The 52,268-nt window shown below is 42.9% G+C and overlaps 3 protein-coding genes across 3 annotated transcripts; 1 reads left to right on the plus strand and 2 right to left on the minus strand.

Annotated features, from left to right (window-relative positions):
- Positions 1-12,447: 12,447 nt before the first annotated feature.
- Positions 12,448-29,602, plus strand: LOC100490558 (vomeronasal type-2 receptor 26). Its single transcript, XM_012953692.2, has 4 exons — positions 12,448-13,218; positions 16,899-17,132; positions 27,318-27,489; positions 28,290-29,602. The coding sequence occupies exons 1-4, from the start codon at positions 12,448-12,450 to the stop codon at positions 29,192-29,194; spliced, it is 2,082 nt and encodes a 693-aa protein (XP_012809146.1). The 3' UTR covers positions 29,195-29,602.
- Positions 29,603-39,090: 9,488 nt separating this feature from the next.
- LOC100490381 (vomeronasal type-2 receptor 26) lies at positions 39,091-43,627 on the minus strand. Its single transcript, XM_018089738.2, has 4 exons — positions 43,565-43,627; positions 41,656-41,889; positions 41,192-41,315; positions 39,091-40,533 (listed from the first exon to the last, which is right to left on the minus strand). Exons 1-4 carry the CDS (start codon positions 43,625-43,627, stop codon positions 39,629-39,631), a joined length of 1,326 nt encoding a protein of 441 aa, XP_017945227.2. The 3' UTR covers positions 39,091-39,628.
- A 4,411-nt stretch (positions 43,628-48,038) lies between these two features.
- Positions 48,039-49,386, minus strand: LOC116408628 (vomeronasal type-2 receptor 26-like). The gene has a single exon (XM_031896268.1). It carries the CDS (start codon positions 48,972-48,974, stop codon positions 48,039-48,041), a length of 936 nt encoding a protein of 311 aa, XP_031752128.1. The 5' UTR covers positions 48,975-49,386.
- Positions 49,387-52,268: the final 2,882 nt, after the last annotated feature.

The raw sequence follows: 52,268 nt of genomic DNA on the forward strand, positions 1-52,268 counted from the left end.
TACTTATCCCGCTTGCATATAGAATGGGGATACGGATAGGATCATGGGATTAGCAACGATGAGCCCATACATATGGCAGGAGCACGTTGCTGTTGGTAATAAGTAATAATAGAAATCACAAATAAAACAATTATAAGTATTTATATGACTGTATGAATCATTTCTGTGGGGGTTTATTTACCTTATTTTGCTTCTTACACTAGAGTATGTGTTTATGTGATTATTTTATCTGAGTGTTTTTTATTTCAACCCATGAGATTGCTTGAGTCTGAGATCCATATCACAATGAGCAAGTGTAATTATAGCGCAGATATCTTTTAAAGAAGCTAAAGAATATTAAACACAATAGAAAAGTTGACCAACCTCACATTCACCGACCGATTATCATGGAACAATACCTATTGTCTGCGGTAAATGGATCCTGGGAAGCAGCTTCAGCTAAATGAATGGGGTTATTACAGTTGTCTGATGTTGGTTGGATGTAAGTGGACCATATCTACAAAAATATGTTTATCCTGGTTGCTTGTGGACACTTCCAACCAAACCATATGAAAAAGGAAATGCAACTTATTCTTAGCAATGATTATGGATGGGGGTAGTTGAGATTCACTGTAATTTGGCTTTCCTCGTCGCTGCTAGTTCTCTATTAGCTTTGAATACTTGTCCCACTTGAAGACCCATTCTATATCTGGCGTAGGGGTTTACCAAAAATGGGCCCTTAGGACAGAAACCCCTAGGACAGACCACAGGGTGGTGATAGTTAACAGGGACACTGGGATGACTGGGTTCTAAATAGTTAACAGGGTGTATACCTGTAGTTCGGGTTATGGCCATAGGGTGGTGCATAGGCCCATATAAGGGAAGCAGCCATGTGCTGAGGGTTCAGACATTTTGGGGATTGCTCCAGGTAGGAGTACCCCAGGTACAGCTTAGTGATAGAAGTTTGGTAATAGGTCGCTCTAGGAGTGACATGTAGGACACCAGGAGTTTAGAATGGGCGGACATTGCCCCTCCAGGATTGGTAGTGAGGTTAAGACCTCCTAGCGTTACATCTGCTGGAGTGCAGGGTCACAAGTGGCTAGGTAGGTGGAGAAGGTCACCACTAGTCCAGGAGGCTGGATCTGAGTGGGCTTAGGCGAGAGTACCGGAGTGGGCTGCCTGTGGTGAGGCTGCCTAGCGTGAGTACCGGGAAGGACCTCAAGAGGGGGTGCCTTCTGGCGTGAGTACCGGGGAGATCACCTAGAAGGGGACACTTGGCGCGAGTACCGTGAGTTGCCCAACAGGAAAAGGCTCTCAATGAGTAGTGAGGAGAATAAGCCCTGCATGCTGTTTGATTGATATGTGCTGCTCCTGGAGAGGTCCTGCCCTGTATCTGACTCTTTCCTGCCACAAGGATCACCTACCTGCCGGTAAGCAACTACCCCAGGGAGGGGCAAGGTACTGGGGGCTGTGTGTGGATCCCAGGCAGAGGAACTAGTGAACAGTTACATTGCCAGGGGGTGGATTATAGTTCCACAAGATCATCCCTGGGTGGAGGCACGCCTTTAAGGGAGAAATCCCTGTTAACCCCCATAGTAAGCGGGGGCTCAGGACTCCTGTAGTGCCAAAGTATAGTGCTCCAATAGGTGCCACAGAAATCGGCAAAAGTGGGCTACACTGGTTAAATTTTTGCTTAGTCAGTAGGTGCCAATAGACGTATGCCTCTGGTCTAAAGGGTCGTACAATTGGGCATAGCCAGATGCACTGGGATAAGGAGGCCTCTTAGTCCTGGCACTTTAGGCAGGAAGAGTTGTTCAACAATCCTATTTTGAACCTCCATAGTAGGGTATAATAATAATGATTTGATATTGACAAGAGGGGGGTCATTTTCATGGCATAGGATTAGTAGTGTTTGGTAGTGTCAACTCATTTCCTGAGGAAAGCATCTCCCTTATGTAAAGGTGCCCATACACATCGCCAAGCGAGCGGATCTTCACCCGATATCCCCACCTACGGGTGGGCGATATCGGGTAGCAAGCTGCTTTAAAAAAAAATAATCCGATCGTTTGGCCCTGGGGGGATTACATTTGAGCTTATGGGGCAGTCGGTTCGGGGACCGCATCAACGAGCCGATGCGGTCCCCGATCCGACCGGATTTTCTAATCTGGCCGATCGAGATCTGCCCGATTTCAGGCCAGATATCGGTCGGCCAGGCAGCTCTGTTCTGCCCATACACGGGCTGATTAGCTTCCGAATCGGTCCAAGGGACCCATATCGGCAGCTATAGTCGGCCCGTGTATGGGCACCTTAAGTATGGGTATATGCAATTGATACCGTGCAACACGGCCCTTGCATAGTGAGAGGCTTGTACAAATTGGAAATGTTGGGAATGAGGAGAATTTAGCAGCAGCTGCTTCTGCATATGTCATAATGGTGAATTTCTTATTAATTATGTCTCTGAGACAGTGTTTTCCTTCCGTCATTATACCTCTAGGAAAGTGTTTGTTCCCTGTCCGGGGTAGATATAAAGAGAGCGATAGTGATGCATATCAGTGTAGTTCCAGGAAACTCTGTATTGATTTCTTTCAGTTAATATGGAAGAGAAAAGGATCTCATAGATAGTAACGATGTTATACCTTGCACTTATAATATTGCACTTACATAAGTACTTTAAAATGATGCACAGAAAAACAACCGGATCGCTAATTCGTCGGATCGCTAATTAGAGTCGGCACATTTGTTTGACAAAGCTCCCGGTGCTTTCCGCTCTCCTTTCAGATTCCCGGCAGCATTCTCCAGATCATTCGCAATCCCGGCAGCGATTCCCACTGACGTCCTCTCAGCACCAACGCCATTTGCCAAATAGACTTTCTCAAGGTCATTGTGTTCAAGTCTCAACCACCACAAATTGTCCCAACTTTATTAATCAAGTACATACATGCGGTGTATATAGTGTTACAGAAGAATGAATATAACTTGCTCACGTACTAAAACAATTGATTATTTTATAGATTATTTAAGCAGTTCCAAACCATATCTTCAGGGTCCACTGGGTTTTTTCCCGTGGGCCCCGGCAGCCCAGACCCGACCCTTGCTGGCACTCCCCTGGCTGACTGTTCTGCTGACTGTTCCTCCCCTGATGCGTCAAACTTATGCACACTTAGGGGAGGACATTGGGTGGGGGACCCTGCGGGGGGTTAGGGAGGATCAGCGGGGGGTTAGGCAGGGAGTTAGGCAGGATCAGCGGGGGGCCCTACGGGGGGTTATTGAGGATCAGCAGGGAACCCTGCGGGGGGTTAGGCAGGATCAGCAGGGGGCCCTGCGGGGGGTTAGGCAGGATCAGCAGGGGGCCCTGCGGGGTTAGGCAGGATCAGCAGGGGACCCTGCAGGGGGTTAGGCAGGATCAGCAGGGGGCCCTGCAGGGGGTTAGGCAGGATCAGCAGGGGGCCCTGCGGGGGGTTAGGCAGGATCAGCAGGGGACCCTGCAGGGGGTTAGGCAGGATCAGCAGGGGGCCCTGCAGGGGGTTAGGCAGGATCAGCAGGGGACCCTGCAGGGGGTTAGGCAGGATCAGCAGGGGGCCCTGCAGGGGGTTAGGCAGGATCAGCAGGGGACCCTGAAGGGGGTTAGGCAGGATCAGCGGGGGGCCCTGCAGGGAGTTAGGCAGGATCAGCGGGGGGCCCTGCGGGGGGTTATTGAGGATCAGCAGGGGACCCTGCGGGGGGTTAGGCAGGATCAGCAGGGGGCCCTGCGGGGGTTAGGCAGGATCAGCAGGGGGCCCTGCGGGGGGTTAGGCAGGATCAGCAGGGGGCCCTGCGGGGGTTAGGCAGGATCAGCGGGGGGCCCTGCAGGGGAGTTAGGAGGATCAGCGGGGGGCCCTGCAGGGAGTTAGGCAGGATCAGCGGGGGGCCCTGCGGGGGGTTATTGAGGATCAGCAGGGGACCCTGCGGGGGGTTAGGCAGGATCAGCAGGGGGCCCTGCGGGGGGTTAGGCAGGATCAGCAGGGGGCCCTGTGTGGGTTTAGGGAGGATCAGCAGGGGGCCCTGCGGGGGCTTAGGCAGGATCAGCAGGGGACCCTGCGGGGGGTTAGGGAGGATCAGGGTGGGGCCCTGCGGGGGGTTAGGCAGGATCAGCAGGGGACCCTGCGGGGGGTTAGGGAGGATTAGCGGGGAGCCCTGCAGGGGGTAAGGGAGGCTCTGCGGGGGGTTAGGGGGTGTGTGGGATGTGGCCTGTGGGCCCTGCACCCCCCAGTCCAATCCTGCATATCTTACAATGAAATATAGTGCTTAGTTTACCTATGAATTATCCCTCTCCTCAAAATTCTTGTAAATCAAAATGAATATTTAGTCCTTATGGAGTAAGAGATCTTAAATCAAATATCTATTTTCCTTCTCTCTGCAATGGTTTACTCTCTAAAGTTTTTTTTTTTTTTTTACAACTTTTCCAAGATTTCCTATGCGTCTAAATGGCTAAAAATCCTAATCCGACAATTCGCCAGGTTAAACTCGCCGAGTTCACATAGAAGTCAATGGCAGATGTCCCTTCACTTTCCTTGAAGACCCTTTTTTTGTCTCAAAATTTTCATTTTTTTTTTAAACTTTGTTTTTGTTTGTTTTTCAACAAGGTAGGTTCCATATAAAACATGTAAGGGGGAAAGATAGAGTTGGGGTCAGATAGGGGGTTGGACTCTTGCCTAGCCATTATTATGGGTATAATCCTTTTCTTATGTTCTGGGTCTGACGTTTCTTGGAGTTGTCCATGTTTAGGTCTGTTTAGGTTGTTGGATATTTTGGCTTTCAGTCCATGTGATCCAGGGGGACCATATCTTTTCATATGTATCTGTTTTGTGACGAATAAGTGCAGTCAGTTTTTCCATCGTAGATATCCACCAGATTTTAGCTGTTATTTCAGGGAGTTGTGGTGGTGCCGCTTTCCATTTTTTAGCTATTACATATCTGGTTGCCGGGCAAATTTGAGAGCATAGTTTAAATTCAGTCTTGTTGAAGTTTTTGGGTTTGCGAAGTAGTAGGGCAAGCTGGGGGTCTGCTTGGATTTCTTTCTGTAGTAGTTGGCTTATGAGTCCGAAGATATCTTTCCAAAGTGTTGATATTTGGGGGCATGTCCACCAGGTGTTCAGTTCATCACCTACTTCTCCGCATTCCCCTATAGCAGGTGGGGTCTGATTTGTAAATTGTGTTTAGTTTCAGTGGTGTGAGGTTGTAGAGTAGTTTATAGGCATTTGATTATGGTGTTAATAGATGCCCTTCTGATGTTTTCTAGGATTGTTTGCCATTGGTCGTCCTCTGCGGTCATATGTAGCCTTTGTTCCCAGCGTTCCATATATTTAGTTTTGTCTGGTATTTTGTGGGAGTTTAGTTTGCTGTAGAGCCATGTTATTTGTTGTTTATTATGTGGGTGGAGGCTCAGATGTTCAAAGATTGTATGTTGTCTGTTCGTCTTCCCCAGTTTTGATTGGATGAAGTGTTTAATCTGTGTGTATCGGAAGAATTCCCTGTTAGGAATTACTGATTACTAAGTTTTATGTTTTACCATTATTTTATCCCAAAGCCTGGTTGTATGTCTAAGTATTGGATTAGTTTGGGTGATTTGTGGTGTGGAGCTTCGTGTGATCCAAAGTATGGATCTTGATGACTGGGGATATAATAGTTGTGTTTCTAGAGCAACCCTTCTGACAGCTGTGGGCATACAGTGCATTTTGACCATCTGGGCTTATTATTCCAGTAGTTGAGTAAGTTAGGGAAATTTAGTCCCCCTTGCGGTGTTCATCTCATGATGACTCTTTTATTTACTCTATGGGGTTTGTTGTCCCAGAAGAATGTAAACATCCTTTTTTGTAGCTTTTCTAGATCTACTGTTGGTTGGGATAGAGAGAGTGCGGAGTTCAAGTCCTTTATTTTAATAAAATTGTCTACATTCTCCTGTAGAGTTGTCTCTTTTGGTTTATAATATTGAATTTTGTTGAAGCAGCCAAAAATCAATCCTATAACCATGCTTTATTGTGTTTAACACCCACTTGTCTATTGTAGCATTCTTCCACTGATGGCAGAACTGGGAAAGGATGCCACCCATTTCTTGAACTTCCTGAAGCCTGTAATCAGAAATCCAGTGTCTTACACAAAATCTTTGGCCTTAGCTCTTCCATTGTCTCTCTGTCGCTCTGTACCGATTAGGTATTTTTGAAGGAGTTGCTAGTTGTTAGAGAATCTAGACTGTTTTGCCCTGGGCGAGGCACTCCTGGACCAGTGATGGAAAAAATGACCTCTTTGTAGTCCTTTGCTTATCCTGGGGTAGAATTTTAGCCTTATCAACCAAACGTTCAATCAAAGAATCTATTTTAGCACCAAACAACCTTCCTGGCTCAAATGGCCAAGAGCATAAACTATTCTTTGAAGAGGAATCCACCTTTCAAGCTTTTACCCACAAGGCCCTATGACCGACTACGGATAAAGCCATCAACCTTGCCGACGACTTAACCGATTCTACTGCTGAATCAAACAGAAAATCATTGACCATCTTAATGTACTTAATATCATCTAATAGATCATCTCTTGGAATGCCGCTATCAATCTCTCTTCTCTTACAAGCTGTTGACCCTTTGAGGTTCTAGAGACTGAGACGCTAGGTTTTGACCGAGTTTTTTTTGCAAATTTTCTCATAGTGACTTTTTTTTAGTAAAAACAAGTTTAGTTGAGTTTGAAAATGAAAAAAAACAATGATGAGAAAAATGTGTTTTAGTCAATCTACCCCTAACAGTAACTATTGGAAGCAGGAGTTTATTTTACAGCTTCAATGCACTGCCATAGACTTATCCTAAAAACATATGATACTATTATTACTTTCTGATTCCTGTGATTCTCATTCTTTATAGAACTGATGTATTTGGCTTCAGGCACTAAGAAGCAATTAAACAAGAATTACAAATGGAACAAATTGACCAAAAGCCCAGGGAATTCTCAGTTTTAGCAAATACAAATCAGTGTTACTATAATGTACAGGGTATAGAAGCGAATGTACTGGATCTGTTATATAAACAGAGGCTTCTGAGTATTCAGATTCCCATTGCTGCTCAGCACCGAGGCTGAGATGTGAGGCATTTATTGCCTATTTATTTACCTGAATAGAGAAACATGGGGAATAGGAAAGGCTGGTGACTTCCATGTGTCTGGGAGCCTGTGGCTGATCCTTGATAATTCCCATTGCTCAGACAGACAGATTGCTGCTATTACATTACTGATCCCAACGCTCTGTGCTCTGTATTATCCTTCTGCTCAGCCACCGGCACAACATGCACAGAAACCCTTTCCCCTTGGCCTGTCATGGTGTCCTGATTCTCTTACTCATCCTACTTGTCTCTACTGTCGTTGCAGAGAAGTTGAATCCCCAATGCTCTTTAAAGAATTACATTGCAAATACTCATCTGTACCAGTCTGGGGACATTATATTGGGAGGAATAATGCAGATTAGCTCTGATAAACAGCTGATGCGACTTGATAAGATACCACTGGAGATGGATCCAAAGTTACAGTCTATGTATCTGTAAGTCTGCACTTTGTATTTAAGGTAAAAACAACATCTGTGCTAGAAATGAAGCCACTCACATATAGGCCCCTCACACTCATATTACAGGTATTACCTCTCTTCTAAACCAGCCTGAACAATATGTTTAATGCATAAACACAAAAGGCTCTGTACCTGTTCTGTTTGCCAAATTCTTTGGAATGTAAATGACTGCAGCCAAAGCTTTGGATTGTGTGTCCCAGCTTAGTAAGAACTAACTGAGCTATGTAGTCAGGGCCCGTGTGTTTATTTATCTGTAAACAAGACTTTCTTACAATCCTTCCTACAGAAATGGCAGCATTGTGTGGCCCAGGCTAAAAGCTATGGGGGTAACTCCCCCCCAGTGATGGCTACAGTTTGCCAGACATCTGTACTTTCCCTATTGGGATGGGCTGCCAGCTGGGTTTGAGCCTTGGATTCAGGTGGAGTTCTTGTAATGAAGTAGGGCTTGATCTACTGGGCTGCAGGTTCTGGGGTCACTTTAGGTGGGTCTGGTGTTGCTTTGGCTGAAAAGACATTTGGTTTGGGCAAATCTCTCCGGAGTGCATTGCTCTGTTCCATCACTGACTTGTAGTTTAACTGCAGTTTGGTGCTGGGAGAGAGTTTACACAGGGAACAATTTGGCCTAAAACTGAATTGGCAGATACGGCTGCAGAAATGGTTTCAGTATATTCAGTGTTTGCCAAGTTGCAGCAGCAGCAGCAGTATGGGTTAGGCGCCAAGTAATTCCATAGGGGGATTTTCAGTAAGGCTAAGCCTCCCCAAACCTACTTGGCACCTTAGAAATATCTAGCTCCGTTTCTGCACTGTTCTGGGACCTCTAACATCAGGAAATCTTCTTGCGTTTCTGCAAGCTCCGGTTCTGTTGTAATTAGCTGTGCTCTGATTGGATCTTTCTTCTTAACAGACCATAAAACTGACCAATCAAGGCACAGATGTGGGCAGGGCTGGGGAGATATTACAAACTGAAGGCACTACAGAAATGAAGGCTTTAACCTTTACCGAAGATCCTCACTAACTCTGAACCTTTATTACAGATATTATCCCACTCCCACTGGAATTACACTGTAGATGTTCTGAAGGCTAAATCACTAGCTGAAATTAAATATTTTTTGTCACCTGGTGGCTATAATATCCCTATAACTCTTGGTCCGGTCCTAAATTAACTCTTTCCCCCTGTAAAAACGAATTGCGCATTTATATGTTTTTTTCTTGTTGTTTTTGTTTAACTTTTGCCACTGTTTTGTTTATTTCTAGTTACAGTAGGGCCCTCATGAGACTGTATAGCTGAGAAACAAACCAGTGTATCAGTGCCAGTGTGACAGTACCAGGTCCTGAATATCTGCCATCAGTACCCACTGCATCTCACTGTATATAATGTGCCTGGGGTGTCTGTACCCACTACCTCCCACTGTATATAATGTGCCTGGGGTGTCAGTACCCACTGCCTATCACTGTATATAATGTGCCTGGGATGTCACTACCCACTGCCGTTCTTGCTGTAAAACTAACTAAAACACATTTAAGCTAACTGATTCCAAACACAAATAGATATAGGACCCCTCACAGAAGTGCATGCATAACTACTTTTCCATCTCAACCATTTTTAGAGAAGGCCCACCCTAAGAAAGAGAGTCCAATGTACCCCATGCTCTAACCTAATTAGCTGGATGGATCCAGCCATAAAGGGGGTTACATTTGATTTCCTTTTGAGGAATACTGCACTGAGATCATATACAAACATGAATAGCTGTTTGGTATAAAAGTGTCTGAACTCCGAGCTGTATTTTTATAGGGACTTTTAGTACCCCGTTGCTGCACAGATACTGCCAGCCTGAGTGCCCTCGCTCACTTTCCCACATATTCTGTCTTTATTTAGTGGCACTTATCTGAGACGGGGAGGGGATATACTTACATTACAAAAAGAGCCACAATTTTTCATCATCACATTTATCATGTTGTATCATATTTACATTTACATTTTTCATATAAAGTGGAACTGGAATGGAAATTGAGTAGGAATGTAATTTCCTTTTCAGGAATCTTGATTCTTACCCTCACTACCTGGCACTCAAGTTCGCCATAGAAGAGATAAACCGAAGAGCTGACATTTTGCCCAACATCACCCTGGGATATATGGTGTATAATACAAGGGCAATAGAAAGAAGAGCAATGAGGGGTGTCATGTCAGTACTGTCAGGAGGGAAGGAATTAGTTCCTAATTATAATTGTGAGAGGAGGGGAATCCTGGCTGGTTTCATTGGAGATCTGACATCTGCCTCTTCCTACTTAGTCTCCCTCCTCACTGGGCTGTACCATTACCCGCAGGTACCGTACTGTGACTTTCTCCCCTCACTGGGCCGTACCGTTACCCTCAGGTACCGTACTGTTACTTTCTCCCCTCACTGGCCCGTACCGTTACCCTCGGGTACCGTACTGTGACTTTCTTCCCTCACTGGGTTGTACCATTATCCTCAGGTAATTTTAGATTTAAGACAAAGGGTAGCAACCCCACAAATACATTAAATACATTAATGCCCTGCATCTGCACATCACTCTACATGCGGTACGGCACCAAAGCAATATTGCGGTGCTTCTCCCCTCACTGGGCCGTACCATTACCCTCAGGTACTGTACTGTGACTTTCTCCCCTCACTGGGCCGTACCGTTACCCTCAGGTACCGTACTGTGACTTTCTCCCCTCACTGGGTCGTACCGTTACCCTCGGGTACCGTACTGTGACTTTCTCCCCTCACTGGGCCGTACCATTACCCTCAGGTACCGTACTGTCACTTTCTCCCCTCACTGGGCCGTACCTTTACCCTCAGGTACAGTACTGTGACTTTCTCCCCTCACTGGGCCATACCATTACCCTCAGGTACCGTACTGTGACTTTCTCCCCTCACTGGGCCATACCATTACCCTCAGGTACCATACTGTGACTTTCTCCCCTCACTGGGCCGTACCATTACCCTCAGGTACCGTACTGTGACTTTCTTCCCTCACTGGGTTGTACCATTACCCTTGGGTACCTTACTGTGACTTTCTCCCCTCACTGGGTTGTACCATTACCCTCAGGTAATTTTAGATTTAAGACAAAGGGTAGCAACCCCACAAATACATTAAATACATTAATGCCCTGCATCTGCAGGTGTAAATCACTCTACATGCGGTACAGCACCAAAGCAATATTGCGGTGCTTTCAGCATGGGATATGGCACAATAGGAACATGGTACTGCCAAGTGGACCTTACTCAGTTCAGGTACCAGTGGACCAGCCATTTCCACACCCGCTGTTCTATTTTAACCTTTAGTGATTTATATATATATATATCAGCGCAATATCGGGAACCCTTGTAATAAATCCCTGTTCTGATAGGAGGTTCACCTTCGCGCCCCGCCCACCATCTCTGCAACCTGCAAGTGAGCAAGGAAAGCCTGACACATCCCCCCCTTCTCTACTGCAAACGGCAATGAAGTAAGTCAGAGGCTTTTTCTTTTAAGCTCCGGGGCTGCCCTTGTTGATTGCACCACCCCCCTGCACCTCCTCCTGTGCTTTGGCGCGCATGCGCCATTGGGGGGCGCTGCGATTTGATCAGTCATTGCCTCCACTGCTAATGAAAAGCGGGCGACAAAACAATAGCCGCGCGACAAAACAATAGCCGCGGGCGACGAAATAATAACCGTGTGCGACGAAACAATAGCCATATGACAAAACAATAGCCGCGGGCGACGAAATAATAACCGTGTGCGACGAAACAATAGCCATGCAACAAAACAATAGCCATGCGACAAAACAATAGCCATGCGACAAAACAATAGCCGCGGGACAAAATAATAGCCGTGTGCGACGAAACAATAGCCATGTGACAAAACAATAGCCGCGGGCGGCGAAACAATAGCCGTGCGACAAAATAATAGCCGCGGGCGACGAAACAATAGCCGCGCGACAAAATAATAGCCGCGGGCGACAATTTTTTTTTGTCGCACGACATTTTCGCCGTTTCGCAAATTTTTCGCCGTTTCGCGGATCTTTTGAAAGATTCGCGAATTTTCCGGCGAAGCGAAACGGAACAGATTCGCTCATCACTAGTTGGCATCTCCCAGTAGGGCGCTACATTCGTTAAGCAGTTGGTCCCTTACTAGTGAGGAGCAAATTTTTTTTGCCAGTCGTGGATTCTCAATGAAATTCCCCATTTCGCCATCGGCAAACTTTTTTGTGCAACCGCGGCAAAAATTTGTCACGAAAAAGATTTGGGGAAAATATGCAAACCGCCCCCCTCCCCTTCATTGACTTCAACGCATTTGGAGCAACAAAAATAAAAAATTTGGGGAAACAGAAATGCCCATTGACTTCAATGTATTTGGTAAGTTTTTTTTTGGCAAAATGGGGCAAATTCACTCCTCACTATCCCTCACTAGTGTGGGGGGGATGGGGGTGGGGGGGAAAACATGAGGGAAGAGCATGGGAAGTTACTCTGGTATCCCCTATTCTGCCACTTACTTTCCCTTTATTCCGACACACAAGTTAGACGGTGCAGGTAGGTACACAGTCCGCAGAGCCCTTCCCATCTGCCCTACATGCACGTTCCACAATAAAAGAGTTCTAAGGGGCGACATTTTGTACATCCTAGTGCCCTAGTGCATCCTGGTATTAAAAAATGACCCCCATTACCTCAAAAGATCACCTTGATTGCTCCTTATGTTTGAGTGAAATAGGTGGAGTAAAATAAAGACTTACTGCCACCTTTGTGCCTATATTATTCAATCTAAGCTACTGTATTACTCATTTGTGGTATAGGGAAACCTGCTGTAATTTAATATTTCAGATCAGCTACGGAGCCACGGATGCCATTTTCACTGACAGATGGAGGTTCCCATACGTCTACCGAATGGTCCCTAATGAGGGATATTTGTATAAAGCTCTCATTCAGCTGCTGAAGCACTTTGGTTGGAGCTGGGTGGGAATCTTTTTTACAGATATTAGGGGTGATTATAAAAAGAGAGACCTAACGGAGCTGATTACAAGCAATGGGATATGTGTGGAATTTGCTTATGAATTAGACTGGAAGGAATTGAAACGGGAATCCTGCTGGGCATGTGTGATCCAAAGAACAACTGCCAGAGTTATCATAGTGAGTGTTCCCCGCGAGCAGATAACATTAGATCTGGCCTCTATACATGCAAATTCTAGATTCAGGAGAATATGGATTTTGATAGTCACATCGTATAAAGATCTCGTTTTTCATTATGATTTTACAGAAATCTTCAATGGAAGTCTGGCTTTTCTGATATCTGGCGATGAAATTCCCGGATTTGAGGATTACTTCCTCCGGGCAAACCCTGCTCGGTACCCAGAAGATCCCTACATTTACTCAATGTGGTTGAGTTGTTTTATCTGTATTACTCCTCAAATGAAAAAAGAAGCGTTGACTATGAGTGATGCACCCAGACTTCAGGACTATATGCTTAAAGACTGTCTCGGAAATGAGACCCTTGCATCAATCCCTCACTATAGACAGCTGGATCTCAGAGTGCCCTACAGTGTGTACAAGGCTGTGTATTTGTTGGCCCAGGCTCTACATGTATTGCTCTCAGAGAAGACTTCTCATGGGGCTCCTACAGAGAAAGCCCGACTGGAGAGGGAACTGAACCCATGGAAGGTGGGCTTTTTGTATTATGTTTCTTCATATGGTTACATAGTTACTTTAGGTTAAAAATAGACAACTTTAAGGCATTAATAGAATCTGCCTCCCTAATATCACCCCCAGGGTAATCCCCCACCACTTCCACTTCCATTTGCTCTGTTTTCAAGTTCATTTCCTCAAGTCTAAGGAGGAGCTTTTGTTCTTTGATCTTTTCTAAATGAAAAAAGACCCCCCCCCCCCCCACATTAATCATGTTCAGAAAAACAAGCCCAACATCGACAGTAATAATGATATTACAGGTATAGGACCCGTTATCCAGAATGCTTGGGACCTGGGGTTTTCCGAATAAGGGGTCTTTCCATAATTCGGATCCCCTACCTTAAGTCTGCTGATAAAATTATTTAAACAGTAATTAAACCTAATAGGATTATTTTGGCTCCAATAAGGATTATATATTAGTCAGGATCAAGTACAGGTACTGTTTTATTATTACAGAGAAAAGGGAATCATTTAACCATTAAATAAACCCAATAGGGCTGTTCTGCCCCCAATAAGGGGTAATTATATCTTAGTTGGGATCAAGTACAGGTACTGTTTTATTATTACAGAGAAAAGGGAATCATTTAACCATTAAATAAACCCAATAGGGCTGTTCTGCCCCAATAAGGGGTAATTATATCTTAGTTGGGATCAAGTACAGGTACTGTTTTATTATTACAGAGAAAAGGGAATCATTTAACCATTAAATAAACCCAATAGGGCTGTTCTGCCCCAATAAGGGGTAATTATATCTTAGTTGGGATCAAGTACAGGTACTGTTTTATTATTACAGAGAAAAGGGAATCATTTAACCATTAAATAAACCCAATAGGGCTGTTCTGCCCCAATAAGGGGTAATTATATCTTAGTTGGGATCAAGTACAGGTACTGTTTTATTATTACAGAGAAAAGGGAATCATTTAACCATTAAATAAACCCAATAGGGCTGTTCTGCCCCCAATAAGGGGTAATTATATCTTAGTTGGGATCAAGTACAGGTACTGTTTTATTATTACAGAGAAAAGGGAATCATTTAACCATTAAATAAACCCAATAGGGCTGTTCTGCCCCAATAAGGGGTAATTATATCTTAGTTGGGATCAAGTACAGGTACTGTTTTATTATTACAGAGAAAAGGGAATCATTTAACCATTAAATAAACCCAATAGGGCTGTTCTGCCCCAATAAGGGGTAATTATATCTTAGTTGGGATCAAGTACAGGTACTGTTTTATTATTACAGAGAAAAGGGAATCATTTAACCATTAAATAAACCCAATAGGGCTGTTCTGCCCCAATAAGGGGTAATTATATCTTAGTTGGGATCAAGTACAGGTACTGTTTTATTATTACAGAGAAAAGGGAATCATTTAACCATGAAATAAACCCAATAGGGCTGTTCTGCCCCCAATAAGGGGTAATTATATCTTAGTTGGGATCAAGTACAGGTACTGTTTTATTATTACAGAGAAAAGGGAATCATTTAACCATTAAATAAACCCAAAAGGGCTGTTCTGCCCCCAATAAGGGGTAATTATATCTTAGTTGGGATCAAGTACAGGTACTGTTTTATTATTACAGAGAAAAAGGAAATCGTTTTTAAAAATGTAAATTATTTGATTAAAATGGGAGATGGCCTTTCCGTAATTCCGAACTTTATGGATAATGGGTTTCTGGATAAGGGGTCCAATACCTGTACGATTTAATTGTTTCATTCCTTTTACCAGTTTAGTTTCACTTGCAAGAAGAACTTACCAATCCCTGTGCTCTCTTAGAAGCAGCAGGGATTTAAATATAAGAAAAACACAAGCATGAAAATGTTCCTGTGGGTGCCAAATAAGGGCTGTGATTGGCTATTTTGTAGCTCAGTATGGACTGGCACACTAGAGGGGGCTCTTTTTTGGCAGTTCACATGGTGTTTATGCTTCCAAATCTTGCCTCTAAGTGAGAAATTCAAAAATTACCACCTGTTTTGAGGCCACTGGGGACATTAAAGGGGTTGGTGAGCAAAATGTTGCCCCCAAGTCACTGGTTGGGGATCACTGCTTTAGGGCATCAGATAGTATCTGGTCCTTGCTTCTATGAGATCCACCTTTTGCGAATAAAGGTTCCTCAGTCTCAGAAGTAACTGTGCAGCAAACAGTTCTTGTCCCAAACCCACTTTTACCAGCAGGATAAGTTCTACACCTCAGCTCCAGTTGCCCCTCTCTCCCAGAACAGAGCAGAGAGACACTTCTCCTGGAGCCACCTTTTAACTACAGGCCAATCAGCCTTCACAGCCAAACAGACCAATAATTTCACAGCCCTCTGTACTGCTTCGTAGAGGATTCTGGGAGGGATATACCTTCCTTCTATGATTTTCCCAACCATGCTACAGTTTATACAACTTCACTCTGCCTAGGGCGGCACTGGACCTAAATACAGGGCTGTGGAGTCGGAGTCAGAGTCGAGGAGTCGGAGGCAATTTTGGGTACCTGGAGTCGGAGTCGGCAAAAAATGAACCGACTCCGACTCCTACTAAATTTAAATGGGAATAAAAAAAAAAAATAAAGCAAATTTAAATGTCCCAATTCACAAACAGTCATAAATAATTACTTCTCTGCTATAAGAATAAAGCCCAATGCACGCAGTGCATAAACGAACACGTTGAGCAACCATGAAGCTTGCTTTTCATTGACTGTATGAATGTGTAAAATACATTAGCATATTAAAAACAGAGGAGCCGGAGTCGTGGAGTCGGAGTCAGAGTCGGAGTCGAAGTATCAGAAACTGAGGAGTCGGAGTCGGAGAATTTATCTACCGACTCCACAGCCCTGCCTAAATACACCCCTGTCTGCAGTCCTTCATCTAAGTGGGCTATGTCCACTCTGCTACTTGTTTCCACTCTTCTGAGTGTGTTCAGGTTACGCCTCATGGTGCTCATTACTAACAGAAAACAATTGATGACTAATATTCTAAAGGCGGAATAAGCTCTGGTTCATGTGTGATTTGCAGTGTTATATCCAAACAGATCCAAGTTGTTCTTAGGGTCTCCATGACCCACTTCTAACCAAGGGGCCAAATGCTTGTGCTTTGTCTCATCTCATGTTAGGGGGAGGTTATGACTTCACCCTTTGTTCACATCTTTCTTTTAATTTGTGGTGGGGGTCCTCATATATAATGTACCCCAATATACACAGAAAGGTCACACCTGCTTAGATAAGCAAAAAGTACCATCTTTTCCTTTTTAAAAATGATGCCTCAGACCCTTATTGTAGGTCAGATTTGATGTTAAAGTTGAGAAACTGGAAACCATGGTCAGGGACCTTCATTTTGTCCAAACCTTTCTTTGTACATTTTTGTGGTATAATATCATGCACCAAGTTCACACTGAGCTCTACCAACCGGAGTCCCTACAGTCTGGCAGGTATTGCTGGGAACTAATCCACACTAGGCCTCCTTGGTGGAGCCCAAAGCTTCTCTTACTATCTCACCCTGTCTAACATTCCTAGAGGGTTCTGTAACAGGAGACCCCTGCCACTAACTGTGCCTCATTCATAGGGTTGCTCATTCCCAACTTCACTGAGGCATTTGTTACCTTATTAATTCACCTTCTTAACCTTAGGTTTTTCAGCAGCATCAACCCCTCCATAACATTATTATGTTGTTTTTCCTCAGCTGAATCACTTGCTAAGAAATATTCATTTTACATCTTCATCATCCCAAGAAGAGATTTATATCAATGAAGATGGAGAAGCTCCGGGACAATATGACCTGACAAACTGGGTTGTACCCCCTGATCCGAGAGAGGGTCAAGTGAATGTGATTAAAGTGGGAAGCTTTAGCACTTTGACCCCCGACCAACTGATTGTCAATGACAGCGCCATCTTGTGGCACCCGTCTTTTACAGAGGTGAGCTCCTGGTAAGGATCAATAAAGGGAAATTCACAATGTATACAGACAAAATACATCTCAAGCAAAAAGAAACTAAAATTGTCCTCCCCTTTAAGCAAAACAGGGATGGTTTGCCCATAGATTGTGATCTATTTAAATGGACCAACTACATCAAATCCAGGGCCGGAACTAGGGGTAGGCAGAAGAGGCAGCTGCCTAGGGCGCAACGATTGAGGGGCCTCTCCTGCCTACCCCTAGCTTATCTTTAGCGGTGGAGGCAATGACCGATCGAATCACAGCACCCCACAATGGCGCATGCGCGCCAAAGCACAGGAGGAGGTGCAGGGGGGCGGTGCGATTCGATCGGTCATTGCCTCCACCGCTAATGATTAGCTGTGGAGGCAATGACAGATCATCGCACCGCCCCCCTGCACCTCCTCCTGTGCTTTGGCGCGCATGCGCCATTGGGGGGGGCGGGGAGGTGGGCGGAGTTGGCCGACTGGGTTGCCTAGGGCGCCCGGTCGGCTTGGCCCGCCCCTGATCAAATCATCCCCAGATTCGCCCAGTTCTACACTTTTACCTTCATCTGATTAATTAAATCGATCATTTTTGATGGCTAAGATTTACTTGCACCTTGTAACTTCAACTACAGACAGGCTGGCACAGGTCTGGGCCCCAAAAATTTCAAATTAAAAATTTCAATTTATGCTACATCATTACTTAACTACAGAAATAGCCTTATGAGTTTCATGCCCCCCAAGGGCATTTAACCATAGGCTAATCTCAATGCTACACACAATGTATATGGGTATAAGCCAATCATATTGGGGAATAGTACTACCTATTACACTATCACCAGTGGGAAAGTGGGAAAGTCGCCACCACTAGAGGAAATGATCTTGGCAACGACTAATCTCATGTATCAGCACCCTAAGCTGTCTGGTTGCCTGGAACCTATATGGAAAACCCACCTAGCTTCCTTTTTAAAAGGTCTGAGGGCACATTTTCCCCTCTTGGACCAGGGACAATTCTATCTATAACAGTAACTTTTGGAAAAGATCGGTATCTATCAGCACAGTCAGGGAAATGTCTGGCTACTGGTGTTTGGCATTTAATATTAATTATCCTTTCTTTAATCTATGGCCGGTTTGTCCTACATGTTGGATTTTTACACTTTTCACATTTTAAAAGATAAATCACATACCTTGGGGCAGATTTACTGAAACTAGAATCGGACCTGGTATTTTTTCAGATGAAACCTGATCATTCTTTTCAGCGGCCATTTTAGGAGCGTTGGCGCTCATTCTTGGAAAACATTAACGTGTTTAAAGGAGACATATCCTATAAAAATGTAGAATGTACCAGGGAATTATACTCCTCTAGTAACATTTATTTATAAAGCGCCAACATATCCCGCAGCGCTGTACAATAAGTGGGTTTCATACATTGGGCATACAGAGTAACATATAAAGCAATCAGTAACCGATACAGGAGGGGAAGGGAGCCCTGCCCAAAAGAGCTTACACTCTACAAGGAGTAACATATAAAGCAATCAGTAACCGATACAGGAGGGGAAGGGAGCCCTGCCCAAAAGAGCTTACACTCTACAGGGAGTAACATATACAGCAATCAGTAACCGATACAGGAGGGGAAGGGAGCCCTGCCCAAAAGAGCTTACACTCTACAAGGAGTAACATATAAAGCAATCAGTAACCGATACAGGAGGGGAAGGGAGCCCTGCCCAAAAGAGCTTACACTCTACAAGGAGTAACATATAAAGCAATCAGTAACCGATACAGGAGGGGAAGAGAGCCCTGCCCAAAAGAGCTTACACTCTACAAGGAGTAACATATAAAGCAATCAGTAACCGATACAGGAGGGGAAGGGAGCCCTGCCCAAAAGAGCTTACACTCTACAAGGAGTAACATATAAAGCAATCAGTAACCGATACAGGAGGGGAAGGGAGCCCTGCCCAAAAGAGCTTACACTCTACAAGGAGTAACATATACAGCAATCAGTAACCGATACAGGAGGGGAAGAGAGCCCTGCCCAAAAGAGCTTACACTCTACAAGGAGTAACATATAAAGCAATCAGTAACCGATACAGGAGGGGAAGGGAGCCCTGCCCAAAAGAGCTTACACTCTACAAGGAGTAACATATACAGCAATCAGTAACCGATACAGGAGGGGAAGAGAGCCCTGCCCAAAAGAGCTTACACTCTACAAGGAGTAACATATACAGCAATCAGTAACCGATACAGGAGGGGAAGAGAGCCCTGCCCAAAAGAGCTTACACTCTACAAGGAGTAACATATAAAGCAATCAGTAACCGATACAGGAGGGGAAGAGAGCCCTGCCCAAAAGAGCTTACACTCTACAAGGAGTAACATATACAGCAATCAGTAACCGATACAGGAGGGGAAGGGAGCCCTGCCCAAAAGAGCTTACACTCTACAAGGAGTAACATATACAGCAATCAGTAACCGATACAGGAGGGGAAGAGAGCCCTGCCCAAAAGAGCTTACACTCTACAAGGAGTAACATATAAAGCAATCAGTAACCGATACAGGAGGGGAAGGGAGCCCTGCCCAAAAGAGCTTACACTCTACAAGGAGTAACATATAAAGCAATCAGTAACCGATACAGGAGGGGAAGGGAGCCCTGCCCAAAAGAGCTTACACTCTACAAGGAGTAACATATAAAGCAATCAGTAACCGATACAGGAGGGGAAGGGAGCCCTGCCCAAAAGAGCTTACACTCTACAAGGAGTAACATATAAAGCAATCAGTAACCGATACAGGAGGGGAAGAGAGCCCTGCCCAAAAGAGCTTACACTCTACAAGGAGTAACATATACAGCAATCAGTAACCGATACAGGAGGGGAAGAGAGCCCTGCCCAAAAGAGCTTACACTCTACAAGGAGTAACATATAAAGCAATCAGTAACCGATACAGGAGGGGAAGGGAGCCCTGCCCAAAAGAGCTTACACTCTACAAGGAGTAACATATAAAGCAATCAGTAACCGATACAGGAGGGGAAGAGAGCCCTGCCCAAAAGAGCTTACACTCTACAAGGAGTAACATATAAAGCAATCAGTAACCGATACAGGAGGGGAAGGGAGCCCTGCCCAAAAGAGCTTACACTCTACAAGGAGTAACATATAAAGCAATCAGTAACCGATACAGGAGGGGAAGGGAGCCCTGCCCAAAAGAGCTTACACTCTACAAGGAGTAACATATACAGCAATCAGTAACTGATACAGGAGGGGAAGGGAGCCCTGCCCAAAAGAGCTTACACTCTACAAGGAGTAACATATAAAGCAATCAGTAACCGATACAAGAGGGGAAGGGAGCCCTGCCCAAAAGAGCTTACACTCTACAAGGAGTAACATATACAGCAATCAGTAACCGATACAGGAGGGGAAGGGAGCCCTGCCCAAAAGAGCTTACACTCTACAAGGAGTAACATATACAGCAATCAGTAACCAATACAGGAGGGGAAGGGAGCCCTGCCCAAAAGAGCTTACACTCTACAAGGAGTAACATATACAGCAATCAGTAACCGATACAAGAGGTGAAGAGGGCCCTGCAGGGACCTGAGAGGATCTATAGGGAGCTCCAATAAAGGGGCCATTGTTACAGATAGGGTTAATGTTTAGCCCAAAGGGAAAACAGCACCGGATGTTATTCATAATTGCCTACAGGTTTAGGGGTTTTTCCCATTTATCCAATATGTCTCCTTTAAGTTTCACTTGAAACTGGGTGGAATAGAAAACAATGATGAGATTAACTTTTCCTTAAAACTGGGTGAAACTGAAAATAACGATGGGATTAACTTCTCCTTGAAAATGTGCCAAGGACAGGCCGTCACTGACTATTCTGTTCCTCTGCTATCCTAACCTTCCGCAGGGCTCAATGGTACTCGACAGATAAATCCTGTTGGGTTTTTCTTTCGACAAAAAAAAATGAACTAAACATTAATAGATCACGTTTTACGTGAGTCATTTTAGAAAAATATGTTTTTTTTTCTGAAGAAAATTTCTGAAAAACATGAATTTTTCCAGAAAAAATACCAAAAAATGTGTGTACTGGTGAAAACCCATCCATAGATCTCAAAAATATCTACAAGTAAAAAAAAAATCAACTTTTTTTTCAAAAATGCTTAGTAAATGTGCCCCTTAATGTTACAGTTTATATAGCTATATACCGTATATACTCGAGTATAAGCCGATCCGAATATAGGCCGAGGTACCTAATTTTACCTAAGAAAACTGGAAAAGCCTATTGACTCGAGTATAAGCCTAGGGTGGGAAATGCAGCCGCTACTGCTAAGTTTCAATAATCAAATAAATACCAATACAATTACATTGAGGCATCAGTGGGGTATATGTTTTTAAATATTTATTTCAAAGAAAAACAGTAAACTAGCTCTGTAAGCGGAGAAGAGGGGAAACAAAAACAATATGGTATCAATAATGATACCTTAAGAGTACTACCCCCTTAGCCCAATCAGCAACCAAGCTAAGTTAAAATCATTCAAAACTGTATATATATAGATTATATAAAATATTAAGTGCAATGTCTAGTGCAGAATGGGGCAGGTGAGAACGGTAGATGAAGATTTGGGAGTGGGCCAGGGCACTGGAGGGTCTGGTTGCGGTTTGATTTGCACACAAAGGACAGAGGGTGCTAGTCTAGAGGGACCCATGGCACCCGACTCCAGTATAAGCTGAGGGTGACTTTTTCAGCACATTTTGGGTGCTGAAAAACTAGGCTTATACTCGAGTATATACAGTACTTGTCTCTCCTCTGTGTTGTTACTGTGCAAGGGGGAGGAGCCCCCACCCCCTGTGTGAGCTGACAGGAAGGAAGAGAGAGAAGGAGGGGCTGCTGGGAACAAGGAAGCAGACAGACAAGCAAGGTGTTGGGAGCTCACACAGTGCTCTGTATAATAAAGTAATTGGGACCCCCCCAGTGGCAGAAAGCGCGCTCTTTTAGGTTGCGGAAGGAAAGGGTTCTGAAGGGCAAAGCATGCTCTTCTCAGGGCACGGAAAGCCAAAGGGAGTTCTTAAGACTCTGAAGCACTTGCCCCATAAGTGGGGGATTCCCCTCAGCAGTTCAGAAAGTACCAGCTGGGTTATGTGAGGGAAGTTGCCCCTGGCTGGCAGGCTGTATCTATCCCTGCAAATTTAAAGGTATAGCGTCCGCCAATAAATCCATCAACCTTTCCTGCGTGTGTTGTGGATCAGATAAGTTTCCCAGGGAGGGGTACCGCAGTCCAACCTGCCCTGACCCTCGTTGGGGGCACGCCATTTATCAGTGTACCTGCTCTTCCAGATAGCGGAGGCACAGGGCTCCTGTAGCGCCACCCGCAGGTGAATGAGTGCTAGATCTCATGCAGTAGCAAAAGAGGGCTACATAGTGTTTAATATTAAATCTCCTGTTACTAGTTGTAGAAATAAGGGATTGTCACGGTATTCACAATTTCCTGCAGCAATGATGGAGTTTGGCCCCTCCCACAATGGAACAGTAACTAAAAGTGCAAGAGGACTGGCCATGTGGAGGAGGGGCAGAAGTGACGCAATAGATGGTATTGTCCATAGCAAAGTACCAAACTATAGATGGTAGATGAACAAATGCCTGAGCTCAAAAGGAATATTTCCCTTCCTAACATCTAGAATAGCTCCACACACATGGAAAGCAGGAAGAGGAAAAGGATGATGAGAGGAAATGACATCACACATAAGGAAGGGGAATGGGAGGGTCTACTGACAAGCAAATAAACATGTTGGCCACTAGGTGGCAGCTAAACAATGTCTATGCATATAAACCATACTGTATATACAATAAGTAACTGCTGGGGCAGCACACAGGGCTGAAATGTAGACTCAAACTTGGAACAGACTGTTCAGCTTTATCTCCAGCCTTAAAGGAGACATACCCTATAAAAATTAACAATGTACCAGGGAATTGTACTTCTCTAGATATAGAAGGATTGTGCTTAAAAAAGTTGTGTTTTGGACTGATTTATTGAGAAATTCGCCCAAAACCCCACTAGCCCCGCCCATCTGTTCCACTTCCTGCTGGCTGAATTCTCTGGATGAGCTGGGGAGCCGGCGGCCCTCCGTACACTGCAGTGTAGCATAGGAACCAATCAGTAGCTAGGCTGACCTGATAGGGAACTGAAGCATGTCTTTGCTTGTGTGAGCGCAGGGCTGTGATTGGCTCTCCCCCTCCTACTGTACTTCTGGCAGGGACCGTTAGGACACGCCCACCCCTCATTTGAAACCCAGACAGGGACCTGAGAGGATCTATAGGGAGCTCCAATAAAGGGGCCATTGGTACAGATAGGGTTAATGTTTAGCCCAAAGGGAAACCAGCACCGGATATTATTCATAATTGCCTACAGGGTTAGGGGTTTCCCATTTATCCAATATGTCTCCTTTAATCTAAGTTACAGGCACAAGTGATTACCCGTAGATAAACCTCAAGTGGCGCGAAGCAGAAAATGAATTCACCCCCCCTCCCCCCCAGTGGATATTGTACAAGAGTTAGAAAAAAGGGCAATAAATGTAAATCAAAATCATGTGAACAAAAATGTAAAGATAAATTAAGAAATAAAAAAGCATCAGGCAACACACATTGCTCTAGCAACACTGAACTGCAACTCTAACCCCAGCACTCAGGTAAGTGTAACGATGCAGGTAGGTCTCAGGCTGGTAGCCACAGGCACATTTACAGCATGATGGGAACTGTGTGGAGCATGTAGTTCATATTATAGGGGATGTCCGGTGTACTCACTAATAGAGCTCTAAAGTAGTTGTTGCAAAGCCACATTTGTGATGGAGAGCATACGGCTTACTCACAACTACTAGGGATCAACGAATATACCCAGGTGACCTGTTCACCAGCAGTGCGTTCCAAGTTAAGCTGTATCTATATGTAACGAGTATGTTGATGAAGATGAGACAAGTCTATAGTCATTTAATTGATCTAGAGCTTATAAGCCCAAGTAGACATGATGATCCTGGGAGTCTTCACCCAACAGGGACCTACTGCCTAAGCACTGGAATCTGAGATCCCTGAGACTTTCCCTACATCCAGTGTTGGATGAGTCTCCTTGCAGAGCCGGAATCCCATCAGGCCACCCTTTCACTGCAGTCTCCATGGTTAGCGAGACTCAATGTGGTCCTTCCCAACACAGCTGGGGGGCCTTGGCATTGTGCCATTTGGCAAAGACTCAATTATCTGTGTTTCTAGAACATCTGCTGAATCTGGTAATGAACAATAAACCTTTAAACTTCCCCTTAGCTCTGGGATGGTATGGATATGAAGATTCCATGTATACCAATGTCTTTGCAGATTAAATGCATTATCTGCCCTACCTTGATATGAGGACAATAGCTCAGGCAGCCCATACCCGCATACAGTCTTTTAGCTGTCGCTGCTCCTGAAATATTTACTACTGGCCATGTCTCCGGCTGCTCCGAGAATTCATCAGCACAGACATATTTGGGCAACTGGATATAATGGGATACATTGCCTTCAGAAGATGTTTAATGGACATTGGAACAGTCCTACCTGGAGTATGTTGTGCACAAATGAAACATACCTGTACATGCTTGGCTGTGATTGAAGAGAACCCTGGGGCAAACCACACTCTCGAGTCTCCGTTGCACATCTGCCCCTTTGAGGTGTGGGAGTGGCCGTGTGAGGCAGGGGGCAAGGAGAGTGGGCGGAGCAATGGTGATGGTAAAGGCGCTAGAGAACAAGCTGACCATCTGGGGTTGGTGAACATCTGGCTTTAAGCTGTAGCTCCTTCTCTTCCCGAAGGGCTGATAAAACAGGACTAGAGGGAACCAACAGAGCAGTTCATTTTACAACAAAAGTTCTATATATCACTATGGTACATTAGTGCAATGAGGTTAGAAGACCCAGCGTGTACAATATCATTTGAAACAATTAATGAATCACACAATAAATCAAAGCAAAACAAGTGAATGCCTACATCAACAGTCCGACTGTGGCAAATAAACATATAAATACAACACGTGTATATCAGAAACAATGCATTCGAATTGCAAAATGTAAAGCGGTATTGTCTATCAGCAGCACTAGGTGGTACAGTCCTGCAATGGCCTGGCCTTGATATTTCCACTTATACTTAATATCTGTCAGTATAAACATACAGTGAGTTACTTGCTCAGTACAATGAATAATATTTATACTCTCAATCTAAGGCAATATCCCTGCTGCCTATTATACATCTTATGGACATTTTGTATATTTGTTTTTTGCATTTTTGTATATTAGTCTTTATGTACGTACTACAATGTTCTAAGCAATGTGATTGGAGCTTTACAATGAACCTTGTGATTGGTTAAAATTCATTTAAATAGTGTAGCATGTTCATGTTGCATTTGCCTATGATTAAGTGCCCAGTATTGGCACGAAATGCGTAGGGCTTAAATGTACTGTGATGTAATAAATTCTTAAATAAAGCATTTATTAATGCAATTTTTTCCATCTGTATTCCCAGGGTACCCAACCTTTCTTACTCGGGAGCCACAGTCAGATGTAAAAAGACTTGGGGAGCAACACAAGCACCATAAAAGTTAATGGAGGAGCCAAATAAGGGCTGTGATTGGCTATTAGGGGCCTCTATGCACCCTATCAGCTTACAGGGGCTTTATTTGGTAGCAAATCTTGTTTTTATTCAACCAAAACTTGCCCCCAAGTCAGGAATTCAAAAATAACTCCCTGGTTTGGGGGCACTGAGAGCAACATCCAAGGGGTTGGGGAGCAACATGTTACCCCTGAGCCACTGGTTGGGGATCACTGCTCTACAGCTTGGAAAGTACCTCTTTGCCATTATAAGCCCCTGGCAGCTGGTAATGAGCCACTGGCCTTGGGGACTGTGTGTCCTTTTGTGCATTCATTTTTATTTTGGCCAAATCTCTCGCATTTCCAGCATTTTATGTTACTTCTGTTGTATCAGACCCATCTATAGTCCTATTACATGTTCTATGTCTGGATAGGCCTTTCAGTTCTGATACTTTCCTACATGATTGGTTAATAGCCTCCATGACATCACAGTTAGAGAGGCCCGTGATTGGCTGAGTAGTGGTTGGGGAGTAGTTGCTACATTCTGTAAGGATCCTGGCTCTATATGTAGCACAAACTGCCGCTGGGTTGCATAGTGTATGGCATCTGTTGGGAAATCTTTATTCACTGAACACATGGCTTCTCTTTTGATGTCACCTTTTTCATGGACTTTTTTGAGACCACGCCATTATTTAACGAGACTGTGCCTTTATTGCTGACTCGACTGCTCCATTTTTTAATGAAAAATCTAAAATTCTTTGGGATCAGCCTTAGGAAAACTGGCCAGCAGCCCCCCCCCCCCCGGTGGCTCACCAGAGTAATGCGGGTCCAGTTCAACACACAGTTCTGAGTTTGAGCCTAGGCAGATCCTGACGTTTCTTTTCTAAAAGTTCCTGGTATAGATAGAAGTGTCCCTTGTACAGGAGGAAGTAACATATAGAATAATGGAAGGGAGCTGTGTTTTCAGTTTACGTACCAGGGAAGCAGGCAGTTCCAACTTAGCATCTGATATTTCTGTTATGTATAATCTACTTTAAGTTTTCTGCCACAATATATATATATATATACTTACTTTTTTATAGATTTGGGTATTTATTTTTCACCTGTATAAGGTGTTTCTTATTATCACATCATTGATCATTTTTTATATGCAGCCAATTAATGAGTTCTACATTGCGATTGGTAGAACTATTCTCCAATGTGAGTGGCTTATATTCCCTTAGATTGTTCTGTGTGCGGTATTGGTAATTACCCTATCACTAAGCGCCCTTGGGTGGCCTGAAATGTGTAATGATATAAAATAAATTAGAATTCTTTTAGAAAACAAGCTGCTTCCTATTTCAACTGGGGTGGGACCTGTGCCAGACTATCTGTATTGCCCTACGCTGGGGCACTTGTACCCAGTCCCACCATTTGCAGTGAGTACTCCCCTCCCCAGTAACTGGGTTATATTTTTGAAGAGTTATTGTCTGAAGTCAGTTGGGGATCAGCCTGGGGTTTGCCAACAGCAATGCCCCCCTACATTATAGCTGGGTGAGGGGTTTGCTTGACTGCTTATGGTAAAATAATGCTGCGGTTATTGTTCTTCAGATTATAAAAGAATTGCCCGGAAAGTACAATTACCTGCTGTTATGGGGTTTGGTTTCAGATCCCAATCTCCGTGTGCAGTGACAGCTGTATCCCAGGGTACCGGAAAAATTCCCGGGAAGTAGAGTTTTCCTGCTGTTATGACTGTGTGCCCTGCGCAGAGGGACACATCTCCAACACAACAGGTCAGTTTCCCACCAACCTACCAATAACCAACATAACCAAATGTTTTTGCAGCCTTTTCTATTGCAGTTTTGTGGCACATTAGGGGACGTGATGCAGTTATTGGTACACACTGCTGACTATTTAATGTGCTCAGATTGGGGCACACTGGGGTATCTATGTGATGCTCTATAATAGAAGCACTTTGTGGGCGTTGCTATAGTGCTATATGGGCGGACTCTGGAAAGCAGCATAACATTGGGGGTCTATTAATTTGCAAGCAGATAATCACCCTCTTGGGGGGCACTATTAGTTAGGTTGTTAGAAACCCTGTACCCTGCCATCTGCATGAAGCATTAGAACATTACAGAGTCCCTATGGAACATGGCTACTGCTGCGAGGCATAGGCTACTGGTATAGAAAATTGCTGGCTGACCTGGGTGGCTTTGAATGCAAAGCACTTAATACTTACTAAATATAATATAATTGACCTACTGTGTCCTTTATAGAGAGACTGACTGTTCTCTTAGTGCCTTATGAAAAAGTCTACAACTGTGCATTTTTCCAATAAATTAAATGAATAAAGCTAAAAGACCCAGTACTCAACACTCAGACCACTGTTGTATAGATAAAAGTATCCCCAATCTTTATTAGCATACAGTGAATTGACTAATCCATAAATATAAAATCAATGCCTCATTGTCACCATAAACACATGTGTTGCAGCAACAAGACCCACGTAGGGTCCTCCATAGTCAGAACATTTACTCTACTCCTATAGGTATCAACTGAGCATATTCTTTTCCTCTCCAATATCCCACAGATATGGAAACGTGTATCCAATGCCCAGAAGATCAGTGGCCCAATGACAAGAGAACTATTTGCATCCAGAAAATAACAGAATTCCTTTCATATGAGGATCCCTTGGGACAGTCTCTGGCTGCAGTCTCGGCTCTCTCCTCTCTTACTGTCATTTTAGTTTTTCTGATTTTTCTCAAATATCACAAAACTCCTGTGGTCAAGGCCAATAACCAAACCCTGAGCTACTCCCTCCTCCTCTCCCTCACACTGTCCTTCCTCTGCTGCTTCTTGTTCATTGGGCGCCCTCAGAAAGTGACCTGCCTGCTCAGACAAGTTACATTTGGGATCAACTTTACACTTTCTGTCTCTTGTGTCCTGGCTAAAACTGTCACAGTTGCCATTGCCTTTAATGCCACAAAGCCGGGAAGCAAGATAAAGAAATGGGTGGGAACAAGAGTGTCCCTCTGCCTGGTCCTTCTCTGCTCTCTGCTCCAGGTTGGGATATGCCTGGTCTGGCTGATCTCCTCCCCACCATTCCCAGACTATGACACTCACACTTACACTGGGAAGATGATATTACAATGTAATGAAGGCTCTGTCACTGCATTCTACACTGTGATTGGTTACTTGGGGTTCCTGTCGGGATTAAGTTTCATAGTTGCTTTCCTGGTTAGGAAGTTACCAGCCAGTTTCAATGAGGCCCAGCTGATCACTTTCAGCATGCTGGTGTTCTGCAGTGTTTGGGTGTCCTTCATCCCAGCGTACCTGAGCACCAAGGGCAAATACATGGTGGCTGTGGAGATCTTCGCTATCCTGGCTTCCAGTGCAGGGCTGCTGGGCTGTATCTTCATTCCCAAGTGCTACATTATCCTCTTCCGCCCTGAGCAGAACACCCGCCGGGGCCTTACTGGCAAACACTTACAGTGAATTATTGCTAACCTTCCTGTAATTGTCGCTATTCTGGTTATTATGAGGTGATATCAGTTTGGACACCTGTAATTCTTCTCCAGAATGTTCCTTGGTAACGTCAATCTCAATAGAATTCTCCTGATTGTTTCGATGCCTTCCATCTCCATGTCCCCTTCATCCTTTCCCTTCAGTCCCTCTGTATTCTGTATATTCAATTCCAAGTGCTACGTTACCCTGTTCCACCCTGAGCAGAACCCCAAGAGACTCCTCACTGGGAAACACAATCATTTATTGATAAACTTGCCCGTGTCATTGTAATTATTATAATTCCTTCAAGTCAGTTTGCTCCACAATTATTTTGCCCTCTGTTTGGGTATTTAGGTTTGTCAGTGTCTGGTTACTGAATACTGTGAAGTAAGACTAGAAAAACACATGATCTTCCTACATTATGAGATGGAGACCAGGGTAAAGGAAAAGCCTATATTGGAAATGACTGTTACAGGAATCACAAATAAAATGATGGAAGTATTTAAATGACTGGATGAATCATTTCTGTGGGGGTTTATTTACCTTATTTTCCTTCTATTCTGACTCCTTTCTCCCTCAGCCTCAATGGAGCTGGGAACAAACACTGTGGGCAATCTGTGCCAGATAGTTCAACTCTTGCCTGACACTTGGAATCTACATAAAATCTTTATTTACAGTGGATGGACAAATGTTGTAGGTCAAAACGAATATTTCCCTTTCTAACCTCTGGAGAAGCTTCTCAGACATGGAAAGCAGGAACAGGAAAAGTAGGAACATAAATAGGGTTGCCACCTGTCTGGTTTTGACCCAGACAGCCCAGTTTTCAGTAGGGCTGTCCGGGCAATACTACCTGCCCAAGGTTAGTATAAATTAAAAGTAAATCTAAAGGCATTCTTTTTAAGTACTTACTGCATATCTACATTCCCAGATCCCTGCTTGCCTCTCTGAGATATGGTGCTGGCAGCCTACAGCAGTGTGAAGCCTACAGTGACATCACTGAAATCTCTCTCCCCTTCCTGTAGGTGCCAGCGGCAGCCTTCCTATTCTCTGAGCATGTGTGTAACTTGATCCTGTCTCCTGTTCTGAGCTACACATGCCCACCAGCCAATCAGAAGCAGATCTGGCAGAGGGGAGGGGGGGAGGGAATGAAACACATGGGCAGTATGAAGCAAGGAGGGAAAGGAAGGGAGAATAGCTGTTTAGAGATGGCTGCCTGTTCTACAAAATGTGCAGTAAGTGTGACTGAGTAAATATGTGATTAGCTGAGCCAAAAGTGTGGGGTTTTTTACTAAACAATAGGAGGGCTATGGGGCAGGATGCTTTTTAAATTTTGACTTGCATTCTCCTTTAACATGAAATGTTTGAAGTCTTGATGCCTCGGCTTTGACATCCAACAACATTGACTGCTAATTGTATCTCAGTCCGTAAGAGTGTTTTGCGAGCCATGGAAGTGCCCTGGGAATCCTTGTCGAACAACTTGGCCCAGTGTTTTACAACATTAGTGTTTTCTGTAAAAGAAAAGCAATTACCCCGATGGGACTTTTCTGAAAGACCAGGATCATTTTGACTAAGGAGGTGTTACTGAACTGGGGCCCTCACCAGGATCAGAGGTGGGATAAACATCTGAAGAAGGAAGAGTGTTTGGGGGAATCAGATGATGTTTAAGGTCACATTCATAAGACTTCACAAACTTTCAAGCACAACTGTAGTTCCAATGTGAATGAACTGTAAGAACTGTAATACATGAATGGCAGGTGTTTGCCTTGATATAATATGTCAGTGAGAGACTTGGGGGTTGCCCAGGTTTGTGGGATAGCTGGTTATATGTAGTTTAACTATAGTTTTATGTGTTAAAAAGTGTTCAATAATTAAGTACCAATTCAAGTCATTTCGCATGCGTTAGTACTCATATTGCATGGGCAAAAATCCTGATTATCGCAAAGCGTTATTTCCATCGCATTGAGGTAATTATCGAATAGAAATAATTCACGGACACATTTGAAGCGTTAAAAGCATAAAATGTGCCAATAATTACTGTGAAACTTAAAGGAACAGTAACACCAAAAAATGAAAGTGTATAAAAGTAACTAAAATATAATGTGCTGTTGCCCTGCACTGCCCTGAACTGGTGTGTTTGCCTCAGAAAGACTACTATAATTTATATAATAAACTGCTGTGTAGCCCCGGGGGCAGCCATTCCTGCACTGGTACAGCTGGGGTGTTTGCTACAGTAACACTACTATAATTTATATAATAAGCTGCCAAAATACTTTGGCAAAGTGTAAAAATTTGGAGAAAGAATTAAAGTTGAGAAAGGAGACAAGCTAAAGTCAAAAGGGCCATGACAAAATTCAAAGAGTTAAGAGACCTGCTATACGCAGCGGTCTCCCTTCCAAATACTGACCAGGGCAAGCCCTGCTTAGCTTTCCAGATCAATCAAAATCAGGTTCATTTGGGCCTCAGGTGACTTGGTTGAAAACAATTGAAATTCTTTGACAAAGTGTAAAAGTCCGGAGAAAGAATGAAATTTGAGAAAGGGGGAAAGCTAAAGTTAAAAGGGCCATGAAAGAATTCAAAGACTTTAAAGACCTCCCTTCCAAGTAGTGACCAAGGCCAGCCCAGCTTAGCTTTCCAAATCAATCAAGATCAGGTTCATTTGGGCCACAGGTGACTTGGTAGATAAATTTAAAATACTTTGGCAAAGTGTAAAAGCCCGGAGAAAGAATCAAAGATGAGAAAGGAGGCAAGCTAAAGCTGAAAGGGCCATGACAAAATTCAAAGAGTTAAGAGACCTGCTGTATACAGCTGTCTCTCTTCCAAGTACTGACTGAGGCCAGCCCTGCTTAGCTTTCCAGATCCATCAAGATCAGGTTAATCTGGCCCACAGGTGACTTGTTTAAAAAAAATGTTGGAATACTTTGGCAAAGTGTAAAAGTCCGGAGAAAGAATCAAAGATGAAAAAGGCGGCAAGTCAAAAGGGCTATGACTAAATTGAAAGAGTTATGAGACCTAGCATACACAGGCACACTCACTTCAAAGACTGATTTGGGGTGGTGTGGCCTCAGGTGATTTTGTTGAAAAAATTGAAATACTAGTTAAATGTTAAATGTTAAAGTCTGGAGAAAGAATCAAATTTGAGAAAGGCGGGAAGCAAAAGTTAAAAGGGACATGAGAAATTTCAAAGAGACCTGCTGTACACAGTGATTTCCTTTCTAAGTACTAAACAAGGCAAACGCTGCTTAGCTTTCCAGATCAATCAAGATCAGGTTCATTTGGGCCGCAGGTTACTTCATTAAAAGATGTTGAAATACTTTGGCAAAGTGTAAAAGTCCAAAGAAAGAATCAAAGTTGAGAAAGGCGGCAAGCTAAAGTCAAAAGGGCCATGAAAAAATTCAAAGAGTTAAGAGACCTAGCATACACAGGCACACTCCCTTCAATTGATTGATTTGGGGTGGTGTGGCCTCAGGCGATTTGGCTGAAAAAATTGAAATCCTTTGGCAAATGTTAAAGTCGGGAGAAAGAATCAAAGTTGAGAAAGGCGGCAAGCTAAAGTCAAAGGGGCCATGAAAAAATTCAAAGAGTTAAGAGACCTGCTATATATAGCGGCCTCTCTTCCAAGTACTGACCAAAGCAAGCCCTGCTTAGCTTTCCAGATCAATCAAGATCAGGTTCATTTGAGCTGCAGGTTACTTCATTAAAAGATGTTGAAATACTTTGGCAAAGTGTAAAAGTCCAAAGAAAGAATCAAAGTTGAGAAAGGCGGCAAGCTAAAGCCAAAAGGGATATGACAAAGTTCAAAGAGTTAAGAGACCTGTAATACGCAGCGGTCTCCCTTCAAAGGACTGGTTTGGGGTGGTGTTGCCTCAGGTGATTTGGTTGAAAAAATTTAAATACTTTGGCATGTTCATTTGGGCCACAGATGACTTGATTGAAAACAATTGAAATTATTTGACAAAGTGTAAAAGTCCGGAAAAAGAATCAAAGTTGAGAAAGGCGGCAAGCTAAAGTCAAAAGGGCCAGAACAAAATTCAAAGAGTTAACAGACCTGCCGTACGCAGAGGTCTCCCTTCCAAATACTGACCAGGGCCAGCCCTGCTTAGCTTTCCAGATCTATCAAGATCAGGTTCATTTGGGCCAGAAGTGACTTGGTTAGAATATTTTGAAATACTTTGGCAAATGTAAAAGTCCGGAGAAAGAATCAAAGTTGAGAAAGGTGCCAAGCTAAAGCCAAAAGGGCCATGACAAAATTCAAAGAGTTAAAAGACCTGCTATACGCAGCAGTCTCCCTTCCAAGCACTGACCAAGGCCAGCCCTGCTTAGCTTTCCAGATCAATCAAGATCAGGTTCATTTGGGCCACAGGTGACTTGGTTGAAAAATATAGAAATACAGTTTGTGTTGGCCCTAGAGTGATGCATCCACCAGTTTTCATAGAAATGGCAAAGTGTAAAAGAAATTTTCAGAAAGGTTACGTGGGTAATAGCTGCGCTAATATCACGTGCTACAAAATAACGCATAAATATATCGCATGCTTTAAAATAACGCTTAAAAATCTGTCATCGCCAGATAAATAGCGACAATAAAATCGCTTCTTAATTCAGACAAGTGGCCTTAAAGTGAATCGATCGTTAATTCTCAGAATATAAGAAGTGATGATATTTTTAACGCATGCTATAAATATTACTCGTTTTTCCGGCCTTTAGTGAATCAGCCCCAATATCTCTTTCAGTTGGAGAAAGGAAGAGAAAAGGAAGTATTTACAGTTAAGAAAAAGAAAGGTTAGAAAGTAAGAAAAACAAAAAATAGAGACATTGTTTAGTTGTAGAAAGTAAGGAATAGAAGTCCGATACGGTCACCTTGAAATCCATCACAATCTATTATAATTCATTATTTGTGTCTAGGTAGGAAACCCAGGGTAGTCAGGTCCCTATAAATGTTTGATATTGTGATGAAAGAGAGGAAGTAATTTCCTCCATATATATCATTAACATTTACTAGCCATTCTTCCACTAAGAAAGCCGAGCAGGGGTGACATCATGGGCGGCGGGGAGGAGGCAGGACAAGATATTGCAGAGTGGGGAGGAGGTGGGGCCATGCCATCATGAGGGTGGAGCTAATCAGTGACTGGCCAATCGTAACGTCAATGTTACTTACTCCTGCTCGGTTTTTCTAATTTGGGAAACCTGGCAGGAGGTTTTGACCTGGGCAGCCCTTCTGAAAACCAGGCTGTCTGGGTCAAACCTGGACAGGTGGCAACCCTATTGGGGGGGGGCATGTACTTCTCCAGTGTCGTGGTATCAAGCTTTTTGCACCAGGCATATCCCAACCTGGAGCAGAGAGCAGAGAAGGACCAGGCAGAGGTGTAAAAAGTGTAAAAATTTGGAGAAAGAATTAAAGTTGAGAAAGGAGACAAGCTAAAGTCAAAAGGGCCATGACAAAATTCAAACAGTTAAGAGACCTGCTATACACAGCGGTCTGCCTTCCAGCTACTGACCAAAGCCAGCCCTGCTTAGCTTTCTAGATCAATCAAGATCAGGTTCATTTGGGCCTCAGGTGACTTGGTTAAAAAATTTAGAAATACTTTGGCAAAGTTTAAAAGTTCAGAGAAAGAATCAAAGTTGAGAAAGGCGGCAAGCTAAAGTCAAAAGGGCCATGACAAAATTCAAAGAGTTAAGAGACCTGCTATACGCAGCGGTCTCCCTTCCAAATACTGACCAGGGCAAGCCCTGCTTAGCTTTCCAGATCAATCAAAATCAGGTTCATTTGGGCCTCAGGTGACTTGGTTGAAAACAATTGAAATTCTTTGACAAAGTGTAAAAGTCCGGAGAAAGAATGAAATTTGAGAAAGGGGGAAAGCTAAAGTTAAAAGGGCCATGAAAGAATTCAAAGACTTTAAAGACCTCCCTTCCAAGTAGTGACCAAGGCCAGCCCAGCTTAGCTTTCCAAATCAATCAAGATCAGGTTCATTTGGGCCACAGGTGACTTGGTAGATAAATTTAAAATACTTTGGCAAAGTGTAAAAGCCCGGAGAAAGAATCAAAGATGAGAAAGGAGGCAAGCTAAAGCTGAAAGGGCCATGACAAAATTCAAAGAGTTAAGAGACCTGCTGTATACAGCGGTCTCCCTTCCAAGCACTGACTGAGGCCAGCCCTGCTTAGCTTTCCAGATCCATCAAGATCAGGTTAATCTGGCCCACAGGTGACTTGTTTAAAAAAAATGTTGGAATACTTTGGCAAAGTGTAAAAGTCCGGAGAAAGAATCAAAGATGAAAAAGGCGGCAAGTCAAAAGGGCTATGACTAAATTGAAAGAGTTATGAGACCTAGCATACACAGGCACACTCACTTCAAAGACTGATTTGGGGTGGTGTGGCCTCAGGTGATTTTGTTGAAAAAATTGAAATACTAGTTAAATGTTAAATGTTAAAGTCTGGAGAAAGAATCAAATTTGAGAAAGGCGGGAAGCAAAAGTTAAAAGGGACATGAGAAATTTCAAAGAGTTCAGAGACCTGCTGTACACAGTGATTTCCTTTCTAAGTACTAAACAAGGCAAACGCTGCTTAGCTTTCCAGATCAATCAAGATCAGGTTCATTTGGGCCGCAGGTTACTTCATTAAAAGATGTTGAAATACTTTGGCAAAGTGTAAAAGTCCAAAGAAAGAATCAAAGTTGAGAAAGGCGGCAAGCTAAAGTCAAAAGGGCCATGAAAAAATTCAAAGAGTTAAGAGACCTAGCATACACAGGCACACTCCCTTCAATTGATTGATTTGGGGTGGTGTGGCCTCAGGCGATTTGGCTGAAAAAATTGAAATCCTTTGGCAAATGTTAAAGTCTGGAGAAAGAATCAAAGTTGAGAAAGGCGGCAAGCTAAAGTCAAAGGGGCCATGACAAAATTCAAAGAGTTAAGAGACCTGCTATATATAGCGGCCTCTCTTCCAAGTACTGACCAAAGCAAGCCCTGCTTAGCTTTCCAGATCAATCAAGATCAGGTTCATTTGAGCTGCAGGTTACTTCATTAAAAGATGTTGAAATACTTTGGCAAAGTGTAAAATTCCAGAGGAAGAATCAAAGTTGAGAAAGGCGGCAAGCTAAAGCCAAAAGGGATATGACAAAGTTCAAAGAGTTAAGAGACCTGTAATACGCAGCGGTCTCCCTTCAAAGGACTGGTTTGGGGTGGTGTTGCCTCAGGTGATTTGGTTGAAAAAATTTAAATACTTTGGCATGTTCATTTGGGCCACAGATGACTTGATTGAAAACAATTGAAATTATTTGACAAAGTGTAAAAGTCCGGAAAAAGAATCAAAGTTGAGAAAGGCGGCAAGCTAAAGTCAAAAGGGCCAGAACAAAATTCAAAGAGTTAACAGACCTGCCGTACGCAGAGGTCTCCCTTCCAAATACTGACCAGGGCCAGCCCTGCTTAGCTTTCCAGATCTATCAAGATCAGGTTCATTTGGGCCAGAAGTGACTTGGTTAGAATATTTTGAAATACTTTGGCAAATGTAAAAGTCCGGAGAAAGAATCAAAGTTGAGAAAGGTGCCAAGCTAAAGCCAAAAGGGCCATGACAAAATTCAAAGAGTTAAAAGACCTGCTATACGCAGCAGTCTCCCTTCCAAGCACTGACCAAGGCCAGCCCTGCTTAGCTTTCCAGATCAATCAAGATCAGGTTCATTTGGGCCACAGGTGACTTGGTTGAAAAATATAGAAATACAGTTTGTGTTGGCCCTAGAGTGATGCATCCACCAGTTTTCATAGAAATGGCAAAGTGTAAAAGAAATTTTCAGAAAGGTTACGTGGGTAATAGCTGCGCTAATATCACGTGCTACAAAATAACGCATAAATATATCGCATGCTTTAAAATAACGCTTAAAAATCTGTCATCGCCAGATAAATAGCGACAATAAAATCGCTTCTTAATTCAGACAAGTGGCCTTAAAGTGAATCGATCGTTAATTCTCAGAATATAAGAAGTGATGATATTTTTAACGCATGCTATAAATATTACTCGTTTTTCCGGCCTTTAGTGAATCAGCCCCAATATCTCTTTCAGTTGGAGAAAAGAAGAGAAAAGGAAGTATTTACAGTTAAGAAAAAGAAAGGTTAGAAAGTAAGAAAAACAAAAAATAGAGACATTGTTTAGTTGTAGAAAGTAAGGAATAGAAGTCCGATACGGTCACCTTGAAATCCATCACAATCTATTATAATTCATTATTTGTGTCTAGGTAGGAAACCCAGGGTAGTCAGGTCCCTATAAATGTTTGATATTGTGATGAAAGAGAGGAAGTAATTTCCTCCATATATATCATTAACATTTACTAGCCATTCTTCCACTAAGAAAGCCGAGCAGGGGTGACATCATGGGCGGCGGGGAGGAGGCAGGACAAGATATTGCAGAGTGGGGAGGAGGTGGGGCCATGCCATCATGAGGGTGGAGCTAATCAGTGACTGGCCAATCGTAACGTCAATGTTACTTACTCCTGCTCGGTTTTTCTAATTTGGGAAACCTGGCAGGAGGTTTTGACCTGGGCAGCCCTTCTGAAAACCAGGCTGTCTGGGTCAAACCTGGACAGGTGGCAACCCTATTGGGGGGGGGCATGTACTTCTCCAGTGTCGTGGTATCAAGCTTTTTGCTGCTAGTAGTAGCTGGAAAAGAAGATTACTCCGTAATATTTGTTTATTTGGGGGTAAATAGTGTAATAAAATTAACTATGGTGTAAATATAAGTTGGCAACCCAGGATTTCCTGGCAAATTTTTTTTCACATTCTCCCAGTTATTTTGTATATTACAAATGGAGCATTTGGCTATTGATTGAAATATGAGCTCCCCTGTATTTGTGGTTCCTTTTCCCAGGATAAAGTATACCATGGATGTTGTGAATATTTCTTAACAATAAGAAGTTTAGAAAGATAGGAAATCAAATGTGGTTGAGACATTTCTGTATCGCAGATTTTTTCAAATTCCGTTAGAGGTCAATTGGCCGGTTGTAGCTTTGGATTTGATCTAAAAAAAATGTTGGATTTGTAGATGTCTCCAGTGGTCTCTATCTGTCCAAAATGCTTTATTTTTGCATGCCGGAGAAAGGGAACGGCCATTTAATATCACATGTCTTAGTTGTAGTTTTTGTAATCCAAAGCATTCCGGAATTTAAGAGTCCTGGTTTGAAGTCCAAATTATCTCCTAATGTCATTATTGGTGATGGGTAGGGCATTAATTGTAACTTCGTATTTAAGATGCGCCAAGTTTCCACAACTGTTTGTTACCCTTTACTCTCAGCTCCATGTGTGGAACTCGCAGCAAATCTGATAAAGCATGACCTGCCCATCCTTCTTCTAGAAGTCTCCATTGTTTAGAAGAAAATTTCTTAAGATATTCTGTCACCTTGGATAGAATACCAGCCTGGTAGTATGAGTGGAAGGCTGGAAGGCCAAGTCCTCCATCTAACTTGGGTTTGTATAATATAGAAAGTTTTGCCCTTGATATCTTATTCGCCCATATAAATCATCTTTGTTTGGATCATTGAAAAATTATTTTGGTATAGTTATTGGCAAGGTCTGGAATAAATATAAAACCTTGGGCAATGTTACCATTTTCACAATATTGACCTTGGTCTTTAATTGTATTCATTCTTAATGTCAGATGGTATCAGAAATCCCAGATGTTTAATTTTCTCTGGTTGCCACTCAAAGGAGACGTTTGCCCTCAATTGTCTATTCACAGCAGCAGGCAGATACTTGATTTTATTTGTGGTTTCTATTATTATTTATTACTGACAGAAATGTGCTTCCACCATGTTTATGGGCTTACGGAAAAGTAACTACTAAAGTAACAACTAAAGAAGCAGACATCATTCTTAGCTAATGCCATGATCTTATTCATATCCAGCCCCATTCTATATACAAGTAGTATAAGGAATAAACTATAGTAGCATTGTGTCCTAAATATGTATCTTACCCATTTTGCAGTCAGTGGCCCAGGGAATATATCCAAAATAAGAGTTTTCTTTACCATGGAGTCCATGGAGTTATACAGGTTGATAATTCATTTTCTAGTCTTACTTTCCCAGTATTATGAAAAGACCCAATTTATTGTAAAGGACATTTGTGTTTGGAACAAGTTGGACCAGCAATTAAGTGCACAATACGGATAAACCTAAAGACCCAAACAGAAGACAAAATCATTCTGGAGAAAACTGACTTGATGGAACCTAATAATATTTATAATAATTAGGGCAAGGTTAGCAATAAACCATTGTAGGTGTTTCCTAGAGAGGTGTCTCCTCCTGGTGTTCTGCTCAGGGTGGGACATGATAATGTTCAGAATATAGAAGAATTGAAGGGAAGGGATGAAAGGAACAAAGACCAAAAAGATGAACGAAAATAAATCAAAATAATCATGAGTATGCTACTGAGAATCCCAAAGGTTAGCAATAATTCACTGTAAGCGTTTGCCAGTAAGGCCCCGGCGGGTGTTCTGCTCAGGGCGGAAGAGGATAATGTAGCACTTGGGAATGAAGATACAGCCCAGCAGCCCTGCACTGGAAGCCAGGATAGCGAAGATCTCCACAGCCACCATGTATTTGCCCTTGGTGCTCAGGTACGCTGGGATGAAGGACACCCAAACACTGCAGAACACCAACATGCTGAAAGTGATCAGCTGGGCCTCATTGAAACTGGCTGGTAACTTCCTAACCAGGAAAGCAACAATGAAACTTAATCCCGACAGGAACCCAATGTAACCAATCACAGTGTAGAATGCAGAGACAGAGCCTTCATTACATTGTAATATCATCTTCCCAGTGTAAGTGTGAGTGTCATAGTCTGGGAATGGTGGGGAGGAGATCAGCCAGACCAGGCATATCCCAACCTGGAGCAGAGAGCAGAGAAGGACCAGGCAGAGGGACACTCTTGTTCCCACCCATTTCTTTATCTTGCTTCCCGGCTTTGTGGCATTAAAGGCAATGACAACTGTGACAGTTTTAGCCAGGACACAAGAGACAGAAACTGTAAAGTTGATCCCAAATGTAACTTGTCTGAGCAGGCAGGTCACTTTCTGAGGGCGCCCAATGAACAAGAAGCAGCAGAGGAAGGACAGTGTGAGGGAGAGGAGGAGGGAGTAGCTCAGGGTTTGGTTATTGGCCTTGACCACAGGAGTTTTGTGATATTTGAGAAAAATCAGAAAAACTAAAATGACAGTAAGAGAGGAGAGAACTGAGACTGCAGCCAGAGACTGTCCCAAGGGATCCTCATATGAAAGGAATTCTGTTATTTTCTGGATGCAAATAGTTCTCTTGTCATTGGGCCACTGATCTTCTGGGCATTGGATACACGTTTCCATATCTGTGGGATATTGGAGAGGATTATTAAATGCTATGATGAGACCACTGTGAATAAAATACATGTTTTGACTATGGAGGAAATACATATACAGAATTAACAACAAATTGGCCACAGCATATTGTTTTGATTATTTTATTTATTATAGAGAAAGAGGAGAGCTATGTGACCCCTGATAACATTTGCCAAATGATAAGGAACTATGGAGAACAGTCTGTCTCTCTATAAAGTGCAAAGTAGAGGGCAATGATGTCATAAAGTGAAGTCTATGGACCCTTTGAGCACACTGAGGGCCATAAAAATCCTTTGGAGGGCTACATACGGCCCGTGGGCCTTCAGTTGGACAGCCCTGCTCTACAGGAACATGATTAGGGTCTAAACCTTCATGCAGACAATGTACTGGGTCAACTTCTAACTGATAATCTCCCGGCAAATGAATAGTCCGTTCCGCACTGTTATGATCCCACTCAATACTCAGAGCCTCAAATAGATGCCCCTGTGTGCACCAATCAAAGTGCATAAATAAGTCATGAACTCCTTGTTTCTCTAATGTGCCCCCAAACTATCATAGAACAGGTTGCAAATCCATTACATTAACATTTTGTTGAAGCAAAACTTTAGTTATTGGTCTCCCTGGTGATGGGGCTGGTGGGGAACGGACCTGTTGTGTTGGAGATGTGTCCCTCTGCGCAGGGCACACAGTCATAACAGCAGGAAAACTCTACTTCCCGGGAAACTTTCCGGTACCCTGGGATACAGCTGTCACTGCACACGGAGATTGGGATCTGAAACCAAACACCATAGTGTAGTGAACACATTGGATATTTAACAATTATTCATATAACAGCCCCTTTATGACCATGAGTCATACAGTTTAATGGGACAGAATGCATACAGGTATGGAGTCCATTATCTGGAAATCCATTATCCAGAAAGCTCAGAATGAATTTTTTAGTAGACTTAAAGAATGGAGATCCAACTTACAGGAAGGATCCCTTATCTAGAAAACCCCAGTTCCCAAGCATTTTGGATAACAGGTCCCATACCTGTATTCGAGAATGTCGAGGATATTTTTGTTTGTACACATTTTTTATTTCCCTTTATTGAACCTTACCAGGAGCTCACCTCTGTAAAATGTGGGTGCCACAAGATGGCGCTGTCAGTGACAATCAGCTGATTAGGGGTCAAAGTGCTGAAGCTTCCCACTTTAATCACATTCAGTAGCCTGTCTTTCTGATCAGGGAACATGACCCAGTTTGTGAGGTCATATTGTCCCGGGGCTTCTCCTTCCTCATTGATGTAAATCTCTTCTTGGGATGATGAAGATGGAAAATGGACGTTCTTCAGCAAGTGATTCAGCTGAGGGGAAATCACATCATTATTTTATGGAGAGGGTTGAAGCTGCTGGAGAACGTGAGGAGAAAGACCTCAACAAGAAGACTAATAATAAGGTAATTAAGGTCTTGGTGAAGTTTGGGGATAAGCAACCATGTGAATGAGGTAAACACAAAGGCAGGCAGTTCCTGCTACTGAACCATCTAGGAGTGTCAAATTGACAAGATGAGTTTTCAGAAGAGTGGAAACAAGTATTGGAATGACTTAACCCAATTAGATTAAGACATATGTGTGAAGATATTCTTTTGATAGCTGATGAAATGCATATTACAAGGACATTCCTGGGCCCTGATGTTGGGTTGCGTTTATATGTGTGGAGTGTTACTAAATGGGTTTTACTGCAGTATGAGCTCCTCTACTCTTTCCCTCTGCTAATGGGAAAGACCAATGTGTATATATATACAACACAATGTTGTGGGGAAACTGAATCTGCTAATACAACAAATGTATCACCAATTATATTGACTATTCAATTGCTCTCCTATGTTATCATTTCAGGATCAGGTTCAAAGAGGCTGTACTTTCGGCCTGTCTTTGACCACGTGATAAATACAGGTTTTCTTCTACATCCCCAAAGAGTTGTAACCTTTTATATTTTTCATTAACTTGTTTGAAGTGAATGGTAGTGTTATGGACTGGGAATGCATGTTTGTATTTGTTCAATAAAGTTGGTAAAGGATGAGTTGAAAATTTTTAGCAGGAGCCAAAAAGAGGCTTGGATTATTTAAGGAGTCAGAGACCTTTAGCTGTGGCCAAAAAGAGGCTTGGAATATTTAAGGAGTCAGAGACCTTTAGCTGGAGCCAAAAAGAGGCTTGGAATATTTAAGGAGTCAGAGACCTTTAGCTGGAGCCAAAAAGAGGCTTGGAATATTTAAGGAGTCAAAGACTTTTAGCTGGAGCCAAAAAGAGGCTTGGAATATTTAAGGAGTCAGAGACCTTAAGCAGGAGCCAAAAAGAGGCTTGGAATATTTAAGGAGTCAGAGACCTTTAGCTGGAGCCAAAAAGAGGCTTGGAATATTTAAGGAGTCAAAGACCTTTAGCTGGAGCCAAAAAGAGGCTTGGAATATTTAAGGAGGCAGAGACCTTTAGCTGGAGCCAAAAAGAGGCTTGGAATATTTAAGGAGGCAGAGACCTTAAGCAGGAGCCAAAAAGAGGCTTGGAATATTTAAGGAGTCAGAGACCTTTAGCTGGAGCCAAAAAGAGGCTTGGAATATTTAAAGAGTCAAAGACCTTTAGCTGGAGCCAAAAAGAGGCTTGGAATATTTAAGGAGTCAGAGACCTTAAGCAGGAGCCAAAAAGAGGCTTGGGATATTTAAGGAGTCAAAGACCTTTAGCTGGAGCGAAAAAGAGGCTTGGAATATTTAAGGAGTCAGAGACCTTTAGCTGGAGCCAAAAAGAGGCTTGGAGTGTAGAGGGGAGTTCTACTGATTATTATAAACCAGTTCTTCAAGTTACACCCGAAGCCAAATCTACATATCAAAGGGTTTTTCTGTGGATGGTGGTGGGACAGTACGTCTGTGAGAAGCCATGAAACTCAACAGTTACTAAACAATGGGCAGGGTGTGGTTTTTATCAACCCCATCTGATCAGTTGGTATGCGGGTGGCAGTGGCTGAAAGGTGTATAAATATGGGCTGGACAGTGGTCAAGGGGAAGAACCTGGGAAGAACCAGAAGGATGCGAGACAGACCAGAGGAGGCCATGGTTAGAGAAGTGGAACCAGACCACCAAGTTCTTTTTTTATCGGTAGCTATAATAGTAGACTTGTTATTAATCTGTATATGTAAATAATGTAAATATAATGTTTTGTGTTAACTAATCTTTCCATTGTAACAATCCATTGATTTGCTACTGTAACAATACCTGGTGGTCTAGTGGGGCGGCGGGGATGCCCGCCGCCTCCTCCGGTGCGGGGATGCCCGCCGTTGTCTTCTAGGCGCGCGCGCGTACCTCACTCTGCCATTTATGCACATGCGCGCTCCTGATGTGTGCGCATGCGCACTCGCATTGTCGCCGGCGCGCGCGTGACGTCATTTCAGCGCCAAATTTGAATATTTAAAGCGCTTACTGAATGGAAATTGTTGCCCAACATAGGTTTTCCTTTGGTTACTTCCTGGGTGCGATTATTCTGTTGTTTTGCCGTGTTCCTGACCTTGCCTGTACCTGACCTCTCTCGCTTGTTGCCTGTATTGACCTTTGCCCGTTTTTGACCTTTCTTGTCTGCTGCCTGAACCGACCTTTGCCTGCCTGACTATTCTCCCGGATTCTGATTCTGTGCTGCGCTGCTTGACCATTGCTGACTTCGGCCTGTCCTGACCACTCTGAAGTGTTCCCCATCTGCCTGTTTTACGATTGGTTCCCGTGCTTGCTCAGAACTCTCCCCTTGGGTCTCTCACATTAAGACCTGGCGGCATCCGAGTAGCAAAGGGCTCCTCCCGACGTGAAAGGCGGTGGTTATGGGCAGAAGCGTGAGCCGAGACCGGACCCTTGGAGCCTGTTCTGAGTTTTGGGGTACCAATCGTGACAACTACTCAATATATTAATTTTAATATACACTTATTGATGTGGGTTATTTGTCTGCTCCTCAAAAGAACCGGAACCTTTGACAATTTAAAATCTAGAAAAGTGGGTGGTCCTGATGGCCTCCCCCCCACTTTTTATAAACTTCTGAAGGACAAAATGTCACCTTTCCTAACTAATCTTTTTAATGATATTCTTCTATCCGGTAAAAAAACTTCCTTCTAGTGAACTTTCTAGCCTTAAAATTATACCAAAAAAAGATAAAGATCTTTCTCTCCCCTCATCTTATGGGCCAATATCTCGATTAAATCAAGATATTATGTTATTATCAAAAATTTTGTCTGATAGATTGTCCCTGATCCTTCCTTCTGTTATCTCCGGAGCTAAAAATGGTTTTATTAAAAATAGATCAGGGGTTAAGAACATAAGAGCTTTACTTAAATTTAATATTTTATACCAAGAAACATAAGATTCCTTGCTCCATAATTAATATTGATGCTGAAAAAGCTTTTGATAATTTGATTTGGGACCAACTTTTCAGTTGTTTGGATTTATTTGGTATTAATGGCCCATTTAATCATTACATTCAATATCTTTACTCTAATCCCAAAACTCAAGTCATTTTAGGAGGTGCCCAATCCAAACCTTTAAAAAATTTTAAGGGGGCTAAACAAGGCTGCCCCTTATCTCCCTTGCTATTTAATATAGCTTTGGAACCATTGATTAGAGCTTTCAATTCTTCTAAGCCTTTCCAAGGTATCACTATTAACAAGCAGCAATTTAAGGTACTAGCATTTGCAGATTCTGCTAATCCTAAAAAATCCCAATAACTCTCTTAAAGCTGGTTTTGATATGCTTGTGAATTTTCAGTCCTTTTCAGGATATAAAGTAAATGTTGACAAGACTGAGATCATGAATCCATTTGGCTCTATATCTAACTCTCTTTTAAAGAAGCTGCAATTAAGACCCCCAAAAACACAACTCAAATATTTGGGCTTAACTATTCCCATAGATTTAAATAATTTGTATTCCTTGAACATCCCTCCTGCCATTAATAATATCATCTCAATGTGTAACAAATGGATGCATTCCCCATTAAATTTAAAAGGCAGGGTGATCTTTTTCAAAACTTTCATCTTTCCTAAACTGATTTATTCTTTAATCAACTTACCTTTACTTTACCTCGACTATTATTTTGTCTCGCGGCTATTGTTTCGTCACCCGCTGCTATTATTTTGTCGCGCGGCTATTATTTTCTCTCGCACCCATTGTTTCGTCGCCCGCGGCTATTATTTTGTCACGTGGCTATTGTTTCGTCGCCCGCTGCTATTATTTCGTCGCGCGGCTATTATTTTCTCTCGCACCCATTGTTTCGTCGCCCGCGGCTATTATTTTGTCACGTGGCTATTGTTTCGTCGCCCGCTGCTATTATTTCGTCGCCCGCGGCTATTGTTTCGTCGCCCGTGGCTATTATTTTGTCACGCGGCTATTGTTTCGTCGCCCGCTGCTATTATTTCGTTGCTCGTGGCTATTATTTTGTTGCGTGGCTATTGTTTCGTCGTCCGCGGCTATTATTTCGTCGCGTGGCTATTATTTTGTCGCCCGCGACTATTCTTTTTTTACGCCGGCGACAATTTTTGGACGTGTGCCGAATTTTTCCACGGCAACATTTTTCCGCCAATGGCGAAATGCGGAAATTCACCGCGAATCCATGCCTGCCGAAACTTTTCGCCCATCACTAGACTTCTTCCTTTTAACTAACATCTGAGAAAAAAAAACATCATATTGATAAAAAACCTACTAGATCCAAACAATTATTCTTTAATTCCCTGCCCATTGTTTAAAGAAAAATGCAAGTTACTTGAAATTGATAAATACTTTTACTTAGCTGCCAATGGGGTTTATCAGTGACTCACAATAAAGAGAATTTTGTTGTCGCTAAACACAGACCGGCAGAGGAATTATTAGAATTTAAAGAGAAACCACATAATATAAAAATCAACATACTTTCTGGTACATTCTGGGAGGTTTTTACCCAAGATAATCATCCCTTAGAGAATGTGTCTGCTAAGTGCTCTGTTTATCTACAACACTTTATCCCCTTCGCAATTGGTTAAGTCTATGCATGAATTTAACCATCTGATTTTTGCTGAAAGCTGGAGGATTCCGCAATTCAAACTTGTCCATCTAGGATATGGAAAACTTTTTGTTCGTAATAAGTGCTTTACAACAATCTCTTTTTGCCCCAAATGTAAGGAAACTGGTGTTAATTTATTCCACTCCCTATGGTCTTGTCCAAAGATTGGGAACTTCTGGAACATGGTGGAAAGATTCTTGAACCACAGGTTGAATTTAAATATAAAGTTACCTCCTAGTTTCGCTCTATTACACATTAAAAAAGAGGAGGTTATCAAGCATTTTACCAGTCTCCTCAGCACAAAAAAATGTATAAATTATTATTTTTGTTTATGGCTGCCTCTACAAAAGCATTATTTTATTATAGGTTAAGAGAGGAAACCCCTCCTATAACAGAAATTATTTCTTATCTTATCTGGCAAGAGGCCATCAAAGCAAAAACTAGTGAATCTAAATCCAGGATTCCTTTTAAAAATACATGGTCATTTTTCTTTAATGCAATAGATATAAGTAATAAGGATCAGATTTATAAAATGCTGCATATATAGATTTATTTCAATAATTCACAAACATATAAGCAAAATTATCCTTGATTTTGTTCTCTAGGAAACTTTTCTTTCCTTTTCTTTTTATAGTTTATCCACTGGGCAAAGTAAGTTAATTTGTTTTTGTTTTGTTTTTCTCTATATTACTTATTTTGTTTCTCTGTAAGGATTCTATTTTCTTCCTTTCTAATCTTTTTGGAAGGACAAACTGTCGAATGTGACTATTGTTGTACAACCTATGTTTAAATTATTTGTCATTATTCATCTTCATTATTCAACTTCAATAAAATGTTTTAAAAGGAAAGAACCGGAACTCTAGTAAGAGGGGTGATGATTAATATTATATTATAATACAGGTATAGGACCCATTATCCAGAATGCTCAGGACCAAGGGTATTCCGGATAAGGGGTCTTTCCGTAATTTGGATCTCAATACCTTAATTCTACTAAAAAATCAATAAAACATTAATTAAACCCAATAGGATTGTTTTGCATCCAATAAGGATTAAGTATATCTTAGATGGAATCAATTACAAGGTTCTGTTTTATTTCTACATAGAAAAAGGAAATCGGTATTAAAATTCTGAATTATTTGATTAAAATGGAGTCTATGGGAGACGGGCATTCCGTAATTCGGAGCTTTCTGGATAACGGGTTTCCAGATAAGGGGTCTGATACCTGTATTATATTATTATTGTTATATATAGTCAAAAATCTTACAATGGATACCACCGATTTGGCCTGAAATTGGCCAGATCTCAATTGAGCAGGTTTGATTTTCTTTTGGATCAGGGACCACATAGGCTCATTGATGCGGTCCTCAGTCTGATGGCGCCTATGTCCTCTGTTTTAATTTGATTGTTTGGCCCTAGGGCTCTTGGCTGGGAGTGTCCTGCAAATAAACCTATCAACTTTATCTCTGTCCTGACCCTGGGTTACAGTATATCTGCTCTCCCATGTAGTGAAGACACAGGAGAAATACACAGAATGCTCTGCTCCTAGAGCCTGGCAACTGAAAGCAATAACTCACCTTCCATGGGTTCAGTTCCCTCTCCAGTCGGGCTTTCTCTGTAGGAGCCCCATGAGAAGTCTTCTCTGAGAGCAATACATGTAGAGCCTGGGCCAACAAATACACAGCCTTGTACACACTGTAGGGCACTCTGAGATCCAGCTGTCTAAAGTCAGGAACTGATGCAAGGGTCTCATTTCCAAGACAGGTATCAAGTTCATAGTCTTCCACATTGGAAACATCACTCATATTCATTGCTTTGTTTTTCATTTGAGGAGTAATACAGCTAAACCAAATAAACCATATCATGTAAATGAAGGGATCATCTGGGTAATGATTAGGGGTTGCGTTTAAGAGAAAATCATGAAATCCGTCTATTTTACTCTCAGAATTTAGAAAGGCCAAACTTCCATTCAAGATTTCTGTAAGACGGAGCTGTAAACTACCAGTAGAAAAAGATGTGCCTGACAAAATCCATATTCTTCTCAAGCTCGAATGTCCGTGTATAAAGGGCAGGACTCCCATCAGCATATCTCTGGAAACACTGATTATGATAACTCTGGCAGTTGTTCTGATGATCGCAGTATCCAAGCCGATTTTTGCTTCCAATTTCTTCCAGTCTAATTCATAAGCAAATTCCACGCACATCCCATTGCTTGTAATCTGTTCTATTAGTTGTCTCTTTCTATAATCGCTTTCGATATCTGCTATCAAGATTCCCACCCAGGTCCAACCAAAGTGCTTCAGCAGCTGAATGAGAGCTTTATACAAATATCTTTCATTAGGGACCATTCGGTAGACGTATGGGAACCTCCTTCTGTCAGTGAAAATTGCATCCATGGCTCCGTAGCTGATCTGAAATATTAAAGTTAAGGTGGTTTTTCATATAGCCTATAGAAAGATCTGGGATATAATACAGTAGTTTAGTTTAAAATAAAGCGCATCTGTTTTACTGCATCTATATCAGTCAAAACTAAAGAGCAACCGAGGGGGAGGTGCTAGGGTGGCTAAATCTAAACAGAGAGCAGGGGTACATCATAGTCATGCGTAGGGTTACCATCTGTCCCGTTTTGACCCGAACAGGCCAGTTTTCGATAGGACTGTCTGGGTCCCCATGAGATCACACCATGCCTCCCTGCCCCTGTCTTCTATAACTGGACCAATTATTACCTAAATGTGCAAACAACTCCACAGCTTCATGAAACAACACCAACCACCAATACTGGAGCTGATACCCTAGAACAGGGATCCCCAACCTTTTGTTACCCATATGAAATGTATAAAGAGTTGGGGAGCAACACAAACCTGAAAATGCACCTGGGGTTCCAAATAAGGGTTGTGATTCAAAAATAACCTGTTTTGAGGCCACTGGGAGCAACATCCAAGGGGTTGGGGAACAACATGGAGCCACTGGTTGGGGATCACTGCCCTAGAACAATCAATTTATCTAACTTACACAATTTCCACCATTTTGTATGTTAAAAACATAAAATCCAACCATCAAAACAAGGTTTCTTGCGAATTCATCAAGGTCTTGTGATAAATAAAACAACACACAATGCATTAGAAGAGAATTATACTGCAGAAATATATCCAATTCATACTTAAAACCAACACCTTGCCCAGAAAAATCAGCTTCTTATTAAATGTCTCCATAAAGAGCAATATTCTCCACTCTCATGTCTGTTACACACAAAGCTACTTCAGGGGGCTGATTTAGTAAAATGTGTTTTTTTCCAGCCTTGGAAGTCGTACAAACACGACACGATATAAATTCGAATTAAACTCGATCATTGTTGTATTTATAAAATGTCACAATAATGCTTGAATTGTTGGTACTAAAATTTCAAATTTATAAGTTTACAATTTTTTCAGAAATCCCAGATTTTTCGAGTTGAAAGTATTGTTAAAGCTAGAAAAATTTGAGCTTAAGGGAACCTGCGTACCATACTGTCTTTGCAGCTTACTCACAAACCACTGCCCTCAAACTCTATCTATAATATAAATTTGAATCATAAATGTATTATACAGCAGGCAATAGCATAAGGCTGACAAGGATGGCCAGCCTGGACCAACCCAGTCTGACAACCTGGTCAAGGTGATGGCCTATTCTCACATTCTTGGTTAAAGAAAAAATGCTACATCACAGTTCAGAACATTCTGTTGGGGAGAGCTGAGGAGATACTTGAGTGTAAGCCCAGCAAGGAAATAAGTCAGTGGACAGTATCTGAGGGTAATAATGGTACGGCCCAGTGAGGGGAGAAAGTCACAGTACGGTACCTGAGGGTAATGGTACGGCCCAGTGAGGGGAGAAAGTCACAGTACGGTACCTGAGGGTAATGGTACGGCCCAGTGAGGGGAGAAAGTCACAGTACGGTACCTGAGGGTAATGGCACGGCCCAGTGAGGGGAGAAAGTCACAGTACGGTACCTGAGGGTAATGGTATGGCCCAGTTAGGGGAGAAAGTCACAGTACGGTACCTGAGGGTAATGGTACGGCCCAGTGAGGGGAGAAAGTCACAGTACGGTACCTGAGGGTAATGGTACGGCCCAGTGAGGGGAGAAAGTCACAGTACGGTTCCTGAGGGTAACGGTACGGCCCAGTGAGGGGAGAAAGTCACAGTACGGTACCTGAGGGTAATGGTACGGCCCAGTGAGGGGAGAAAGTCACAATACGGTACCTGAGGGTAATGGTACGGCCCAGTGAGGGGAGAAAGTCACAGTACGGTACCTGAGGGTAATGGTACGGCCCAGTGAGGGGAGAAAGTCACAGTACGGTACCTGAGGGTAATGGTACGGCCCAGTGAGGGGAGAAAGTCACAGTACGGTACCTGAGGGTAATGGCATGGCCCAGTGAGGGGAGAAAGTCACAGTACGGTACCTGAGGGTAATGGTACGGCCCAGTGAGGGGAGAAAGTCACAGTACGGTACCTGAGGGTAATGGTACGGCCCAGTGAGGGGAGAAAGTCACAGTACGGTACCTGAGGGTAATGGTTCGGCCCAGTGAGGGGAGAAAGTCACAGTACGGTTCCTGAGGGTAATGGCATGGCCCAGTGAGGGGAGAAAGTCACAGTACGGTACCTGAGGGTAATGGTACGGCCCAGTGAGGGGAGAAAGTCACAGTACGGTACCTGAGGGTAATGGTACGGCCCAGTGAGGGGAGAAAGTCACAGTACGGTTCCTGAGGGTAACGGTATGGCCCAGTGAGGGGAGAAAGTCACAGTACGGTACCTGAGGGTAATGGTATGGCCCAGTGAGGGGAGAAAGTCACAGTACGGTACCTGAGGGTAATGGTATGGCCCAGTGAGGGGAGAAAGTCACAGTACGGTACCTGAGGGTAATGGTACAGCCCAGTGAGGAGGGAGATTATGTTGGAAGAGACAGATGACAGATCTCCAATGAAACCAGCCAGGATTCCCCTCCTCTCACAATAATAATTAGGAATGAATTCCTTCCCTCCTGACAGTACTGACATGACACCCCTCATTGATTCTCTCTCTATTCCCCTTGTATTATACACCATATATCCCAGGGTGATGTTGGGCAGAATGTCAGCTCTTCGGTTTATCTCTTCTATGGCGAACTTGAGTGCCAGATAGTGAGGGTAGTAATATTCAGGATACCTGAAAAGGAAATGAAATTCTTAGTCAAATTCCATAAACAGAATTGATTTTTTTTGTATATTTAAGCAATATTTCATATTCTACTTGTGTAGATGTATCTAATGTGTGGTCCTCTAATCCCATATAAAATGAAGCAGTACATAGACAAGGTTCTAAGCTTTATTTTTTTAGGGGATGATGTTCATTGACTTATCCTATGAGTAATGGAGAAGGACAGTGTATATAGCATTTAAATCAACTGAAAATGTTGTGTTTTTCTCAACTGGCACTCAAAGCTCTTTGTAGGGTCTTAGCAACCCAACTATCCTTGCCAATGTAACCATGACTGGGCACCATGAGATGGAGTGACTCCTGCAGTGTAAGTTGGAGCTACAAGAATTTGAAACTAGATCTCAAGCCTAAGATTCAGCATAAGATGAAATTCATTTAACCTCCATTTAACCCTATGGTAATGGTATCACCCATTTATGAGAAAATCATGCAAAGAGTAATGATACTACCCATTCATGGTA

This window comes from Xenopus tropicalis, chromosome 2 (genome assembly GCF_000004195.4).
Source record: "Xenopus tropicalis strain Nigerian chromosome 2, UCB_Xtro_10.0, whole genome shotgun sequence".
Taxonomy (NCBI): domain Eukaryota; kingdom Metazoa; phylum Chordata; class Amphibia; order Anura; family Pipidae; genus Xenopus; species Xenopus tropicalis.

What these genes read in the sequence shown, in the direction of transcription:
- LOC100490558 (XM_012953692.2), top strand. Translation starts at nt 12,448, where the DNA reads ATGGTCCCTAATGAGGGATATTTGTATAAAGCTCTCATTCAGCTGCTG. An exon ending in GGCACCCGTCTTTTACAGAG is followed by an intron (nt 17,133 to 27,317) that starts GTGAGCTCCTGG and finishes AGATTATAAAAG; the next exon opens with AATTGCCCGGAAAGTACAAT. An exon ending in ACACATCTCCAACACAACAG is followed by an intron (nt 27,490 to 28,289) that starts GTCAGTTTCCCA and finishes AATATCCCACAG; the next exon opens with ATATGGAAACGTGTATCCAA.
- LOC100490381 (XM_018089738.2), bottom strand. Translation starts at nt 43,627, where the DNA reads ATGGCCTCCTCTGGTCTGTCTCGCATCCTTCTGGTTCTTCCCAGGTTC. An exon ending in GGTTCTTCCCCTTGACCACT is followed by an intron (nt 41,890 to 43,564) that starts GTCCAGCCCATA and finishes ATTTCCCCTCAG; the next exon opens with CTGAATCACTTGCTGAAGAA. An exon ending in ACACATCTCCAACACAACAG is followed by an intron (nt 40,534 to 41,191) that starts GTCCGTTCCCCA and finishes AATATCCCACAG; the next exon opens with ATATGGAAACGTGTATCCAA.
- LOC116408628 (XM_031896268.1), bottom strand. Translation starts at nt 48,974, where the DNA reads ATGGATGCAATTTTCACTGACAGAAGGAGGTTCCCATACGTCTACCGA.